The following is a 72,089-nucleotide window of genomic DNA, read 5'->3' on the forward strand; positions in this document are numbered from 1 at the left end:
TTGACAAGGGCAGGAGTATAGAATCGCTCCGCCAGTGAACAGCGCACCGCAGAGAAACACGTGGATGGGGAACCAGAGAATGCAGTCCAATATGTTACTGAATTTTCTGTTTGTTTCACAGGTTTTTTGCATGGTGGAGGAGCCTGAGTCATTTAAGGTGTCTGGAATCATTCAAGAAATTGATCTTTGGTGGTAGATTGCAGAATGGATGATTTTAGTAAGAGTGAATGGTCTTCCTCATATGTATCCATTTTCCACCATTTATTTGTCGAATAGGAGAAATGTATTTCCTATACAGACATATTTCCTATTTCTTTACTCACAATGAGTCAGAAGTAAAAATGTAATACTTGAAAGATGATATATCAACCCGTCGTTGAGTATATTCAAGATTGAGATTGAAAGATTCTTGGATCCTAGGGGAATCAAAGTATATGGGGATTAGGTGGGAAAATGGAATTGTTACACAAGTTCAGCTATATTGAAAGTCTGAATAGGCTGGAAGAGCCAAATGGTCTGCTCTTCCTTCTATTCTCATGTTATATTAAAGAAAGAGCATTCAGAACTGTGTGTGAGGTTTTTTTTGTTCCTCACTTTCTACTTCATCCTCATCATTCCAATCTTATTCTGAAAGTGTGGGGTTCTTTTGGGGATTGCAGTTTCACATATACCGGTCATCTTCCAGGACCTCACCATTCAATATTTTAAAAGCCCTGTTGTTCTGATTGACCTTGAACCAAACCTCAAACCCACTTATTCTGCTCCCTTCAACCTCCAGAATATTATTGGCTCTCCAGCCCCCTCATTTCCAACCTGTTGAAATCTTTGTTATTTCTTTGTTAGATTTCTCTAATGTTTTTATTTCTAGCCTCTCTCGAGCCACAGATTCCAACTTGCCTAAAATCCACCCATCACCCATCCAGATTCTGACCTGAACTGGCTCTGACGTTGAGCCAGCAGTAGTTGTGTGGGCTTGGGTGGTGGGGAGGGGAGGTGGATTGGGTTGGTGTGTTGGACAGGGTTGGGGAAGGGGGTTGGGGTTGTCGGGAAAAGAGGTTGAGCCGAATCCCGTCCTCAGTGAACATTCACAAATACAGTTTGCAGCATGAGTCACTTCCCAATGATCAAGAATAGAAAATCGCTACTTTTAGGGGATTGAGGCCCTTTGCAGAACCCCTGCCCTGGCTAAATCAGTGGCAGATGGGGAAATAAGTGTAGATCCTTCATTCTTCTGGTGACTTAATGGAACTTGCACCTTACGTATAAATTAGGTATTGAGCACATACGTTATCTGACACCTGTTAGGGTTATGTATCTTCTTCCCTTTATTTTTTTGTATTCTGTCGTCTTGCTTATAGTTTTCCCATTCTACCATCTGCCAGTAAAGCAGCTCAGATACCTGTGCAGATCTGAGATCTACTGCTTAGCATGAGACGATCTTCAGCTTTCTGGATTCAAAGCTGCTTTTTTTCTGGTTCCAGTTTTAGTGAATCACTGGTTCCCTTGAGTACCTTCTAGATTAGAAACATAGAAAATAGCAGCAGGAAGAGGCCATTCATCCCTCCCAGCCTGTTCTGCCATTCATTATGATCATGGCTGACCATCCAACTCAGTAACCTGTTCCTGATTTCTACCAGTAGCCTTTTGTGCCTTTCGCCCCAAGAGCTATGTCTAACTCCTTCTTGAAAACATATAGGCCAGAATAATCTGTCCTTTCATGCCGCCGGGATTCTGCAGTCCAGCTGCATTGAATGGAATTTTGGTGGAGCGTCAAATTCTCCATTCCCGCTGGCAGAGGCAGCGGGGCAAATCAGTATCAAAGAATCCCGGCCACAATGATATGGCCTCAACTACTTTCTGTGGTAGTGAATTGCACAGGCTCACCACTCTTTGGGTGAAGAAATTTCTCCTCATCTCAGTCTTAAATGGTCGACCCCATATCCTCAGATTGTGACCCCTGGCTCTGGACTCCCCCACCATTCGGAACATCCTTCCTTCATCCACCTTGCCTAGTCCTGTTAGAATTTTATAGGTTTCTATGCAACCCCCTTATTCTTATGAACTCCAGCGAATACAATCATAATCGACTTAATCTCTCCTCGTACATCAGTCCTGCCATCCCACGAACCAGTCTGGTAAGCCTTCGCTGCACTTTCTCTATAGCAAGAACAGCCTTCCTCAGATAAGGAGATCAAAACTGCACATGATAATTCAGACGTGGTCTCACCAAGGCCCTGCATAATTGCAGCAAGATATCTCTGCTCCTGTATTCGAATCCTTTCGCAATCAAGACCAATATACAATTTGCCTCCTTCATCACTTGCACCTGCATGCTTACCTTCAGCGACTGGTGTATGAGGACACCCAAGTCTCGTTGCACATTCCTCTCGCTCAATCCATAGCTATTCAGATTATAAGCTGCCTTCTTGTTTTGATACCAAATTAGATAACCTCATATTTATCCACATTATACTGCATCTGTCATGCATTTGTCTACTCACTCAATTTATTAAAATCACACTGAAGCTTCCCTGTGTCCTCCCACCCAGCTTTTGCCATCTGCAAATTTGGAGATATTGCATTTAATTCCCTCATCTAAATTGTTAATATATAATGTGAACAGCTGGGGGCCTAGCATGATCCTTGCGGTACCCCACTCATCACTGCCTGCCAAGTGGAAAAAGGCTTGTTTATTCCTACTCTTTGTTTCCTGCCTGTCTGCCAAGTCTTTTCTACCCCTTAATACACCACCCCTGAACCCATGTACTTTAATTTTACATGCTGATCTCTTGTGTGGGACTTTGTTGAAAACATTCCGAAAGTTAAAATAAACCACATCCATTTGCTCCCCCTCATCAACTCTACTTGTTACATCCTCGAAGAATTCCAGTAGATTTGTCAAGTATGATTTCCCAGGGCAGCATGGTGGCCTAGTGGTTAGCACAACCGCCTCACGGCGCTGAGGTCCCAGGTTCGATCCCGGCTCTGGGTCACTGTCCGTGTGGAGTTTGCACATTCTCCCCGTGTCTGCGTGGGTTTCGCCCCCACAACCCAAAAATGTGCAGAGTAGGTGGATTGGCCACGCTAAATTGCCCCTTAATAGAAAAAATAATTGGGTAATCTAAATTTTTTTTTAAAAAGTATGATTTCCCATTGGTAAATTCATGCTGACTCTGTCTGATCCTGCCACTGTTTTCCAAGTGCTCTGCTATTAAATCTTTTCTAATGGGCTCTAGAATTTTCCACACTAGACATCAGGCTGACTGGTCTATAATTCCCTGTTTTTTCTAAACCTCCCGTTTTTTAAAAGTTTTTTAAAAATTTGGAGTACCAAATTCATTTTTTCTAATTAATGGCCAATTTAGCTTGGTCAATCCAACCACCCTGCACATCTTTGGGTTGTGGGGGTGAGACCCACAATCACGGGGAGAATATACAAACTCCACAAACAGGCAGCAACCCAGAGCCGGGATCGAACCTGGGACCTCAGCGCAGTGAGGCAGCAGAGCCAACCATTGCGCCAATGTGCTGCCCTACCTCCCGTTTTAAGTAGTGGGGTTACATTAGCTACTCTCCAATTTGTCGGATCTGTTCTAGAATCTATAATGTCTTGGAAGATGTCCACCAATGCATCAACATGTCAATAGGGCGGCACAGTGGCACAGTGCTTAACACTGCTGCCTCACAGTGCCAGGGATTCAGGTTCAATTCCAGCCTTGGGTGACTGTGTGGAGTTTGCACTTTCTCCCTGTGTTTGCGTGGGTTTCCTCCGGGTGCTCCAGTTCCCTCCCACAGTCCAAAGATGTGCAGGTTAGGTGAATTGGCCATGCTAAATTGTCCCTTCGTGTTCAAACGGTTAGGTGGGGTTCCTGGGTTACAATTTTCTCTCCCTCTCTAGACCCTGTGTTCCCCAACATTTCTGGTATGCCATTTGTGTCCTCCTTTTTTATCTTGACGTACCTATAGAAACTTGTACAGTCAGTTTTTATGTTCCTTGCAAGCTTACTCTTGTGCTCTATTTTCCCCTTCTTAATAAATCCCTTGGCCCTCCTTTGCTAAGTTCTAAACTGCCCCCAATCCTCAGATCTGTTGTTTTTTTCTGGCCAATTTGTATGTCTCTTCCTTGCATCAAATACTATCTCTAATTTCTCTTGTAATGCATGGTTTGGCTTCATTTCCCGTTTTACTTTGGTGTCAGACAGAAATAAACAATTGTTGCAGTTCACCCATGTACTCTTTGAATGTTTCCCATTGCTTATCCACAGGGCCGGTTTTAAGCCTATTTGACCAATTTCATCAAATTGGGCCCCGCACCTTAAGGGGGCCCCGCGCCAGCGGCGACAGAGTTACCGTTTGAAGCCTTTTCTGTATTGCCGGCGCCGAAGGGCTTACCACCGTTCCAACCTGCACCGAAGGGCCTCTGCCGGCCGGCGTGAGTTGGCACATGCGTGGGAGCACCAGCGTATGCTGGCATCACCCCAGAACATGCGCGGGGGGGGGTTTCTTCTCCACGCCGTCCATGGCGGACTGTTACACTGGCTGGCGCGGAAGGAAAGAGTGCCCCCACAGCACAGGCTTGCCCGCGGATCGGTGGGCACCGATCACGGGCCAGGCTACCACGGGGACCCCCCTGGGGCCAGATCTCCCCGCGCTCCCCGAGAACTCCGCAGGCTGCCCGCAGAGCCAGGTCCCGCCGGTACGGACCTGGTGCATTTTACACCAGCGGGACCCGGCGAAAATGGGCAGCCACTCGGCCCATCGCGGGCCGGAGAATCGTTGTGCAGGCCGCTGCCAATGGCCCCCGATCGGCACGGCGCGATTCCCGCCCCTACCGATTCAACTCCCCGCCCCCCCGGCGATTCTCTGGTGGGGTCGGAGAATCCCGCCCATTGACTCAGAAAACCAACCCAAATACACTCCAGGAATTCCTCCTCTATGATTTAGTGACTAATTTGATTTGCCCAATCTATATGCAGATTAAAGTCACCCATAAATACAATTGTTTCTTTATTGTTTGCATCTCTGAGTTCCTGTTGAATGCTATTCCCAACATCACCACTACAGTATAGTGGTCTATATACAACCCCCACAAACATTTTTTGCCCCTTAGTGTTTCTCAGCTCTACCCTTACAGATTCCACATGGTCGGAGCTAATATCCTTCCTCACTACACAATAATTTCCTCTTTAATCCGCAATGCTTTTAATCAGCCTTTTTCCTTGTGTCTGTCCTTCCGAAATACTGAGTACCCTTAGATGTCCAGTTCTCTGCAGCCATGCCTCCGCAATCCAGACGACATGATACCTGTTTACATTCATTTGCGTGATTAATTCATCCACTTTTTTGTGATTGCTCTCCCTGTTAAGGCACAAAGGCTAATCTTTTTACAATTACTTGTCTCGCTCCCAATATTTTTCACTAAGGCCTTGTTTGATTCTGGCTTTTGTTGTCTTAGCCTATCACTTTTCTTATTCCCCTTACTGTCTTTTGCTCTTGTCCTTGATTCCCCCTCCTCTAACTCCTTGCATTAGTTCCCATCCCCCTGCCATTTTAGCTTAAACCCCTCATTTAAACCATCCATTTTAGCTTTTGGATCAGCTTTTAAATTTGGTGCTGAACAACAAATTATCTTCAGATTATGTAAACCTATTAAAACGATAAACAGAAAAGGACAGATTTTCCTGTTTCTGTGTCTGGGGTTATTGGGTTTTCTGGGTGCTGCAAACACAAAACAATCAGGCAACAAGCCTAATTCTGGAGGCTACCTGATTTCTGCGCATTTTCTTTGCTCAGTCATATAATTTGACCCCAGCCAGGAAATTCAGCCCATGTTCGCCTTAATCATTAATGATGTCTAGTCTAATAAGACTAACAACAGCTTGCATTTATATTGTGGCTGTAATTAAACAAAATGCCCCATTGCCATCTGTGAATCAACAACAACAACCAACAGTGCAGAAGAAGGTCATTCGGCCCATCGAGTTTACATCGGCCCTTGAAAGAGCACCCTACTTAAGCCCACACCTCCACCCGATCCCCGTAAACCCAGCTAACCTTTGGACAACAAGGTGCAATTTATTATGTCCAATCCACCTACCTGCAGATTTTTAACAGTGGGAGGAAACCTGAGCGCTCGGAGGAAACCCCACAGACACAGGGAGAAAGTGCAAACTCCACACAGACAGTCACCCAAGGCCGGAATTGGACCTGGGTCCCTGGAGCTGTGAAGCAGAGTGCTAACCATTGTGCCACCGTACCGCCCATTAAATATATAAAATCACCAGTCACTCATAAGGGAGTGTGCATACACACTGTAGGTAATTTATTACATGTGGACAGGCATAAATGGATAGGAAGCTTAAGGGCATCAGCAGCAGCAACAGAGCTGTGTGTCTGTGTTCTGCTCCAGTCCCAAGTGAAACTGAGGCTGGATCACATTACATACAACCTTTAAAGTGACAGCATGCTGCTATTCCTTAAAAGCAACCTACAGCACCAGCCTATTTCACAACAACAACTTGAATTTATATTGTGCCTTCATTGCAGTAAAATATTCCATTATACACTTGAGTTGTATCTGACAAAATTTGACATTGAGCGTGGTAAAAGCAACAAGTTACAAAGGAGCGTCTGAAAGAAACAGAAAGACATAGAGAGGTGGAAAGGTTTAGGGTGGCAAACCCAGAGCTCACTGCTACCAATGATGGGATGAAGGAAGTGGGGGTTGCACAATAGGCCAGAGTTGGAGGAACGCAGAGCTCTCAGAGGATTGGAACACATTTTAAGTAAACCTATCAAATGTTATTACATTTCGCAAAGAGGATTTTCTATTTACAACGTCTTCTTAGATTTCGCCTATTGCTGGGTACTGCTACTTCTAACGTTACCCTTGGTAATGGCTGCTTTCTCGTAACTATTGATATCTGTCTATGCCTCTCCCATAATGACATTGTTTTGGTCAGCTCTGAAACAGGGTTTGGAATTATCTCGTGTCAGTTCTGATCAAGGGTGTCTCTCAGTATTTTTCCCAGCAGATGCAACCAACAGCTGTATATTTCCAGCATTTTCTGTTTTATTTCAGAATTCCCGCAGTTGCCATCTTTCTTTTCTGCAATACTATTCATATCGTCCCGGGTGCACAAAGACAGAAGCAAATCAGCTGAACCTATTCATGAACAGACTGATTTGAATGACTGTAATTGAAGTATGCACAAATGGCTCTGCAATACTCAGAGGACATCACTTTCTTAAAAGAGTCCAGCTGCACTCTTTAGAATGCAAGAGCTGGCAGATCTATTGGAGCTTTTGAATAGAATGATGAATTTACAAGGGCTCCACGTTACAACAAAACAGCAGGCAATGGTCATGTGGTGTGAAGCCACTGATTTTTTTTCTCTCTCTTGTCTTCAGCCACTAACGAGCTTCTTGAGATGTCACATTCTTGTTGTCTTTAAACTGGCAGTGAAGTATTGATGGTAACTAGGTGAAAACAAATAAGGCTCATTAGGTTGAGCTTGTGTTAGATGCCACTGTCACTGCCCATAATTAACAGCGTGTTATTCAAATGTAATTTGACTGTTCACTGTGCATCGCACATGTGCTGGCATTTTGAATCCTTGTTTAAAGTGGATAAGCCTGTGTATTCAAATACTGCAAACAAATGCAAATGCATTGTTCTGTTAATGAGAATAAATGTTTTAAAAAATGTGATGAAATAAAATGCTAAATTATAAAGATTGTGTGCGGAATTTATCTGTTCCTGTGAATGCAGGAAAATTGGGTTGGGTAGGGGGGTTGGGTGGGAGTGGGGGGGGGGGGGGACGTGCTTGTAAGGGATCCTAGTTTTGCAAATTCGAGGGCAGCACGGTGGCGCAGTGGTTAGCACTGGAACTGCGGAGCTGAGGATCCAGTTTCGGATCCAGGCACTGGATCACTGTCCGTGTGGAGTTTGCACATTCTCCCTGTGTCTGTATGGGTTTCACCCCCATAACCCAAAGATACACAGGTTAGGTGGATTGGAAATGCTAAATTGCCCCTGAATTGGGAAAAAAAAAATCGGGTACTCTAAATTTATAAAAACAAGTTTTGCAAACTCGTTGCACTGAGCTGATTTCGGGTGCATGCCCAGGAAAATGGCCCCAATTTTCCTTGCCTATCAGATGTACAAGTTTCATGCATCATTTTCCTTCTCCAAAATTCTTCTCTCTTTTTCCTTTGAGGTAATGTGGTACGATGAGCACCACTCTCCAATACCTGATGTCACAAAGATAAATTGCATTTCAAAACACCGTAGGTATAATTAAATTCCCCACACCATGTTGAGCCATGTAGGGTGACATTAGGACAGATGGCCAAAAGTTTGGTCAAATATGTAGGTATTAGGGTGTGTCATGAAGGAGAAAAGAAAGGAAAAGAGGCAGTGATGTTTAGGGGAGGGAATGCGGGAGCATAAGGACTGATCTATTGAAGATGTTGGGCTGGATTTTCCGATCGTTGACGCCAAAATCACGTTGGGCGATCGGCCGGAGAATGCGTTTTTACACTGGAATTGGGGGCGGTGCCATTTTTCCAATGCTCCGCTCCATTCAAAACAGTGTTTGGCCTCAGGATGTCATCTGAGGCCCTCCACCGATGCTCCGCCCCCGATGGGCCAAGGTCCCGATGGCGTGGGGCGCATGTCCTCACAACTTTCGGGAACCTCGCATGGTGGCTGCAGACTGTGTCCAGGACCGCTACAGTTGGGGGGAGACATTCCGCTGGCTTTGACGAGGGCTGGGAGGACTGGTGGGGGTTGTCTGGGGGTGGCGAGGAGGGTTACAGGGGGGCAGTTTTTGGGAGGCCGGGACTGCCCGCAGTTGGCACCATGTTGGACGGTGCGGATGCAGCAGGCCCCCGCCGTGCACATGCGGGGTCACAGGTCCGGCCATTCTGCAGCCGTATCCACAGATCAAGCCAAGGCTTTATGCGGCGCGGCTGCTATCTCCCCACCGGGCGAAGGATCGGTGCGGGGCTAGCGCTGAATTTTTGGTCGCAAGACCAGACAGATGATGCGGACATAGCCGCAAAATCCGGAGAATCCAGCCCATTGTCTTTCTTCAGGTTCCAGCAGTCAATCTTCAGATGTTAGTCCAGATGTTATACGGATGTTTCCTGAGATCACTTTGCTGATGGTTTCGACCATTTGTTTGTGTGTCCCCCCTTCAATGTTCTGTACATTGCTTTTAGTGGATGAAGAACCATGGGCTGAATTTTCCCGCCGGCAGGATGCTCCATTTTGCCAGCAGCCTGGGGGTTTCCTGACAGCGTGGGGCTGCCCCACAATGGGAAACCCCATTGACCAGCCGGTGAAACAGATAATCCCGACGGCGTGCCGCACCAGAAATCTGGTACGACGAAACGGAGAAACCGACCCAGTGTTGCGCATCTGAGTCCCCAATATAAGCAGCCAGGTCAATGTTACAAGTTCATGGCACTGATGGACATCAGTCATCCATGTCAAGAAAATGCAGACACACCGGGCTGGATTCTCCACGCCATGTCGCCGGCAATGTGGATCGTGCAGAGAAACAGGCATTCGGCCGAAATCTAGGTTCACGCCGGGCGTCAAACCCACTGCTTTGCTCTGGCCCTTCCATTAGGGCGGGGTCGGGGTTCTCATCCATATGCCAGCGGTAGGAAGTTAATAGATGCAAATGGGTCCTAATGACCCATTGCATCTACTTAATGGGCCCGACACTGCTCGGCGGAACTCCTCTGTGCAGCAAGAGATCTGGACACCATTGTTAATTGCTGCCCCGATCTCATGAGCCCCCGACAAGATCCCAGACCACCAACCCCCAGCCTCAACTCACTATGCAGAGTTTCCCAGACCCCTCCAAACCCCAATAGTGCACACCCCAGCTTAATCACTGCCGTACAAAATGTGCCAGCTTGGCACCTTGGCAGTGCCAGATTGTCACCCAGGTGGCACTGCCAGGGTGCCAGGCTGGGTGGTGCCAGGGTGCCAGAGTGGCAGTGCCAGTGTACCACCCTGCCCGGAGGCCATGCACTTGGGGACCCCCAATTCCCTCGGAGGCCCCCACAAGTGCCATTCCGCCTGGTCTCCTTTTGTGGAGACCAGCACTGAACGGCGCTCGCCCGAGGTTTCCGAGGCAAAAGGGAGTTACAGTCCACGCCTTGATTAGATCTCGGGAACGCATGTTAGAGTGAGGTTAGCTGTCTCACTCTAATATGCAGATTTGTCAGAAAGTGACCCCACCACAACGGGCAGGATTATTTTCACAACGTCTCACGAGATCGCATTAGATCTCGCGACGCATGTCCAGTGGGTTGATCCTGGAAGTGGGCACAACGCGATCATTAGATCCCGCCCATTAAGTCAGATGACAGAAAGCTCGATCAAAGAGATAGGATTTTGAGGAGTGTCATAAAAGAGGAAAGCAAGGAAGCGAGGAGGAGAGATGTAAGGAGAGTTTTCCGGAACTTGGGGCCTAGGCAATTGAAGTTGTGGTCACCAATGGTGGAGCAATTAAAATCAGGGATGCACAGAAATAGAACAGCACAGACATCTGGTGGGTTGTGGGGCTGGAGGAAATTACAGAGATCGGGAGGGGATTTGGAAACAAGGATGAGAATTTTGAAATCAAGATATTGGTTGACTGGGAGCCAATATGTGTCAGCGAGCATATGGGTGATAAGGGAATGGGACCCGCTGTGAGTTAATTCACAGGAGGCAGAATTTTGGGTGACCTCAAGTTTACAGAGGGTAGATTATGGAAAGACAGCGAGACGTGCATTGGAATAGTCACGTCCAGAGATAACAAAGGCAGGAATGAGGTTTTCAGCACTAGATGAGCTGAGATAGGGGCGAAGTCAGGCCATGTTATGGAGGTGAAAATAGATGGTCTTAGTCAGTCTTTTCAAACCTTTTTGCCTGAAACCCATTTTTACCATGCGGCCATCCTTCAGGACCTAAGCCAGCCGACCTTCGCAGCCCACGCCGGCCGACCTTCACGACCCACGCCGGCTGACCATCGCGACCCACGCCGGCCGACCATCGCGGCCCACTTTTTTCACTTACCTTTCACTAACCTGTGACAGGGAGCCTGCTTGGTCCTCACTATCTCATTTGTTTTGTTATTCAATGTTACATTTCTGATAATGACTTCTGCTGATGATTTAAGATCTCACTGCATCTGTTGCAAAAAATCAAGAGGTTTGTCCTGGAACTCGCCATGCTTAGTTTTCAAATGTCTTTGAAGCTTTCAGGGGTTTCAACTTTCAGTTGCAAGTGCTTCCCTCCATGTAACATACATGAACTTTGAACCCTGATTTGCAGTGGCACAATTAATAACCCATATCTCAAATAATCATCTTTATGCTGCTGTGTTCCTGTTTTCAGCTTCTTCTTCATGGGTTGTTGTCATGTGACAGTACCCTTTAAGAAATGGGTGTTTAGGAAATGTACCTTTAAGAAATGAAGCTGCTCACGTTACTGGAGTGATGTCAGAGTGTGAGTGGAGCTGAGCTCCCCTTCTGCTTTTTGGTTTCAGTTTGAGAAAAGCTTGGGTGCGCCTGTGAGCTGCACTGCTGTCGATCTATGCCATCCAAAGACTATCTATGGATCATTTGGAGAACTCAGAATTGTAAAAAGGTCTCAGTATTGAACATAAATCGAATGTGCTCCTGTTTGAAGGTTTGTTAAGTATGTTGGATGGTAAAAGAGGAAAGCATACAGGTTATTTAGTGTTGTATTATTTGGGGGGTGTATTTGATTTACTGGTTGCTATGATATTTACTGTTTGTTTTAAAAAGGTTAACTTGAGTTCATAGAATACACATTGTTTCGTTTTAAAAACCACTGGTCCATTTCTGCCTTACCACACCTGTAGAGTGGGCCTTGTGCTCCCCATACCGCAATCTATTAATAATTGTAGGTCAGGTGAACTCCATGATACACTTTGGGGTTCTCTAAACCCTGGCCCATAACATTTTTCACCAGAGGCCCTTGGAGTTCACACCAGCACTGCTGGCAGCTGCAAAATGGAGGAATCTCTCGTGGGACCAGAACACGTGACATCAGCGTGATCTGCTCTATGCCACCACTCCAGGCAGGGAGACTCCAGCAATTTATTAAAAATCTGCTGGACATCAGCGCACGGACATCAGGAGGAGGTGTTCTGCCCCACTGGGCTCCAGGCCTAAGGAGAGCATGCATGTGTGGAACGGCCGGCATTCTTAAAGGCTGGTCACGCCGTTGAGCACTACTTTCCACGATCGTGAACGCTGCGACGCATGGGCCCCGCGGCCCTCCCGACACCCACTTGCGACCCATCCGCGGGTCACGATGCTGGGTTTGAAAATGGCTGGTCTAAGTGATGGTATCAATAGGAGGCCAGAAGCTCATGGCTGCGTCTACCAAGCAGAGCAGCATTTTCAATGTCAGTCAAGGTCACCTCTGCATCTTTGCATCTGGATCTTTCTAGGCTGAATAAACTACCTTTCACCACAGATTAGATATCTGACAGCATTGCAACAAAAAGCCACTGATGCTCTACTCTGGAGAGCTGCACAGTTCATAACCTTCCCAGTGAGACAAAATGAATACATAGAACTGGACCTCTTCAGTTCTACAGACTGCAGGATTCCCACAGCTGCAAGGAGAAATTAACCAGAAACATGCGGCACCAAACGTCCATATGCCAAGCATATCTGTCATCAACAGGGAAGCCGTCAATGTTCAGCTAGTGTACAATGCATATTAATTAAGAGAAAACTTCATCTGCCTCCCATCTATTCCCCATTACGTTTAATGTCAACCTTTTGGTTATTGATTCGTTCATTGTACAAGCAAATGCAGAAAATGCCATGTTAGACATGAGACATTTTAGAACAAAATGCTAAGTGCATTTGGTCAAATGCAACAAATGCAGGTATCCTTTTCAAATGTAATTTTTGAGGCCAGACAGGTTGATAAGACAATTAGTGATAAGTAAGATCTTTGTTTATTGAAAAGCAGCCACAGACTAATTCCCATAATCTCCAACTGCAGACTTTTACAGTTTGTTGGAGGTTACACAAATCAATATGTTTTCCCAAGGAACATGATTACATCATAGATCACTGGTTACTGATCGTTTTGCTGCTTCTCTTCCTGGTGCATGATGGAAATGTAGGGTTATTTTTTGACCTCATAACAATGACCCCGTCGGGAATTTGAAGAAAGAAATGGAATTTGTTCATAATTGTACATTGTGATGGTGACTGCTTTCGGTTTAAGTTGAGCATTGCATAGGGCAGCACGGTAGCACAGTGGATAGCATTGTGGCTTCACAGCACCAGGGTCCCAGGTTTGATTCCCCGCTGGGTCGTTGTCTGTGTGGAGTCTGCATGTTCTCCCTGTGTCTGCGTGGGTTTCCTCCAGGTGCTCCGGTTTCCTCCCACAGTCCAAAGACGTGCAGGTTAGGTGGATTGGCTATGCTAAATTGCCCTTCGTATCAACAACGTTTAGGAGGGGTTATTGGGTTATGGGATAGGATGGAACTGAGGGTTTAAGTGGGTCGGTACAGACTCGATGGGCTGAATGGCCTCCTTCTGCACTGTATGTTCTATGTATCTATGTATGTAAAATGTTTGAGACATGATGGGCTATTATCAAACGCTGTGTGTTGGAAAGAAAAGCAATTTAATGGCTTTGCCATGCCCGATTCGGTGTTGGGACATGGCTATTAAACCTCACGAGAAGCCTCTCATGAACTTTGCGCAGCTTGAAGCGTCTGGCAAGATTCAACGGACTTTTGCAAGACGTCGCTATCTGGATCTCGCCCTCGGTGGGTGAGATCCCGATAAGCATATTTAAATGAGCCATTATGCTCATTTAAATATGTGTTCGCCGGATTTTCCTGCGGCCCAGGATTCACCGTCTGCGATACCTCGCCAGGGCACTGGTTAGTACTGGTCCACACAAATGCAGACCAGTAGTAATGTCACCTGGAGTGGTCACCAAGGCCATTGGAGACCTCTGAAAGGTTGGGGATGTAGAAGTGGATTTCATTTGGAACTTCGCTGATAGGGTTAATATAACAGTTCTGAAAAGCTCTGTGAAAAAGATGTCAACAGGTCAAGGGATGAAATAAAGGGAGCGTGTTCTGACCGGCATCTGTGAAAGCAGAGATGTCAGAAGGTTATGGGATGGAAAAAGGGGAGTGTAGCTTTGGTACCATTTAATGTTCTGACCTGCATCTGTGAAAGCAGAGAGGTCAAAAAGTCAAAGAATGGAATGAATGGGAAGCGTTACTTTATTGCGGAGATAGCGCAATTAAGCTCGTTTGACCAGTTGAAACAAATAAACATTGAAATGTAAAAGGAATGGGCTTTGGAATGAGTTGAGCCAGATGGCCATGGGATAAGAAAAACCTTTGTAATAGCATTGATAGTGACTTGTGCTAATGATTATGTCAAAAATAACCTCCCGACCTCGAAGAATAATTCCATATATGTACATGTTCTGGATCCTTGCCAAATCATAGGGGTATCTAGGAATTTAAGGGGACCACCCCTAAGCTGTAAAATGTATAAAAATACAGTCCTTATTCTGGGATTTTGGCACTTCTCGAAGGTAGTTACCCGACTGCTTAGCGATTTGTCCCGGCCGTGAATAAACGAATATTCGTTACTGACGTGTTCGAGTGTTTTACTTCTGGACTGACGATCAGATACGTGAAAGCGCAATTCACAGAGACACGGCACAATGTCACCCTGACACTGTCGCTGACACCCAGCAACCATGACACTACCAGGCTGGCACCCAGTAACCTTGGTAGTGGCATCCTGGCATTGCCAATGTGCCTGAGTGGCAATGCAAGACAGGCAGGGGCACTGCCATTGGCGGTGACAAGGTGCCTAGGTGCCTGGGTGCCAGTTTGCCTGTGCCAGAGGTCAATCCTGGAGATGCCTTAACCTTTGGAGATGGGTGAGGGGGACCCCAGCTGAGCTAAGTTGGGTGAAGTGGGGGATCCAGAGACAGGGGTGAGGAAGGTCAAAAGATCGGGACTGCCTTTAAAAATGGCACCCTGATCCGTGAATAGTCTTCTAAAGTGTCACCTCGAAGGGGTGTTCCTCACCGAGGCCATATAAATAGGCAAAATGCCATTGAATAGTGTCGAGGAACACCCCGCTAAACATCTCAATACCGGATATATGGGAGGCTGTTAAATAAGCTAAGAGCCCCTGGTGTTAAGGGTAAGAAACCGGCATGAATAGAAGTCTGGTTGACAGGCAGAAGGCAGAGAGTGGGGATAAAGGGGTCTTTTTCAGAATGGCAGCCGGTGACTAGTGGTGTACCTCAGGGGTCATTGTTGGGTTCACAACTTTTCAAAATATACATTAACGATCTGGAAGAAGGAACTGAAGGCACTGTTGCTATGTTTGCAGATGATACAAAGATATGCAGAAGAACAGGTAGCATTGAGGAAGCAGGAGGGCTGCAGAATGACTTGGACAGGCTGGGAGAGTGGGCAAAGAAGTGGCAGATGAAATACAATGTGGAAAAGTGTGAGGTTATGCTCTTTGATAGGAAGAATGGAGGCATAGACTATCTTCTAAATGGGAAAAGGCTTAGTAAATCAGAAATACAAAGGGACTTAGGAGTTCTTGTTCAAGATTCTCTTAAGGTTAACGTGCAGGTTCAGTCAGCAGTTAGGAAGGCAAATGCAATGTTTGTAATCATGTCGAGAGGACTTGAATACAAGACCAAGGGTGTACTTCTGAGGCTGGATAAGGCTCTGGTCATTTGGAGTATTGTGAACAGCTTTGGGCTTTATATTTAAGGAAGGATGTGCTGGCCTTGGAAAGGGTCCAGAGGAAGTTCACAAAAATGATCCCTGGAATGAAGAGCTTGTCACATGAGGAGCATTTGAGGACTCTGGTTCTGTACTCGTTGGAGTTTAGAAGGATGAGGGGGGATCTTATTGAAATTTATAGGATACTGAGAGGCCTGGATGGAGTGGGAATGGAGAGGATGTTTCCACTGGCAGGAAAGATTAGAACCAGAGGGAACAGCCTCAGACTGAAGGGATGATCCTTTAAAACAGAGATGAGGAAGAATTTCTTCAGCCAGCGGGTGATGAATCTGTGGAACTCTTTGTCGCAGAAGGCTGTGGAGGCCAATTCACTAAATGTCTTCAAGATAGAGATAGATAGGTTCTTGATTAATAAGGGAATCAGGGGTTATGGGAAGCAGGCAGGAGAATGTGGATAAGAACCACATCAGCCATGATTGAATGGGGGAGCAGACTCGATGGGCTGAATAGCCTAATTCTGCTCCTATGTCTTTTGGTCCTTTGGAATCGTGCCCATTGTGTTTGATGTATAGTTAATATTACATAGAATTTACAGCACGGAAACAGGCCATTCAGCCCAACTAGTCTGTTCTTGTGTTCATGCTCCTCCCACCTAAATTCACCAAAGATTAACACATGAACTTCTCTTCCTTTCTCCCTCCAGTACATATTTACCTTCCTCTTAAATACATCAGTGCTATTGTGAACATGAATACTGCCAGTTATGGTACGAAAAGTAAATAACAAACACTTAAACAGAAACCCCAGTGTGAGTAAGTAACTGGAGAATTTTGCAGTTCAATTAGGATCATGGAAAATGACTCCAGCAAATTAAAGTAGCATAGTTTACTATTTTAGAATTTTATTCATGATTTGAGAAATGCATTTTTTTTTACTGAAACGATGGTCCACAGTACAGAACCATGCCTAAACATTGTAAGGGAAATCAGATAAGTCAAGGAACAGTTATTTTTTATTCATCCATGGGATGTGGACATCATTTGGAAGGCCAACATTTATTGCCCCTCCTTAATTGCCCTAACTGTGTTGGTGAACCACCTACTTGACCCACTGCAGTCCTTGTAATGTAGGTGCACCACAGTGCTGTTAGGCAGGGAGTTCCAGTATCATGACCCAGCAAAGAAATGGTGATATAGTTCCAAGTCAGGATGTCTGATGGGACATCCCTTTGAGGGGAACTTGCAGATGGTTATGTACCCTTGTTCTTCCAGGTGGTAGTGGTTGCAGGTTTGGAAGGTGTTGTTAGAGGAGGTGTTGGTGAATTGCTGCAGCGCAATTTGTAGAAGGTACATACTGCTGTCGCTGTGCATCAGCGGTAGAGGTAAATGTTTAATCTGGCAGATGGGTCGCTGGTCACGTGGGCTTTATCCTGGATGGTGTTAAGCTTCTTGAGTGATGTTGAAGCTGCGCTCATCCAGGCAAGTGAAGAGCATTTTATCACATAGGTGACTTGTACATTAGGTGATGGATAGGTTTTGGGGAGTGAGAAGGGTGATTACTTGTCGTAATTATTTCATGGGATGAGGATGTCTCTGGCAAAGCCAGCATTTGATTCCATCCCTAATTTCCCTTGAGAATGTGGCAGTGAGCTGCCTTCTTGAACCGCTGCAGTCCATGTGGTGTAGGTACATACATAGTGCTGTTAGGGATGGAGGGAGTTCCAGGTTTTTGACCCAGCAGCTGTGAAGGAATGGCGGTAAAGCTTTCAGTCCGGATGGTATGTGACTTGGAGGGGAACTTGCTGGTGCTTGTGTTCTCAATTATGTGCTGCCTTTGCCCTTCTAAGTGGTAGAGTTTTCAGGTTTTCAAGATGAAGGAGGGTTTGTGAGTTTCTGCAGTGCATCTTGTATCTGATACACGCTGTGTTGATGGCGGAGTGATTCAATGGGCTGGATTCCCCACCGCATCGAGAACTCTGCTACTGGTGGCAGGTGGCAGAAAATCTTGTGTAAAGTAGAAAACGGGATTGTTGCCCTCTGGCATCGGGATGAAGGTTTGTCAGCGAATGGGTGCAAGTGGGTCATTAAGACCAGGACCAGGATTCTCCATTTCCATTTCTCCATTTCTGACGCTGGAGCAGAATCCGTGGACTTACACGACAGCAAAGCTCACGCCGAACCCGGACCGATTCAGCGACTGTGTGTGTGTGTGTGTGGGTGGGGGGGGGGGGGGGGGGGGGGGGGGGTGGGGGGGGGGGGGGGGGGGAGCGGGGTAGCACTGGCGCCACATGGAACACAATCGTTTCTGTGAAAAACTGTGTGACATTTGCTGGGTCTGTGATCGATACTCGGGACTGATAAGCTGCAGCCACATATACACATTACAACCCTCACACACTCATCCCAGCCAACAAGATGGCACTGGTTATGCTGGAACATGCTCATCCGGCTGATGGGGCCAGAGGCCAGCTGGGGGAGGTGCCCTGGAGGAATACCCATAGAACCCGCGCCCTAGATTCACGGTGGGCTGTCAGCAACGTGCACAGCTGCATGGCTGCCTTGCCGGCTGCAGCAATGGTGTTCCGCACCCATCCACCCTGACCCCACAGCCCACCTCTTGGCCATCCCCCACTACTCCCCCCCAGCCCTGGCAGAAGCCCCCCAGCCAGTGGCACAACTGTCAGTAAGCCATGGCGATGTTGGACACTTTCCATAACCCCTCTCTCTCCCTCAGCAGCCACGACGTTGGTTTCACGATTTTTAAAAGCACAAGTGAACCATACTGTCAGGAACTTGGCCCATTAGAGGTGGAAAATCGAGAAGGCCCTGAAGAATAACGGATCACTCCCGCAAATGGTACGCAAAGGGTGTTTACTGTACGTGGGTTCCGGACTGCATTGATGCTGCTGTTGAGGTGACGGAGAATTGCAATTTGGTGTCAAATCAGTGCCTGACGCGATTTTGGTGTTGGGACCGATTCTCCGCCCAATCGCGTTTCCCAATTTCGGCGCCAGCCCTCGGAGAATCCCGCCCCATATTCTCTGGGCCCTCATGATTCTCTGGTCCTGGGCAAGAATTTGTGCAGGTCTTGACAAGCGTGGTACTGACGCGGTGGACCTTGAGGTGAGCCAAGGGGGTAAATCGTTAAGGGAGTTGCCCCAAAGTCCATCGGAGGCCCCCCCCCCCCCACAATGCAAGGCCTGCCCACCCCACCTCCATCTCCACAAGACACTCCAATTGCCCCCCACCAGAGACCCCCTAATTATAGAGACCCCCATCAGAGACCTCCGAATTGAAGAGACACCTAATTCAAGAGATCTGCACCAGAGACAGCAGAAACACCCCCAGCAGAGACCCCCTAATTAAAAACACCCCAACCTAATTAAAGAGTTGGTCACCCTGGTTCAGCAGACAAGGAGTCCTGTGTTGTATCTTTGACATATTTTGGATCTGGCTGATGCTGCTCTTGGCATGCCCTTCTGCACTCTTCATTGAACCATGGTTAATCACTTGGCTTGGAGTGGAGAGTTTGTCAGGCCATGAGGTTACAAATTGTGCTGGAATACAATTCTGATGTTGCTGATGGCCCACGGTGCCTCATGGAAGTCCAGTTTCAAGCTGTTAAAAGTTCTGAAGTTATCTCACCTAGCATGTTTTAGTGTCACAGAATGCAATGAAGGATATATTTAACGTGAAGTTGAGACTCTTATCTCCACAAGGACTATTCTGTGGTAATTTCTCTCAATACTGACATAGAAAGGTGATCTGTGACAGGTAGATTGGTGAAGGTTAGTTCAAGTTAGCTTTTCCCTTGCATTCATTCCCTCACCACTTGCCGAAGGCCCAATTTGGCAGACATATCCTTTAATAATCAGCTTGCTTTGTACGCAGTGGTGCTACCAATGCACTCATGGTGCTGAGAATTGAAGTCCCCCATCCAGAGTACATTCTGTACCCTCGCCATTTTTGTTTTTTTTATAAATTTAGAGTACCCAATTATTTTTTCCAATTAAGGGGCAATTTAGAGTGGCCAATCTACCTATCCTGCACATCTTTGGGTTGTGGGGGTGGAACCCACGCAGACACGGGGAGATTGTGCAAACTCCACACGGACAGTGACCCAGGGCCGGGATTCGAACCCGGGTCCTCAGCGCCGTAGGCAGCAATGCTAACCACTGCGCCACCGTGCTGCCCCCCCCCCTCGCCACTTTTAGTGCTTCTTCCAAGTGATGTTCAACATGAAGAAGTACTGATTCATCAGCTGACATTTGAAGTATTGCCTTCAGACTTTATTATTCGCAGTCAATGTTGAGGTCTCCCAGGATAATACACTCTTTACTGTATACCTCTGTGCCACCTTCTCTAGTGAGTTTGTCCTGCCAGTGGGACAGAACACCCAGGAATGGTGTCTTGGAATATTCTCTGTAAGGTATGATTTTTTCAGTATGACTATCTCAAGCTGATGCTTGACTGGTCTGTGAGACAGCTCTACCAATTCTGGCACGAGTCCCCAGATGTTAGTAAAGAGGATTTTGCAAGCTGCATTGTGCATGGTGTGCCTTTGTTGTTTACAATGCCAAAGACGATGCCAGATTATCTGTCCGGTTCTATTCTGTTTTGACTTTTCTTTAGTAGTTCAATGTGATTGAGTGTCTTGCTGGACCATCGCAGAGGACAGTTAAGTGGATGGACCACAGTGCTGTGAATCTGGAATTACATGTAAGCCAGACTGAATGAGTACAGTAGATTTCCTTCCCTGAAGATCATGAATGAACCAGCTACATTTTTACAACAAACTGGTCGTTAATGGTTGTCATTTCTGAGACTATGTTTCTCTACTGGATTAATTAATTAACTAAATTTAAATTAAAGAGATATGAACTCATGCCTGGAATTTTATGCTTCCCCTGGATGTGGGATGACAGATGGGTGGCATAACATTCGGCACCATGGCATGGGTGCTGTGCCTGTCCATCTACCTGCCCCATGCATATCTTTTTTTTATTACTTTATCAGAGTTACAAAGCCAGAGCTCAGAGTGTGGACAGGGTCAATCCTGTAATCCAGTTCCTTGCCTGCTCAAAAAATCAATTCAACTTGAAACCAATTCATGGACCCCACAAGAGAGACATACCAGATCCAAGCATTACACCCGATCTCACGCTCACCTTAGCCAAAAGGCCGAGAATCGATGCCCCAAGCATATCTTATGCATGATGGGGAAGGCATTGGGCGGCCTGCCCAACTACCCATGAGCCAATTGAAGTAATTAATTGTCCAATTAATGGTTACTTAGAGAGCGCCTCCCTCCATTGCTGGAATTTTTAACCGTAGCAGGGGAGACTGGTTTAAAGTTTCAAGCCTTCCAGGGCTGGTATGGTAGCGCAGTGGTTAGCACTTCTGCCTCACAGCGCCGAGGATCTAGGTTTGATTGTGGCCCCGGGTCACTGTCCGTGTGGATTTTGCCCGTGTCTGCAAGGGCCTCATCCCCACAACCCAAAAAGATGTACAGGCTAGCTGAATTGGCCATGCTAAAAATTGCCCTTAATTGTAAAAATAAATGAATTGCACACTAAACTTAGGAGAAAGAAAGGCAATTGTGTCTAAGAGAGGCCGACACTAGAGGTAATCGCACACTACCCGCCTCCTCCCCCTCCAGTTACCTCCTCCCCCTTGTCCTTTCAATCCCAGCCACACCAGCACTCTCGCCTGCAGCCTTTCACAGATAGCAGCTGGAGCAAAGATCCACAAAACAAGGCCATGTCAGCAATGTACACATGTTGTATGCTCAGCAGGGGAATGTTGGAGAAGAGAAAATAAGTGCAAAAATTGTGGCAAGAACGGTCATATTGCCAAAGCATGCTGGGCTCAGCAAACCTCATCAACACCAAGGATATGTGAGAAAAAAAATACATCTAAGCAGACAATCTGTGTCTATAAGTTAGTCGACAAAGTTCAGGGACACTTATGTGATGATGTACCCAAACAACTTCAGGAGCTAAAACTACGCATCTTGTCAGTGTGGAGCAATCAACGTTTCTGGGCATTTCCAAAACTTGATGGTAACCAAGTCAAAATGGAAGTGGATGCAGGGGTGGCTGTTTCATTGATACCTGAGACAATTTATAATAAAATGTTGTCCTCATGACATACATAGAAGAGGTTGTACCATTAAAAGGATGCATTATGGTAAAAGTAGAAATAAATGGACAAACAGTGGCATTGCCTCCATGTTTTCCATGGAACTTTTCTTGCTTTATTGGCAGAACATGGTTGGGAAAAATTAAACTTGCCTGGGGAGCAATGAATCAACTTGTGGATTCAAAGAATGACCTCCAATGACATCTGGAGAAGTATATAAAGCTACTTGAAGATTAATTAGGCTAAATAACAGGGGTTGAAGTTCAACTTAAAATCAAGCAGAACAGTACACCAAAGTGCCGCAAAGCTAGGCCAACAGGCAAAAAGTTGAAAAAGAACTAGAAACGTCCAAACAAGAGTAATTGAACCAGTTGCTGCAAGGGATTGGGCAATATCAGTTGTTCGTGTATTGAAATGCGATGGCTCAGCGAGAATATTTCAAGATTTTAAAACAACTATTAACCCTGTATTGTGTGCATATCACTATACACTGCCACTGATTGAAGACTTGTTTGCTTGAGGACAGAAATTCAGTCAAATTGATCTATCATAGACGTATTTACAAATGGATGAGGCTGCAAGCTCAGAACTGCTATTCACCATCGTGACGCACAAAGGTCTGTTCCATGAGAGAAGACTTCCATCTGGACTAACATCTGCTCCTGCTCTTTTTCAGGGGTCCATTGATCAAATTCTGAGTGGGCAAAATTGGGTGCAATGTTACCTAGATGACATTCTCATCACCGGTTCAAGTTAACAAGAACACTTGAGAACATGGAAGCTACACTGAAATGTCATAATCTCTGAGTTAAAAAGGAAAAGCGCGACATTTTCTTTTTTTTAAATTTAGAGTACCCAATTATCTTTTCCAATTAAGGGGCAATTTAGAATGGCCAATCTACCTATCCTGCACATCTTTGGGTTGTGGGGGTGAAACCCACGCAGACACGGGGAGAATGTGCAAACTCCACACGGACAGTGACCCAGGGCCGGGATTCGAACCCGGGTCCTCAGCGCCGTAGGCAGCAATGCTAACCACTGTGCCACCGTGCTGCCCCACGCGACATTTTCAAGACATCCATAAATTATCTGGGTCACATCATCTATAAAGATGGCTTACACAAATAGCTGAGAATGATGGCAGCAATCTTAGAAGCATCACACCCTCAAAATGTAACACAACTGAGGTAGTTTCTGTGATCCGAATTTAGCAACACGGTTGAAGTCTTTACACACTTTGTTATATGCCAAACAGCTATGGCACTGATCAGAAGAATACAAGAGTGCATGCACAGAGGTAAAAGAGGCCTTAATGAAGTCAGAGCTAACAATCAACTGCCAGTTGAAGCAGTATCTCCGAACTGACATACATCACTCTGGTTACACTTGTAAACCAATCGTCCAAGGAATTGAAATGTACCTTTAAGCGCAAATATAAATCAAGAGATGATAATGATGTTGATGACAGATCACCAACCTTTGCTCTTGCTGTGGCGAGGATTCTGTCCCACAGGGTGGGAGTTTCCTCCCCCTCCACAGCGTGCAGAGTTAGAGGGCGGTTTGCCAGGGAACAGTGACAGTATCTTCTGGTCTCGCTGTTGTCAGCGGGGTTTACCATTGAACGTACCCCTTGCCGCTGCAAAGCTGAAGTTACGACTTGCTTGCGATGCATCACCTTATGAGGCAGTGCAGTTATCTCACACATTTATGTCTTCAGGAGAGGAAGACCGATAGCATTTGCTTTGCAAAGATTTACTGACGCAAAAGCAAATCATGCTCAGCTAGAAAATGAAGCTTTGAGTATCGATTTTGGTTAAGACGGTTTCACCACTCCCTTTATGGACCTAATTTTATTCTTTTGATCGATCATCAAACCTTGATGACAATCTTTGGGCTGTATAAATATATCCCTTCTTTAGCAGCTAATGGTTTTTCATATTGTCGGCGCACACATATATGACATCCAATATCAATGTGCACCATCGGGAGAGTGGGGGAATATATTGAGCAATAAACCCCTTGTGCACAACCAGCAGGAAGCCTCTGTCACTTCCTTCTGCAATACAGTGTTGTGTGAAGGTGATGGATGTGAGCGAGCACTCAGCAGACAGGCAGCAGTCAGATTATAGCATAGATTGAGAAGCACCAATGCTCAGCTCTCTGCAGGTTATCATCACCCCCTTGCCCTTGACAGTGACCCACGGACAGTGCTGACACAGCCCCAACACCCTGGGGTGATGTGACACACACCCTGGGAGCGTTGGAAATAGGGGTGGCGGATGGGTAAGAATGTGACGATGGACCAGGCCACGTCCTAGGTGAATCGGGCCAGTATGAGGGCCTCCCTGGCACTTCAGGCTTGCAGGGCCCTCACCGCTGCCGCTTGTCCTGCAGCCTCCAGCTGGGCCTCAGGTTCGTCCCTGGCCTCAACCTCCAGCCCCTGCTGTTCCGGCACCTCCTCATTATCTTTGGCTCCGTCCCCCTGCTCCTCCTCCTCCAAGGTGGCCACATGTTCCTCGTCACCAACCTCCAATTCGTCGCCCCGCTGCTGTGCCAGGTTGTGAAGGACATAGCAGACCACAACAAAGCGGGTGACCCTCCGGGCGGTGTACTGGAATACTGCTCCGGAACGGTCGGAACCGCATCTTGGGAATCCGATTCCCCTCTCACTGACAGCTCGGGTGGCAGCATGTGCATCGTTGTACCTGATCTCCGCTTCAGTCTCTGGCCTCCGTACTGGCATTATTAGCCAGGTCCTTAGTGAATACCCCTTATCCCCCAAGAGCCAGCCTCCCATCCTGGGCCGCTCCTCGAAGAGGGCAGGGATGACCAACTGCCCCATCTGGTGATCACACATGAGCTGTATGTTCAGGGAGTGGAACCCCCAGGTGGCCCAATGAGCACAGGGCAACAAGCGTGGCATCTATGACACCCTGGACCTGGCTCATCCCGGCGGTGGTCGAGAAACCTGCTGCCCGGGCTTCCTGTTTGGCCTGGTCCATGTCAAAAATGATGTAGTCTTGTGCCCAGGCATACAGGGCATTCGTTACCTGCTGGATACACCTGTGGACTGTGGCCTGTGAGATATCACATAGGTCCCCATTCAAGCCCTGGAATTATCCCGTGGCATAAAGGTTCAGGGCTGAAGTGATCTTGACGGCCACCAGAAGCGGGTGTCCTCTTCCACCACGTGGTGCCAAGTCTACAAGGATATGGCACAGGTGTCGCACCATCTCCTTGTTGAGGCGGAGCTTCCTGCTGCACACGCTGTCCATCATTTATTTGAATGACCAGCGATGCCTGTACACTCTGGGCCGTCGTGGGCCTCCCCTGTGGGTCCCTCCCTGACCTGATGGACCTGCCGGGTCCTCAGGCTGTGGGACGGGGTCCAGCACATGGGCAGCTGCTCGAGCATCTACAGACGCTGCTGTTGCTGCCGCCTTCACCGGCATACATCACTAGGGCAACTTCTGTATCCAAGATCCCTGCACTAGTGTTCAATATCTGTAAGGCATTGGGAGAGGGTGTTAGACTGACAAACAACAGTGGCTCCCACCCCAGGACCCTCTATTCCCTCATTGATTTCCCCCCCACCACCCTTCTCGGAACGTCCTCCCCAGGTACCCCAGGCCGCAGCAGGCCCCTCTCACCGGGCCCCAGACCCTATACCCGAGACACCTGCTCACAACATCAACCAGACCATGCCCTGGCCCCCTCTGCGGGGCACTCACCCACCCTCCAGCCATGGACATGTCGCTGGAGCTATGCCCCATCCCCTGTGTGTTTGGATGTTGGCTGCTGCATGTGAGATGTTGCCTCCCACAGTGTTCTCATACAGTGTCCATGCATCAAAGTGTGATTGGAATGCTAGGCAATGACTCCCACATGCTACATGGCCGCCCACCCACGGGAATACACTTATGTTGTGTGAAGTGCTCAGTTAACCATGATTGCCAATTCCCTAAGCAGGCCATCACCTCACCCTCCCCTGCAAGCTCCATCACCCTTTCTTCGAATTGAATCTCGGCAGTGAAGGGTGAATTCACTAACTCCATGCGCCTGGCAAGAAACCATGGGCGGCATTCTCCGACTCCCCGCCAGGTTGAAGAATCCCGCCCCCACCGTGTCCTGAAGTCTCCGGCACCGGAGATTCGACGGGGCTGGAAATGGCGCAGCGCCGGTCAGCGGGCCCCCCCCATCCCCGGCGATTCCCCGGCCCGCGATGGCCCAAAGTCCCGCCGCTGTCATTCTGGTCCCGCCGGCGGGGGTCAAACCACCGACCTTACTGCCAGGACCAGGCGGCGCAAGCGGGCTCCGGGGTCCTGGGGGAGGCGATCTGGCCTCGGGGGGTGCCCCCATGGTGGTCTGGCCCGCGATCGGGGCCTACCGATCAGCGGGTGGGCCTGTGCCATGGGGGCACTCTTTTCATTCCGCCTTCGCCATAGTCTTCACGATGGCGGAGGCGGAAGTGACCCCCTCCTCTGCGTATGCGCGGTGATGACGTCAGCAGCCACTGACGCTCCGGCACATGCGCGGACTTCCGCCGCCCGGCGAAACCCCTTCGGCCCCAGCTGGCGTGGTGCCAAAAGCCATTCCCGCCAGCCGGCAGAGCGCCAACCACTCCGGCGCGGGCCTAGCCCCTCAATTTTAGGCCTGGCCCCTAAAGGTGCGGAGACGTCCGCACCTTTGGGGCGGCCTGACGCCGGAGTGGTTCACGCCACTCCATCACGCCGGGGGCCCCCCGCCCCGCCGGGTAGGGAAGAATCCCAGCCCATATTGGATGATTGAGTTTCTGGGGCTGTAGCCAAATCTCTGGCTTCTGTTGAACAAGGGTCACTGATGAGGAGCAAGGGATTGCTGCACCCATTTTTGTTGAGTGTCAACAGCTATTTTACTGGTTTACTGGTGAGCAGCCGGAATTGGGAACAGTGCCTGATATTTTTCTCCTCTTGGGAGCCCAATTGCTATCACAGTATAGGCTAACAATTAAAGTTGGCACCTTCTGATGTTTGGGGTTCCATACTAGATTGTATAGCGGCTTTATTCATTGAAGGAGCTGGAATAACATATTAAGAGTATTAGATGAACAGTGCTCATGGAATTTATGTGGTTAGGGAAAGACTTGAGAAGAATTCATGGAGCTTGCTCTTAGGTATTCGTCTCTGCTTTCTTACATTGTTGTGCACAGTTCAATATGGAGCTGATGTATTTCATTCACTATTGTTTGAGCTTTACCAGTGCATTCCATTCTCAAATACCTTTTTAATAGGTGTATGCATTGGTGCACAGTCAGAAATGTTCTGCATCAAAATGCACAGACATGAATCCAAATAGTTTCAATGGTTTTCAAATTGAAACCTATTCTTGCAAATTAAACACATTTTGCTAATATAACCAACCCTGCAAGTCATTCTCGGTTTGATTTACCTTTTAAAATTGTGTTTCAATGCCCCTCTCCTCTCAGCTGTGGCAGCGATTGGGCTGGTAGAATTACCAGTAACCATGTCCCCCACCCAAATCCCACCCACCCTCTCTGTACACATTAGTAAGGACACCATCAGACTCAGTTGAGATGCCTTCCACGGTCGACTGATCTGATTCATTTTCTGGCCTCATATTGAAAATATGAGCACTTGGGTGAAATATTCAGCAGCCGGTAGATGCGTACTCTTCATTGTCATTGAATCAGAGCAATCCTGCCAGTGTCGTCCAGATCTATGGGGTAAATATGCTCCCACTTAAAATATGGAAGAAGATGGAAGGGCCCAAAGTTAGACCAGGGCAAAGATATGATGCATCTTGTCTACTCGAAGAGTTCCTGGGGAGTCTTGTGAGAAGTCAAGCCATGGAAGTGGTCATGCTGAGAGTCCCCATGTTCTTTTTTTTAATTTAGAGTACCCAATTATTTTTTTCCCAATTAAGGGGCAATTTATCGTGGGCAATCACCTAACCTGCACATCTTTGGGTTGTGGGGGTGAAACCCATAAAGACATGGGGAGAATGTGCAAACAGACAGTGGAGAGTCCCCATATTTTGCGGTTAGACTGGACCGACCGGGTTCCCGAAATGATTCTGGACCCTATTCTCTGAAACTCCATAGAGCTACTCCTCCCCCTACCTTCAGAAGGGTCTGGTTTAGCACAGTGGGCTAAACAGCTGGCTTGTAATGCAGAACAATGCCAGCAGCACGGTTCAATTCCGTACCGGCCTCCCCAAACAGGCGCTGGAATGTGGCGACTAGGGGCTTTTCACAGTAACTTCATTGACGCCTACTTGCGACAATAAACGATTATTATTATTAGAAAGTTGCCTCTTTGACTATGCTTCTGTTTGTCTCCTGCAATTTTTCTCTGAATAATAATTGGTAGCCATTCTGTCTGTTTGAAGCACTTTGGAGCATTATTATGCTAAAGGTGTTCAAAAAATGTGAGCTGTTCTTTTCCTTGTTTATACATAAAATCAGTATAATTACTATACTATCATTTCCTGATTCTGTATCAATATATACTGATGACAAACTCAATATCCCAGGAATTTATAGAGGTATTTACATTTGATGAGGATCGTAACACAAAGAAAGAGATACATTTCAGGCAGCAAATTGAATGTGTAGCTGGCTCACTGTGTCAGTGAATTTTCTGCCTTTCCTCAGATCAATTTTTGAATGACAGTGAAATACGTTGTGGAATATTATAAATGGTGCAGATAAAATTCCTCTGAGCTACTATCCATTTTAATACTGCACAATGAGATTATGGTATTAAGTATGACTGGCAAGTGGAGTTAGCACGAAATGAGTGTGGTTCATTCTTTTGGATCGAAGCCAATAAACCAATCAGTTTGTGTGCATTACACCGCGTACCGTGTACAATACAGTGGTTCCTCGTCCAGATTATGCAAAACATGCCATTTGAAGACTTTACTTTAACGTTAAAACTTTCAGTGCTGATTTTAAACCCCACTATCACATGGAAAACAGTATAGGACTTCAAACGGCTTCACATAATCAGTTCAGGTCCCTTTATCACATCCCATTTACCGTTCAGTAGATCTCAAGTATTATTGTCGCCCCAGGATTTAAGATTTTTTATTACACTCCACAAAGGCAGATAATAACTAAAGATACTACGACATATCTAATGTTGGGGGATAAACCTAGGGAGTTGCAGGATTGTTAAACCCAAACATTTAACAAGGATTAAAGTTTGATGAATGTTGGCAGTGCGGGGGATGGGTAGGATGTTTGATGGGAGAAGGTGGTGTGGGGGGAGGGAAGTCATGGCAGAGGCTGCTTTCTTGCTTTTCATAATTTTTGGCCTTCAAATTCAAACCAGATTGTTGATATTAAATTACTCACTGGTACAGCAGTAAGACATAAGGCACCATTGATTTTTAATTGCACCAATCCTCTTTATTTTAAGTGAAGACCTTTTCTCACAGATAAACACAACAGAATTTAGCTATTAAATGAAACGTATGAAGAAATCAATTAAATTGAGTCATACTACATGAATAATTGTGTTGAATCTGACTAATCTGGACCATCTGGAGTGGTTATTACGTTGGACTGAGAAGGGGCACAAAGATTGTAATGTGTGATTAACCTGCTCCCATTGATTGCAATGCAGACAGCACACCAATCTTTGTGCTGCCTGCTCATTTAAATAATATCTCTATCCAGTCAGCACTAACTGTGCTGTTCATTGGCTTGATGTATCAGCAGGGGGCCAATACTGTGAGCAGCTGGCACCGGTTAAAGCTGGTCTGCACCTCTTAAAGGGGAGGTGCATTATGGCTGGAGCAGGTGCTGGGAGTCACAGCTGAAGAAAATCTGATCTTGGGGAAAAGCGAGGAATGGTACATCAGAGAGAGAGTGGGTTCTGAGGTTATCAAACTAGTTGAGACCTGTAAGAAGTCTGACAACACCAGTTTAAAGTCCAAAAGGTTTGTTTCGAATCACTAGCTTTCGGAGTACTGCTCCTTCCTCAGGTGAAACCACATTTAGCTGAGGAAGGAGCAGTGCTCCAAAAGCTGGTGATTCATAACAAACCTGTTGGACTTTAATCTGGTGTTGAAAGACTTCTTACTGTGCTCACCCCAGTCCAACGCCGGCATCTCCACATCACAGTTGAGACCTAGGTGGTGGAGGAGCCATATAGCTGGTGACAAGAGCATGATGGTGAGCTTATGTAATGTAACCAACACAGAATGAGAGCAGCGTGATTGATGTCACAATACTGGACATTGACCCACTTGAGTTGCTGCGCGTGATCATGTACCAGAGGGTGGCACAGTGGTCAGCCCTGCTGCCTCACGCCTTCCAGCAAACATTCCCTGCACTTGCGCTAAGACTTGCACCAATATGTTGTCCGGTATGATTTGTCCCACAATTGTGCACGTTCCATGGGTGCCACTCTCTGGGCACTTGAAGCACCCAAAAAGAGGGCACTAACGAGCTCAATTTCCCACCCTCTGGGCGGGACCTCCTGGCTCTGCCCATTGTCGGGATCATCCAGTCACACCAAAAGTCAATGGACCTTTGGCTCGCCTATTCACATACCCTAAGGCATGTCCTGCCAAGGCGGGGCCGGAAAATCTCAGCCTCTGTTTCTTACCACCTGCCCCCTATCTTCAGATTGGAGTGATGCCAAGTGCAATTAATTCAGGAGAGGATCAATAGCCTTTGGCCAAGAGGTTGTTCTCAGGCAATAACTGCAAGCACTGCAGGTGTACGTTGTCAGGAAAGCAGTAAGGAACAGGATCATAAACATAATATAAATCATTAAACAGGTTTCCCGATGTTTTCGGCCGTAAAAGACAGAGCATTAGTTCAGCCACATAGATCATAAATATCTGTGATTCAATTCCCAGTCTTTGTTGAGCTAACATTGAGTGGCTTCAGGGGTGTTACAGTTGACCTTCATGCACCTCAGTTAGGTAAATGGAAAACATCAGCCGGATTTCCCGCACCTCAATTGCTGTCCTGTTGGCAATGAAAGATCTTGGACATGAAGCGAGGATAGATACAGACTGAGCTGTGAGTTTGCCACATCCCATAATAAAATAACTCGATGATGTACATTGTCTCGGTTCATCCATGCAGGATAGCAACTTGAGAGACCAATGGAGGCCACCTATTATGTGTGGATCTATATCAGGCTCTGAGAGAGGAGGAAAAGAGGAGATTTAGATTTGATTCATTGTCACATGTACCGAGGTGCAGTGAAAAGTATTGTTCTGAATACAGTCCAGGCAGATCATTCCACACATGAAAAAACATAGGACATACAATAGATACACAATGTAAATACATAGGCACAGGCAGCGGGTGAAGTATACTGAGTGTACTACTACTCAGTAGAGAAGATGTGTGGAGAGATCAGTTCAGTCCACAAGAAGGACATTCAGGAGTCTGGTAGCAATGGGAAAGAAGCTGTTTTTGAACCTGTTCGTGCGTGTTCGTGACTTTTGTATTTCCTGCCTGATGGAAGAGGTTGGAAGAGAGAATAACCTGGGTGGGAGGGATCATTGATTAAGCTGCCCGCTTTCCCAGGGCAGAGGGAGGTGTAGCCAGAGTCAATGAATAAGGGCTGGGTTCGTGTGATGGACTGGGCTGTGTTCATGACTGTAGTCGGGCAGCACGGTAGCGCAGTGGTCAGCACTGCTGCCTCACGGCGCCAAGGTCCCAGGTTCGTTCCCAGCTCACTGACCGGGGTCACTGTCCGTGTGGAGTTTGCACATTCTCCCCGTGTTTGCGTGGGTTTCAACCCACAACCCAAAGACGTGCAGGGTAGGTGGATTGGCCACGCTAAATTGCCCCTTAATTGGAAAAAATGATTTGAGTACTCTAAATTTATTTCTTAAAACATTTTTTTAAAAGACTCACTATAGTTTCTTAAGGTCTTGGGCTGAGCAGTTTCCATACCAGGCTTGTCCAAGACTCCGAACTTACCTAGCTCTGGGATTCTTGGGCTTTCTTATTGTTCCTGGCTGTCGTCCCTTTAGCACCTACCAATGTGTCCTTGGCGCTGCCAGGACAGCTGGTGCTGCCGGCCAATCGGATTAGCTAGCAGCTCCCTAGGGTGGGACTTCCTCCCCATTGAGGGGCAGAAGGCCCACACTTCCCCAATTCAGCCCACCTGCAATGCATTCTGGCTGTTGGGCAGGTTGGTGTGAAGCGGTTCGGCTCCACACTGAATTTGCTTTTGGGGCGGGGAGGCTATTAGTCTACCCCACCATCACATCCTGCCCATAATCAAAGGTGAAGATGTTATAAAGGAGAGCAAGGTAGAGTGTCAGAGGGGTTTGTGGAGGCAAATGCAGAGTATATGCCCGAATCACCTGAAACTATAGCCACCAATGGTGGGCAACAGGAAAGTTGTTGCATCGGAAGCCAGAATCAGAGGTGGTGTCTTGGGGCCTGAAAGAGGTCACAGAGATTGAGAGGTCACAGAGACTGAGAGCGGAGAGACCATAATCAAATTTAATTGAGAAATAGAGATAGAGAGAGAGGACTTTTAAATTAGAGGCAATGGGAACCTGGTACCATTGTAAGTTAGTGAGGACAGTCGTCATGGCCAAATAGGACGTGATATTTAATTGGATGAGCAGAAGTTTTTAGAGGGTAGAGGATGGGATGCCATCCAGGATAGAATTGGTATTGTTGATTCCAGAGATGACATGGGATTCAATATGGTTTTCAGCAGAAAGTGGTTGAGGTGGTGGGCGCTCTTAGTGAGGTGGAAGTGGATGGGAATTGTGATACAAATGTTACAGGATAGCAACTTGGAAAAGTTCCAAAGTTAAAAAATGCAGGTCATAATTGGTGCAGTTGTTTTTCCATTGTTGCCTGTGTGCTGAAACTCGTTTTTAGTATTGTGCTGCAGCAGGAAGCCAGTAATTCTGCATTTTGGAAAGACAGCAGAATTAAGGGGTGGAAACAAGCTTGAAAGCATGAAAAGAATGAGAATATTTTTCTCAATGCGACGTGAACAGTTGTGCATACCAATGACCACAATACACATAATTATGAAATAATCTACTGTATAGGATTTCAACATTATACCAAAACAAGAGTATGACAAAACTTTATTTCCTTTAATGTGCTATTTCAGTGAGCTGTCTGAGTGACATCAGTGTGCTCTGCAATTAAAGGTGAGGATGCAGATTACAGAATTTCTCAATCTTAGCCATCCAGTCAAGAGGGAAGGTGGTAAAACCAAAAGACATAGGAGCAGAAGTAGGCCACTTGGCCCATTGTGTCTGCTCCACTATTCAATGAGACCATGACTGATCTGATATGATAATCCTCAATTCCACTTTCCCGTCTTTTTATAATAACCCTTGATTTCATCACTGACTAAAATATGTAAATCTCAGCCTTGAACATACTGAATGACCCAACCTCTCCAACCCGCTGTGGTAAAGAATTCCACAGATTCACCTCCCTCTAAGGGAAGAAATCCCTCTTCACCTCTGTCTTAAATGGGAAACAGCTTACTTTTTTGATTATGCCCTCTGGTCCCTCTGCTGAGCAGATACTTCATGATTACATCCAGGGAGGAAGGATGAAGAAGAAATCCGTCTAATTGGCAACTGCCCCACAAACCCTCGCAACTGTATCCAGAGCAGGAAATTGTCCCCTTTTCGACAATTTAATATGGCAAATTTTGAAATGTATCTGCAAAATTTGATCGTTGTGATTGAAAGAGCCTTTTCACTTTCACAATAATCCAAAACAAGAAAAATATTTTATAAAACTGAATATTAGTTAAATACAGTTGGGAGATGGTGGCATATTGGCATAGAGGCATAGTGGACTCGTAATCCAGAGTCCCAGGCTAATGCTCTGGGGACATTGGTTCAATTCCCACTCCAGCAGTTCATGGAGTTTAAATTCAACTGATAATATCTGGAATTGAAAGCTAATCTCATTAATGATGACCATGAGACTATTATCGATTGTCATAAAAACCCATTTGGCTCACTGTTGTCCTTCAGGGAAGAAAATCTGCCATCCTTACCTGGTCTGGCCGATTTGTGACTTCAGACTCGCGCAACGTTTAACCTCTTCACTGCCCTCTGAAATGGCCTAACAAGTCACCCAGTTCAAGGGAAATTAGGGATGGGCAACAAATGCTCGACTTGCCAGTGACACCCAAATCCCAGAAAAGAATAAAGAAAATAAAAGTAACATGAACAGAAAACATGTATTTTTCTGTAGAGGTAATGTACTTTGGGGAAATATGGCAAATCCTGATTCTGCATATTGTTTATAGGCAAGATTTTCAGACCACAGTTACAACCGAGGAAATGGAAAATCCCTTTCGCAATCACAAAAAACTCCGAAACAGCTAAATTCTGTCATGTCTCGGAAAGTTGACTGATATCAATACCGCACATAGATAGAATTTACAGTGCAGAAGGAGGCCATTCGGCCCATCGAGTCTGCACCGGCTCTTGTAAAGAGCACCCTACCCAAGGTCAACACCTCCACTCTATCCCCATAACCCAGTAATCCCACCCAACACTAAGGACAATTTTGGACACTAAGGGCAATTTATCATGGCCAATCCACCTAACCTGCACACCTTTGTGACTGTGGGAGGAAACTGGAGCACCCGGAGGAAACCCGTGCACACACTGGGAGGATGTGCAGACTCCGCACAGACAGTGACCCAAGCCGGAATCGAACCTGGGACCCTGGAGCTGTGAAGCGATTGTGCTATCCACAATGCTACCGTGCTGCCCTTAAAATGATCCCTCTTAAAATTGTTCTCAATTACAGGCAGCACTGTGGCACAAGTGGTTAGCACATTTGCCTCACGGCACCAAGGTCCCAGGTTCGATCCTGGCTCTGGGTCACTGTCCGTGTGGAGTTTGCACATTCTCCCCATGTTTGCGTGGGTTTCACCCCCACAACCCAAAAGATGCGCAGGATAGGTGGACTGGCCATGCTAAATTGCCCCTTAATTGGAAAAAATGAATTGGGTACTCTAAATTTACTATTTTTAAAATTGTTCTCAATTGGCTTGCATGTATATTAGCTTGGTTATTTTAATTATGTAAAATTCACATCAGCGCATGCCAGTGGGACTGCTGCAACAGTGACAAAGGCAGTCTGGTTTGAAACACCAATTGATGAAATTGAAATATTGCATAGCGTGCTGTGTATATCTTATGCTGGTTTATGTTCACAGAATATTCATGAACTGGCTCCTATGCTTCATTACAATGTTTCAAGGAATTTGTACCACAGAATGTGTTCTGTTCAAAAGTCTGTACAAATGAGGTAACATGCCAAACGTTTAACTTTATTGTTGCATTATGGTACCGCTTTAGCAACTAATTTACAAAGTGCCTTGCTTTCTCCTATGATTACTATTCCAATTCTCCTCTAGTCAGCCTTCCATTTTCCACCCTTAGTCAACTATATCCTATTCACCCATTAGCCCTGTGCTCGTAACCTACGTTGACTCCTAGTGCGGCAATGCTTTGATTTTAAAATGCCTGCGTTCAACACCCTCCATTACCTAGTCGCTCCTGATCGCTTTGCGTACTTCCAATTCTGACCTTGTGTGGTCCCTGGTTTCCATCGCCCCACCAGTAGCATTGTGTCTTCAGCTGCCTTAATGCTAAGTTCTGGATTTCCCTCTCTGAACCTGCCTCTTTACCTCTTTCCTCTATTAAGAAGCTCCTTAAAATCTACTTTTCTTTGAGGACTTTATCACTTGCTGGTCACCTGTCCTGAATAAATCTTTAAGAGGCTCCATGCCAAATTTTGGTTGTTAACACTCCTGTGAACCACCCCTTTACTATGTAACAGGTACTATATAAATGTAAGTGTTTGCTGTTGTTCTGTTTATATTGCAGAATGGATTGCAGATTAATGGAGCATTAAACAAGTCAGCAAAGATGTATTTGTTTCACAGTCATGGTTAACAACCCCACTTCTGGTTGTTGGGTCATTTCTGACTCATAGAGAACATCCCGCACAGACGTGTTGGCTTGTATGATTGTTGTGGATATTTGGTCTACCCAGTGGCAGAACAAAATGGTAGCTCGTGTTTCCAATCGCAGCATCTGTTGTCTGCTGTCCTAAAACTCCAGTGTAAAGTGTCAGTTGTGGCACAGTGATAAGACAGTTGCCACTAAGTGTTGGCCTCAATTCCCACTCTAGAGATTTGAGTACATAAGGCTAGGCTGACATTTCAGGGCAAGGTTGAAGGAGTGCTGCCCCGCCAAAGGTGCCTTCTTTCACATGAGATGGTGAGCAGAGTTTTCCATTTTTGAAATTAAGTGCCGTGGCAGGTGGGTTCTGCTATGTGTTTCCCACTGGGTGTAATGGTGGAAAATCTCACCCAATTTCATGCTAGGAAGCTCATAAATTATGCATTGGTGAATATCTATCTGAATTGCATGCTGGGTCGGGAACTGATTTGTCCACCCTGCCATCGCCTAATGGAATAGAAAGGCCAGGCACCATATTTAAATGCCATCTGAACACATGTTCACTCTCTCCAGCCCAGCTGTGCAAAGGAGAGGTCTCCAGGTGGCTGCATCCAAGAAGAAAGCTGCTCTCAGGTTCAGTAATGACCCCCTTGAGGCTCTCATCAATGAAGTCTGCCAAAACCAGGGTGTCCTCCACCACAGTGATGGTTCTAGGAGGCCCTCCAGCCTCACCTCAATGGCCTGGTGGGTGATTGCAAAGAAGCTCAGCTCATCGGGCACCTGTACTAGATATACCAGACAGTGCAGGTAGAAGACGAATGACCTCATCTGCCTTGTTAGGGTAAGCCAACCCTCAGGTCATTCCAATCTCACACTCTCAGAATGGCATCGTACACTCAAAGGGTTCCACTGCTCAATGATCTCACACAATATGGAAGATATCAGCACTGATTGTCTTACAGACACTTTAGCTTCACCAGCATCTCATCTATCATGCTGAACAAACTTCATCCTTTGTCCTTGCACGCACCACAGACATGGATGCTTCCCAACCTCTCCTCCATCTCTTCTCATCATATTCCATTTTGTATTCATGCAGGGTAAGGTTTCCCACACAAGACTAAGAAATCCCAGACTGGAGGAAGGAAGGCCGACATCCTAAAGCTGACTAAATGTGGGGAGGATGCCGCCGTGTTGGCGGGCAAGGACAAAGATCGTTCATGTGGGGAAGGCAAGATCGACCTCTCCCAGTACGGGTGAGCCCTCCATGTGCTTTAATAGTATGGCTACCCCCCTGGCCCTTGTCCCACAGCAGGAATGGTAGGTCTGTCCCACCCAGCCCTTCCTTACCTGCAGTCGGTCCTTCTCCCTCAGTTGCATCTCTTGGCGGAAGACTATGTTGGCTTTCAAACTTTTTAGGTGGGCAAAGACTCTGAATCTTTTCATTGGGCTGTTGAGTCCCCTGACATTCCAGGTGACTATCCTGATGGTGGGTATTTGGCTCACCGCTCCTGCAGGATCAACCATACATACCTGATGGTCACATCCCTACACTCTGGGGTTTCCCTTTGTTTGGGGGGTCAAGCAAGACGGCCGCAGGCACTGTTCTTCTCATGAGTTCGGGCCCCTGTGCTCCTTGTTTTCCCTTTGTCCAGGCGGCACCCAACATGGCTGCCCACTGTGAGTACGCCATGTGGGTGAGCCCCTGTATTCCGGGATTTCTATTTGTTCAGGGAACCTCTAAAGTGGTTACTTGCAGCACCATTTTGTTCCAAGTCACCATATGTGGCCTGTTATAGCCAGCCAAGTGCTCTCATTCCTTCTTTACCCGTGTTTCCCTTGGGGTGCTTTCTTCTCCCTCCCCCCCCAGTCGCCTTCTTTTCCTCCCCCATTCTGTAGCCACCCCCCCCTCCCTTTCATCTAGCCGTCCCTCTGACCCCGATGTCTGCCCCGCCCCCATGCCAGGCGCTTTCCTCTTTGCAGGTGATGCACCACGGCCTCTCTCCCCTGCACGCTTCCCGGTGCTAGCTACCCAGCTAGTGTAGTGGCCACCCTCCCGGGGCTAGTTGTGCATTCTCCCATGGCCCATTCCCAAAGCTTCTTGTCCACCATGTCCCTCACTGTCTTCTCGCTCTGCTAACCTCATTCCTACCTTCCTCGCTTTCCTCCCTTGTCCCCAGAATGAGGCAGTTCAATTCCGCCGCACAAAGTGGTTGACATGTTGTTTCACAGTTGGCAGTTCAGAAAGTAGAAAGTAGACAATTAAAATCAACAATTAGAGTCTCTTCCTATGGCCTCCCCATCACTGTCCCTGCTGCCGCTTCTCCAGTCCTTTCTCCGAGACAAACTTGTCTGCATCTGCAGGGACAGTGAAGAAGTGTTCTCTGCCTTGGAATGTGATTCAGAGCTTGGCTGGGTACAGCATCCTAATGTTTACGCCATTTTTGTAGGGACTGAGGCAGGGACTGTTGCGTCTGACGGGGCTAATATTGCTGTACTATTTCTTTAAGGTTTTATCGATGCTGGCCACAATATATAGCTGTGTGCCAGCATCTTCATCTTGTTTACCCTGGGTGGGCACCCTGTCAGAGAGGTCTCTTGGCAGATAGTGGAATGACAAATCGTGAGCCCCACACAATCATGCCATCATGCCATCCTCACAGGTCAGTTCATCTTTTTTTTATAAGTTTGGTGTACCCAATTTTTTTTTCCCAATTTTTTTTTTTTTTTTTTTTTTTTTTTTCTTTTTTTTTTTTTTTTTTTTTTTTTTTTTTTTTTTTTTTTTTTTAAATTTAGATTACCCAATTATTTTTTCCAATTAAGGGGCACTTTAGCGTGGCCAATCCACCTACTCTGCACATTTTGGGTTGTGGGGGCGAAACCCACGCAGACACGGGGAGAATGTACAAACTCCACACGGACAGTGACCCAGAGCCGGGATTGAACCTGGGACCTCAGCGCCGTGAGGCGGTTGTGCTAACCACTAGGCCACCGTGCTGCCCTTTTTTTTTTTTTTTTTTTTTCCCAATTGAGGGACAATTTAGCGTGGCCTATCCTGCACATCTTCTGGGTTGTGGGGTTGTGGGGTTGAGAACCACACAGACACAGGGAGAATGTTCAAACTCCACACGGACAGTGACCCGGGGCCGGGATCGAACTCGGAGGTCAGTTCACGTTGACGAGTTAAATAAGGCTTCAAGTGCTCAGATTTCTCAGAATGCTCCCCGGTTTGTATCAACCTCTTTACTCGACAATATGGGATCCCTCTGGGTCCAATTGTGAATGTGGCCAGCCGACCCAGGCAAGGTGTCTAAGAAATTCAAGGCCAATACGATCTCCTTAGGTACTGGTGGAGGTGATACATTTTTCCTCAGGGGGAGTCAGCTCAACGCATCAGTATTGCCAATATTTATTTATTTTTTTGACATATTTATTGTACCCAATTCATTTTTTTTCCAATTAAGGAGCCATTTAGCCTGGCCAATCCACCTACCCTGCACATCTTTGGGTTGTGGGGGCGAAACCCACGCAAACACGTGGAAAATGTGCAAACTCCACACGGACAGTGACCCAGAGCCGGGATTGAACCTTGGACCTCGGCGCCATGAGGCAGCAGTGCTAACCCACTGCGCCAGCGTGCTGCCGGTATTGGCAATCTGCGTACCTGGCCAATGTTGGAAGGCATAATTGTCGGCCACCAGTAGTAAGCCCCAATGCTGCACCCTAGCCCAGTCTATTGGTGGTATTACTTTGTCCTCCCTCGAAAGGCCCAGTAGTGGCCTATGGTCGATGACTATATCAAATCGCCGTCCGTACACATATTGGTGGAATTTCTTCATACCATATATAACTGCTAAACCCTCTTTACCGATATGAACATAGTTCTGCTCCACTTCTGAAAAGGTCCTTGAGGATAAAACTGCCCCTATACTGAAAGGGGATGTATTCGATTTGAGCACTATCGGTTTCCCAGGATTAAAGTGAACTGACAGATTCGAGGATTGCAAATTTTGCTTCACCAATTCTTCCTGAGACTCCCTCCATTACCACGTTGATGATTCTTTAGTAGCTGGTGTAATGGTGCCAATTTGTGGCTAAATTCGAGTTGAATCTTCCATTATAATTTACCATATCGAGTTCTGGGATTTCGCAGATAGACTTGACCTTCTCCTCGAGGGTATGTGAAAACCTAAATACCTCACTTCTGTGCCTGGAAAGTAGATTTTTCACATTTGAGACAGACCCTTGCATCCAGAAACCTTTTGAACACCTCCTACAGGCTAACATATGTGCTTCTGGGGTGGTGCCGGTGACGAACACATCGGTAGGATAGATCATCATCTTGGGAATTCCTTGGAGGGGAAAATAGCACAAGCTGAAGCGATACTGAATGGTAATATTGTTGTTACGGATGCCTGGTCACTCCGAGCAGTGACTAAGGTACTGCACCAGAGCTGCAACATTTTTAAGTTTTAATGTGGTGCGAAAAGATCGATTCATTCCAGGAGTGATAACATAAGAAATAGGGCTTGGTTATTTTATAAAAGTTATTATATAAACAACCTTTATTAAAATAAAAGAAAAACAATATTTAAACTTTTAAACTTCAACGCTAACAATATCAGATTACACGTAATCCCTTAATCCTGACACACTTGTTCCGATTAAACAGCACTTCAAAGTAACATGCAGCTCTCATTCCACTTACACAGACAGGCAAAGGCAATACTTGCACTTGCAAAGCAATTTTTCTTCTGCTAGTGAAGTTACATCAGAACCCTTTTTGAAAGACTGTCTCTGGAACAACTTTCCATGGCCTCTCTCTGTGGCTTTTCAAATCCTTCTCCCCTACCTGTTCAAATAGGATTCAAACAGTGTGACGCAGAGGTTAGCACTGCTGCTTCACAGCGACAGGATCCAGGTTCAATTCCGGCCTTGAGTGACGCTCTGCGTTCAGTTTGCATATTCACCCCGTTCTGCATGGGTTTTCTCCGGGTGCACCAGTTTACTTCCAAATATCTGTAGGTTAGGTGGGGTTATGAAGTTATAGGGATATGGCGGGAGAGTGGGCCTAGGCAAGGTGATATTTCAGCGTATCGGTGTAGACTCGTTGGACCAAATGGCTCCCTTCTGCACTGCAGGAATTCTATGATTCTATGATTCTTATCTCTCTCTGTTCTTCGCCCAGTCCCTTAAACAAAGATTCTCTCCGGGGTTGCCCAGACTTGAACTATTATCGTTATCTTGGCTGTATGATTTCCCACTCCTGTTTATACAAAAGAACAGAGCCACGCTATTGATGCAAGTAACCTCCCATTTACAGACAAAAGAGGCCATCAGACTCTGTAATGGACTAATGGCTGGTCAAATAAGAGTGTCCCAAAGAACAATGGATCTTGAGTGGATCACCCTGATCGAACAGGGGCATCCTATGTATTACCACTCAAGAGTTTAAGTCTGAGTGGGACAATGTAACTCTGGGCAGGTATGGGCATATCCCTTTGTCTCCGTGCTAGCAGTTGTCCTCTCAGCCTGTTAACTCCTAAATTGCCTACAACATCTTTTATCCCATTTCTGGACCCAAGTTCCTAATATCTCCCTCTCGTAACATTGTGTACTGGAGTGGCGGCACGTGGCACAATGGTTAGCACTGCTGCCTACGGCACTGACTTTGAATCCCGGCCCTGGGTCACTGTCTGTATAGAGTTTGCACGTTCTCTCCATGTCTGTGTGGGTTTCATCTCCACAACACAAAGATGTGCAGGTTAGGTGCATTGGCCACACTAAGTTATTCATTAATTGGAAAAAAAAAATTGGATACTTTAAATTTTAAAAAAACATTGTGTACTGGAAAAGGCCTTTGTGGATGTTTATGGTGGCAAATTTCTGGGATTGTTCGTCCAATTCTAATTGAAGGTATGCATGGCTCAGATCTAACTAGAGTAGGTGAGGCCTCCTGCCAGCTTAGCATAGAGGTCTTCAATCCTGGGGATCGGGACCTATGCACCTGGGCAGCCTGGTTTGTGGTGAATTTGTAATCCCCACAGATTTGTAAGGAATGATCCAGCTTGTGAACAAAGTCTATAGGGGCTGCCCACTCAGAGAACTGAACTGCTCTGATTATGCCCAGTTCTTCTAGTCTCTTAAGTTCAGCTTCAACCTTCTGATGAAGGGCATTGGACCCTAGTCTGGCTCTAATAGACTTGAGTGCTAAATCCAGATTGGCATTGATTTTGACTTTGACACCTTTAATCTGGCCTAGTTTGTTATGAAACTACACTCAAAGGACACTGTTGGAATCTTTTTTAAATTCCAGCCAATTAAGTTTGATTTGCTGTAACCACTTCCTTCCCATGAGGCTGTGTCCGGACCCTTACACAACAATCACGGGTAGATGGGCCTGTTGCTCTTAATAAGTGTGTTGGCGGTCCGAAGAATTTTCAATGTTTCCCCAGTGTAAGTGGAAAGCTTGGATGTGGACCTGCTCAATTTAAAGTTTGAATGGACTTCGACCTGCGATCCTCCAGGAAAGCAGTGCACCAGCTCCGCCAGACATGGGGGACCTTTTACAAGCATGCAGAGAAAGCTAGCGGCCTGCTGGCTCACCAACCGAGAAAGCAGGTAGCCACAAGGGACATGGCTCAGGTTAAAGACAGAGGTGGCAGGCTAGTTGCTGCAACAGAAAAGAGCAATGAAGCCTTCGCAATGTTCTACTGAGGGCTGTAACCTCCAAACCCCTTGAGGGAGACTCGGAGAAGAAACAGTTCCTCAATGAACTAGACATGCCGATCGTGAGGGAGGATAGGAAACGAGGGGCTGGAAGTACCGCTAGAACTGGGAGAATTCATGGAGAGGCTCAGTTCCATAAAGGCAGGGAAGGTGCCGGGACCAGACGGATTTCCAGCGGACATCTACAAAAGATCTGCACAGCACTGGCCCCACAACTGCAGGAGATGACCACTGACTCGCTAGCGAGGGGCACACTGCCACCTACACTAGCGCAAGCCTCAATCTCGATGATACCCAAGAAAGACAAGGACGCAACAGAATGCGGGTCTTACAGACTCGTCTCCCTGCTAAACACAGACGTGAAAATAGTGGCCAAGGTCCTAGCCCAAAGGCTGGAGGACAGGGCGGCATGCGGCGCAGTGGTTAGCATTGGGACTGCGCCGCTGAGGACCGGGTTCGAATCCCGGCCCTGGGTCACTGTCCGTGTGGAGTTTGCACATTCTCCCCATGTCTGCGTGGGTTTCACCCCCGCAACCCAAAGATGTGCAGGATAGGTGGATTAGCCACACTAAATTGCCCCTTAATTGTGTACTCTAAATTTTAAACAAAAGGCTGGAGGACTGTGTACCAGAGGTGGTAGCAGAAGGCCAAACTGGCTTTGTTAAGGGTAGACAACTAACATCAAACATCAGACGCTTGCTAAACGTGATCATGGCCCCATCCGGGGAGAGAACACCCGAGGTGGTTGTCTCCCTGGACGCAGAAAGGGCCTTTGGCAGAGTCGAATGGAAGTACCTCCTACAGGTACTGGAGCGGTTCAGGCTCAGAACAGGGTTCACCTCCTGGGTGAACTCCTGTACAAAGCTCCCACAGCGAGCGTATGGACAAATACCACCAGCTCCAAATACTTCCAGCTTCACAGAGGCACAAGGCAGGGATGCCCGCTGTCCTCACTGCTGTTCGCCCTGGCAATCGAACCACTGGCAATCATGCTTAGGGCAGCAAAGAATTGGAAGGGGATCCGGACAGGAGACAGAGAGCACAGAGTTTCGCTGTATGCGGATGACCTGCTCTTCTACATCTCGGACCCGCAAAGCAGCATGGAAGGAATCATGGCGCTCTTGAAAGAGTTTGGAGCCTTCTCGGGCTACAACTCAACCTGATCAAAAGCGAGGTCGTCCCAGTGAACCCACAAGCTGGATGGGCAGAGCTGGAGTGACTGCCATTTAAACAGGCCTGACACAAATTCCGCTACCTGGGAATCCAAATCGCTCGTGGCTGGACAGTGGTCCACAAATGGAACCTGACCAGTCTGATGGAGGAAGTTAAAAAGGATCTGCAGAAATGGAACACACTCAGACTGGCGGGGAAAGTGCAAACAACCAAGATGAACGTACTACCCAGGTTCCTCTTCCTGTTCAGATCGCGATCTACAACCCCAAGGCCTTTGTCAACTCACTAGAAAAACTGATCATGCGTTTGTGTGTGTGTGCGCGTATGTGTGTGTGAGTGGGGGGGGGGGGGGGGGGGGGGGGAGGGGGGGGGGCTGGTGGTGGGTGCGGAAGAACTCAATGATCCCAAAAAAGGGGTATTGCAGAGACCGAGAACCATGGGAGGCCTAGTCCTCCCAAACCTGCAATGTTACTGCTGGGCAGCGACTGCGGAGAGAGTAAAGGGGTGGATAAAGGAGTCAGAAACCGAGTGGGTGCTTATGGAGGAGGGGTCCTGCATGACGGCCTCTATCCGGGCCCTAGCCATGGCAGCACTTCCATCCCCACCAAATAAATACTCAACAAGCCCAGTGGTGATAGCAACACTCCGATTGTGGAACCAGCTGCGACAGGACTTTGGGCTAACCAAAATGTTCGACAAAGCCCCCATCTGCAACAGCCACAGGTTCACATCTGCGACAATGGATGCCACCTTCAAAAGCTGGAGACAGGACGGGGGTTGGCGGGGGGGCGGGGGGGGGGGGGGGGGGGCGGGGGGGGGCGGGGGGGGGGGGCGGGAGGCGGGGGGGGGGGAGAGAGACACTGACAGTTAGGGACTTCTACACTGAAAATAGATTGACAGCACTCGAGGAACTAACAGAGAAGTCCCAGCTGATGGGGGGAATGAATTAAGATACGTGTAAGTCAAAAACCTCTTATGCAAGGAAATGAGAAAAGACCCACGACGACCTTAGCAATCACTGTTAGAGGACCTTCTGGACATGGACATCCGAGGGAAGGGGAATTGTGGTGACATGTACAGGCAACTACTGAGGAGGGCTAATCCACAACTGGATGAGACAAGAGAAAAGTGGGAGGAGGACTTTTGGTTTGAAATAGGGTGAGGACTCTGCAGCCAAGTACTGCACAGGGTCAACTCCACCTCCACATGTGCAAGGCTAAGCCTAACACAGCTAAAAGTGGTACATAGAGCCCACCTAACCAGAACCCAAATGAGCACGTTCTTCCCAGAGGTGGAGGACAAATGTGAACGGTGCAAAGGAGGCCCAGCCAACCACACCCACATGTTCTGGTCTTGCCCCAGACTTTTCGGGTTCTGGACAGCCTTCTTTGAGGCAATGTCTAAGGTGGTAGGGATGAGGGTGAAGCCATGCCCGAAAGTGGCAGTCTTCAGGGTCTCAGAGCAGCCCGATCACTTCATGGGGAGGAGGACCAACGCCCTTGACTTTGCCTCCCTGATCGCCCGCTGGAGAATCCTGCTCAGCTGGCGATCAGCAGCACCACCCAAAGCTGCAGGCTGGCTGTCCGACCTATCGGAAATTCTCCAGATAGAGAAAATTAAATTTGTCATCTGGGGGTCAGATGAGGGCTTCCACAAAACATGAGAGCCATTCACACAGTTGTTCCAAGACCTGTTTGTAGTCAACAGCCAATATGCCAAAGGAAGGGAGAGGGTAGCCACAGTATAACAATGAGATGGGTAGGGGGAAAGGGGGGGGGGGGGGGGGGAATAAAGAGGCATGGAACCCAACCATGCCCAGCAAACAACAAAATACATGGCATCATGCCAATCCAACTGGAACAGGACATAACAGCTGAAGAGGGATGAAGGCTCACCAGTCATCCAGAGGGGGAAGGGGGTCAGGATAAAGGGGGAGAGGGGATCAGGGGACCCAACGAGAACCAGACGCCTACCGGAAAGCAAAAAACAAGAAGCTGTAAGTGTGACATTATAGAAATGTACAGAGTTAATGTCATGATAGAATTAGCCACTAGATGGAGCTAGGGACAGTACTATAAAAGGCACTGACTCTTAGGCTTCTGGGAGAGAGTGGAGTAGAGGAAAGGAGACTGGGGTGAAGTGCATAGTAGAGCGAGAGAGGATAGAATATAGTTACAGTTAGAGTATTGAGATAGTGTGAGTGTTGTTTAATATAATATATTTATTTACTATTGGAATAAGTGTCGAACTTTAATTTAAGTAGTGTAAATAAATTTAGCTTAGTTGATGAACCTAGCTACAAGAGTCTCTGTGAACACCATGGGTACGATTCTCTGCTCCCCACGCCGGGTGGGAGAATCGCGGGAGGGCCGGGCAACTCATTTCACGCTCCCTTGGTGCCCCCCGCGATTCTCCCACCCCCCACTCGGAAGAATCGGCGCTCGCCGTTTTTCACGGTGACCGCCGATTCTCCGACCCGGATGGGCCGAGCGGTCTGCCGTTCGCGACCGTTTCACGATGGCGGCAACCACACCTGGTCGCTGCCGTCGTGAACATGGGCGCCAAAGTCCCATTTGGAGCTTGTGTGGGGCGGAGAGGGGAGTGAGCACCACTGCCGTGCTCGGGAGGGGACTGGCCCGCGATCGGTGCCCACCGATTGTCGGGCCGGTGTCTCAAAGCGACGCACTCTTTCCCCTCCGCCGTCCCACAAGATCAAGCCGCCACGCCTTGTGGGGCAGTGGAGGGGAAGACGGCCACCGCGTATGCGCGGGTTTGAGCCGTCAGCCGTCGTGATGTCAGCTGCGCATGCGCGGGTTGGAGCCGGCCAACCTGCGCATGCGTGGCTGACGTCACATAGGCGCCGCCGTTGCGTCAAGGCCCGGCCGCCGAGAATACGGAGCACCACTCCTAGCCCCCTGGGTGGGGGTGAATATGGTGAGAGGAGCGGCCTCCGAGGCTGTCGTGAACTCGGCCGATTTTTCCAGGGAGCGGAGAATATGTTTTACATCCTTTTTTTTTAATAAATTTAGATTAGCCAATTATTTTTTCCAATTAAGGGGCAATTTAGCGTGGCCAATCCACCTACTCTGCACATTTTTGGGTTGTGGGGGCGAAACCCACGCAGACACGGGGAGAACGTGCAAACTCCACACGGACAGTGACCCAGAGCCGGGATCGAACCTGGGACCTCAGCGCCGTGAGGCGGTTGTGCTAACCACTAGGCCACCGTGCTGCCCTATGTTTTACATCCTAATGACAACCTCACAAAGATCACCTCAGTAACCATTGTAAATAACGTAAGATAACCAATGGAAATAACGTAAGACAAGCAATGTATATATATTTCTCTTATTTTTCCTTTGTTTTCAATGTATGTCCACGCTCATCTTTGTTCTGTATATTATAAAATACCCTCAATAAAAACATTTTGAAAAGAAATAGCGGAGCTGTTCGATGTACTGACTCCATTCTTCAACACCTTGGTCAAACGGGTCTAGTTTACCGATAATAGGTATTTTCACTCATGTTTTGATAATTCCCATTTCTAGTTGGTCCTCCATTCGTTTTCCAATTGCTGTTTCCTTGCCCCCTCAAATCACGATGTACCGCAGTCTGTGATCGAACCTTTTTTTTCTTTTTATAAAATTAGAATACCCAATTTTTTTTTCCAATTAAGGGGCAATTTAGCATGGCCAATCTCAGGAGAGGCCCTTTTTTGCTTTGTCCCTCAGTTTGTTTTCCTTTCTTCTATTTTGTTGGTGGACCTCAAATGAGTGGCCAATCTACCTAACCAGCACATCTTTGGGTTGTGGAGGTGAAACCTATGCAGACACGGGGTGAATGTGCAAATTTCACATGGACAGTGACACAGGGCTGGGATTCAAACCCGGGTCCTCAGCGCCGCAGTCCTAGTTGTAACCACTGTGCCAAGTGCCGCCCCGATTGAACCTTTTACTTCTTCACCAACGTGGTGACTCGAGAAACACCCTAGAGATTCCTAGTAGTAACAAAAGGGGTTTATTAATGAAAGGCAAAGATTGGTAATTATACAGGCACAGAACACCGTAAGGTGGGTCTTGGCTCTTCGGCACCGGGGTCTACACTGCCCAGGCCCCTGCTCCCAGGGCCCAAGCAAACTCACTATTGGCCAGGTTTCACGTGCTCCCGCATGTTTGGTCCCAAGTCAGTCATGTGGTCCTCCAGGCCCGTCCCCTTAAAGGGCCAGCGCTACCACACTTTAACAGTTTTTACAACCATATCCTGTCACCTTCAAATATTTGTGTACATACACCCCCTGTATATCCTTCTATTCCTAGTGTATCATTTGGTTCATTGCCTTTTCTCCAAAAATCAATTACCTCACACTTCACTGTGTTAAATTTAATTTGTCATATATCTACCCATTTCAACAATCTGTGTCCTCCTGAAATCGTGTTCTATCCTCTTCATTATTTACTTCAGTAATCTGAAAATGTTGAAATGTTGTTATTTGTAAGCAATTCTAAGTCATTAACATATATTAGTACGAGGAGTGATTCCCACACCAACCCCTGGGGAACACCACAGTACACTTCCATACAATCTGAAAAACAACCATCTGTCAATAATGTGGAGAGAAACAGAGTTCACATTTCAGGTCGATGACCCTTCTTCATCTTCTGATGAAGGGTCACCGGCCTGAAATTTTAACTCAATTTCTCTTGTTACAATCTCTGAAGCGATCGCTAATTTTTTTAACAAATGAACTTCCAGTTGCAGTCCTAGCTGGATGAACTGCACAGCAAGATTTCACCTTCCCTGTAACAAATGACTGAATAATCACTATTGACAATAAACATTATTTTCTTTCTGTGTCAACTTATACACCAAATTACAGAAAATAAATTCTCCATTAAACCTGCAGCAAGGCTGAAAATCTCTCCACAATAGTTATATACTTCACTGTCTCTTAAGTGGCCATTTAAATTTTCCAGGAACCAATGTAAAATTATTTGCAGCTCCTGACTGCTTGCTTCTTTTTCACCCTCCCAAATGGGTAGCTTCTGATCCTGAACTTTCACTATGAGGATAATCCTCGAGATGCCTCCCCTCTAGGTCAAGCTAGGAGAATCTTCCAGCCTCCTTTAAATCCTCACAAACTTAGAGCGTGATTTAACGGGCACGTAGCACTCTCACTCAAGCGCAATGAGGCCGTTAGATTATGGGAGAGATCAAAATCGGGAACCATGCCGGACACCAAACGGTTTGCGATCTAATCAGCTGTCATCCGTTGGCGAGAACCGAATCCCGCTACAGCATGGCAAGAAACCAATTAAAGCCAATCTCCATACAAGTAACGGGAACGGCACCCTATCTAAAGGCCTCTCGTGATTTAACTGCCTCCCCAGCAAGTGGTCACACGGGCGTCAATTAGTACTCCTTTGTAAAAACGTGAAACTGGCAGAATGGTGCTGTGGGGATCTGAGGAGGTGATTAGCCATCTTCAATCCCAGGCAATGAGTCCTGGGATGCTGGGTTGCGTCCCCGGTGCTTGGAAAGGGTGGGGGAGCCTCTGGGGTGTTTTGGGGGGGGGGGGGGCAGCCACAGTTTGGGAGTGGGCCTCCATCGATGGAGAGGGGTCGCTCCTGGACTGGGGGGAGGGGGGTAGGTGTCTCAGCATCCACGGGTCTGCCAGGAAATCCCCTGGATTGTCTGCACCCAGAACAGGGACAACTCCAGCTCTGGCCTGTCTGTCCCACTGACCACTCGTAACTCCCATTGACCATGGCTGCAGGCTATTGCTAATAGTGAATTGGCAATTGTAGTAATGTGAGCACTTCACACAACCCAAATGGATTCCCATGGGTAGACGTGTCGTGTCACAGGTGAGGGTTATTGTCTGGCATTCTAATCAGACCGTGAGGCCTGCCCACTTTGCCTGAACATTGAAGGCCTCAACACCACAGGCACAGCAGTTAACATCCAAACACCCAGGGGCTAGACCACAGCACGGGGGACATTCCTGCTACCAAAGGGTGGGTGTGTGCACCGGTTAGGTAATGTTACCAGCAGGTATCTGTGATACAGGATCTGGGGTCTGATGCCCAGGGGCCCCTATTGCGCCGGGGATGAGTGTCCAGGGCAGGTTGGATGGTACCTTGAGAGATGGCAGGGGATGTGAGGGAGGGAGGGGAGCCATGGGGGACTGAAGGGTCCCGGAGTGGAAGCCATTGCTGTTTGTCTGTCTCTCACCCTCTCAACTCCTTACAGACGTTCCACACTGTGGATGATATCATGGACCTTGTGGAAGCTGCCCTTGCAACGTTGGTGGCAGGCCAGACAGCCAGATGCAAGAGAAGGCAGCAGCAGCAGCATTAACCGAGGCTCGAGGCAATGGCCAATGTACAGGGCCCTGCCCCACACCCTGAGAACCCAGCCACCCATCAGGCCAGGGAGCGGCCTAGAGGGGGAGGCCAGCCACAACCCAAAGAATACAGGTGTCGCTGGTCTTTCGAGCAGATGACGGACATCATGTGCTACAGGAGGCTCTGCCTCGACTACGGAATCTGTGCCATGTCCTTGTGGACTTGGCACCATGTGGAGGAGGAGGATACTCGCTCCTGGTGGCTGTCAAGGTCACCGCAGCCCTGAACGTTTACTCCTCAGGATCATTCCAGGGCTCGAGCGGCGACTTGTGTGGCATCGCACAAGCTACAACCCACAAGTTAATCTGTGAAGTCACAGATGTCCTGTTTGTCTGGGCAGCTATCTATATAAACTTTCACCTGGACCGTGCCCAACAGGATGCCTGGGCAGCAGGATTCCCTGCCTTTACCGGGTCCCAGGTCTAGACGGTAATAGACGGCACGCATTTCGCCTTGCGCGCACTGGGGGTCAGGGAATGCCCTCCGTCAACAGGAAGAGGTTCCACCCCCCCTATCCAACTCAGTGGAACTACCAGATGAGGATCATGCATGTGTGTGCACGCTTCCCAGCAAGTGTTCACAACAGCTGGGACAATTGGACATCCCCAGCTACTTCGAGGACCACCACAGAATGGCCGGTTGGCTCTTGGAGGATAAGGGACAGCTGCATTGGACCTGGCTAATGATGCCAGTACAGAGGGCGATGAACAATGCAGAGACACGATACAATGAGGGCCATCCTGACTGTCATTCAGAATTGCATCGGACTGCTCAAAACACATTTCTGATGCATCCACCGCTCTGGTGGTGCTCTGCAGTACATCCCTCAGAGAGTGACCTCTATTGTGATGGTCTGGTGTGCCCTCCACAACCTGGCACAGCCGCGGAGCAACATGCTGGAGGTAGAGGAGGACGAACATGCTGACACATCCAAGGAGGAGGACGAGGAGGTGCCGGACCAGGAGGGGCTGAAGGACGAGCACGGGGAGGACCCGCAGGACCAGATGGACGATTGAAGATAGGCGGCAGCGGTAAGGGTCCAGCATGCCTGCAGGGCCAGGGAGACCCTTATCCTTGCCCGCTTCTCATAGGCCATGGCTTTGTCTGTCATCTCTCCCCCTCCCCCACCATCCCACCTCACCCAGTTCCCCCCCTCCACACCAACCATCCTGTTCCACCCTCCCAGTGTCTGTGTCACATCACTCCAGGGTGATGGGCCTGTGCCGGCACTATCAGCGGGTCACTATCAAAGGCAGGAGGGTGATGACAACCCACTCTGAGTCCAGCTCTGGTACTCGTGAATTTACTCATGTCTGACTCCTGTCTGCCTGCTGATTGCACGCTCACACCCATCACCTGCACGTGGTATGCCTAGGGTGGGGCCGGGGCAGGGTGGTTAGCCAGGGTGGTTTGAGGAATAACGTGCCAGAGGCTTTACATGTCTCGGCTGCAACGTGCTTTAATGCTGTACAATTGTGACCCTCAACTGCTCCTATCGGGGGCTAGAGGCAGTTGAGGGTCACAATTGAACACAGAGACACACATCTCAGTGGGCGAAGGGAGTGCTCAGACTTCTGGGGCATGTTCTGGTGTGCACCAGATCATGCCCCAGAAGTGTGTGCACTACCTTCGCCCACTGAGATGTGTGTCTCTGTGCTGGTGGAGGGTGGGGTTGACAGCCGGGAGGCATTGATGGTGGTCTCCTCAGAGCTCCCTTCCGAGGTGTTCTCTTGGGAGGCAGGGAGGGGAACCACCCTGGACCGGCCGGCACCCTCGGATGGTGATCCGGGGGGGGGGAGGGGGGGGGGGGAATGGACATATGGTCAACGGGAGGGAAGGATTATTCTGTCTGGCATTAACAACTCACCTGTGACAGGTCATCTAGATGGGGGCCAGTCCATCCTCACGTCTGAGCCGTACGCCAACCTCTACGGGCCAACTGCTGTCATTTGTGGGCCAACTTCTCCTGTGGGGACACGGAGGAGGCATCGTGAGCCACACACGTGGTGCATCGCAGGGGTGCAGGTGGATGGAGAAGCAGGCGTGGGCACCACTACTGGACATAGGTGGGCTGGGGCATGGTATGGTGCTTGGTGAGGGTGGTGCCAGGCACCCGATTGTCAGTGCCAGGGGCCGGTGCCAACTCACCCATGTGATCTGGTGGATTTTCTTAGGGCAATGGATGCCATTCCTCTTGGTGTTCCTCTCCGAGCTGACAGCCGCTGCCACTTCCTCCCAGGCGATACTCTCTGCCCTGTGCCTGATCCTCCAAGCCTTTTGGGGAACAGAGCATCCTGTTTGGACTCCACCATGCCCAACATTCTGGCCAGGTTGGCATCGCAGAATCGTGGAACTGGTCTGTGCGGTGACATGGCTACATGCTGTCTGGAGTTTGCTCTGCGGGATCAATTTAAGTGCTGCTCCTCCTTGTTAGCGAGGAGGTGGCAGGCATGGTTTTGGCAAATCAGCCGGTGTGACAATCATTTGCGGTGTGTTACCCGCACGGCCTTAAGTGGTCCAATTAAAGGTTGATACCGATGATGGCCTTGCCAGGTCGACCATCAGGAAGCTTGCAAAGGTTCCCACTCACTACCACACTGAGAAACGTCTCAGTTAAATTGCACCCTTAGTCCCTTTAATTTGCATGCAGATTCCCAGCATGGTGTACAGCAGAGTCAGGTGAAAACAGGCTGCCTCTATCTTCCACTCTCAGAGCCAATCACATTGCTGTGTGACTGTAATATTCACTGATTTGTCAGGAGGCTGGTAACCTGATCATAAAAATGGCTACCTCGCCCCTCCATTGCAATGTTGTGGAGATGCCGGCATGGGCTCGGGTGGGCACAGTAAGAAATTTTACAACACCAGGTTAAAGTTCATCACTCACCTGATGAAGGGGTTGCACTCTGAAAGCCAGTGATTCCAAATAAACCTGTTGGACTTTAACCTGGTGTTGTAAGACTTCTTATATTGCAAAGTGGAACACATTAAATTTGTATTTAGGTTTTTTTCTTCTTTCACAGGACATGGACGTCACTGACAAAGCCAACATTTGTTACGCATTCTTATTTGCCCTTGAACTGGACAGTTATGAATCAACTATACTACTGTGTGCCTGGAGTCACCTGTAGGCCAGGCGAGGTACGAATGGCAGATTTTCTTCCCCGAAAGGTTATTAGCCAAATTGGTTCATTATGACAATTGATCATAGTTTCATGGTCTTCATTACTGAGACTAGCTTTTCAATTCCAGATATAATTAATTGAATTTGAATTCCTGAAGCTGCCAGAGCAATTGCCCAGACCTTTGGATTACTAGTCCAGTGGCATTCCTACCATGTCACCATCTCCCCAAATTAGAAAGGTTAATTAGCTCTCCTTGATCCAAACACCTTTTCATCTTTGAAGTAAATGGACTGTTTAAAGTACAACTGTTTTGGGGACTTTGGGAGACTCTAGGGGCGGAATTCTCCGCAGGGGGCCGAATTCGTGAAGGCCGTCGTGAACTCGGCCGAGGTTCACGACGGCCTCGGAGCCCGCTCCCCGCACCTAATTCACCCCCACCTGGGGGGCTAGGAGCGGGTCTCCGTCTTTCTCGGCAGCGACCTCGAGACGCCGAGAATGTGAAGTCATCTGCGCATGCGCGGGTTGCCGGTTCCAATCCGCGCATGGCTTCATCGCGCAGACGGCACGAACCCGCGCATGCGCGGTGCCGTCTTTCTCCACCGCCGCCCGGCAAGACGTGGCGGCTTGATCTTGCCGGGCGGCGGAGGGGAAAGAGTGCATCCGTTTTGGACGCTGGCCCGATGATCGGTGGGCACCGATCGCGGGCCTGTCCCCTCCTGAGCACAGTCGCGGTGCTCCCATCCAAATCGGGCCCCTAGATGCCCCAAACGGGCATCTGGCGCCCATTTCACGAATGCAGCGACCAGGTGCGGTTGCTGCCGTGGTGAAACGGGCGTGAAGGGGCGGCCACTCGGCCCATCGGGCTTGGAGAATTGCCGTTCGCCGTGAAAAATGGTGAGCGGCGATTTTTTCGAGCTGGGGGAGGGGGGGGAGAATCGCTGGGGGCGCCAGGGGGGCGTAACAAATGTCGGGAGGTCCTCCCACGATTCTCCCACTCCACGTGGGGAGCGGAGAATTCCGCCCTAGGTCTACTGATGGTATATTCAGACACTGCTGTCATTGGCCCCAAACATAAATACCTTGGACTGACTTTTCAGTAAAACAATCAAAGGCTTCTTTTGATCTTTAACCATCAAACCAGTCAGGCTTACTGTCAAACAAATGTCAGAACAGGTCATGTAGCCAACTTCGTTGACACCAAAATTTAAATATAATAAACTTAGTAATAAACCACGGTAGGGCAGCACGGTAGCACAAGTGGTTAGCACTGTGGCTTCACAGCGCCAGTGTCCCAAGTTCGATTCCCCGCTGGGTCACCGTCTGCGCGGAGTTTGCACGTTCTCCCCGTGTCTGCGTGGATTTCCTCCGGTGCGCCGGTTTCCTCCCACAGTCCACAGGCATGCTGGTTAGGTGGATTGGCCATGATAAATTGCCCTTAGTGTCCAAAAAGGTTAGGAGGGGTTACTGGGATAGGCAGGGCCGGCCCAAGGTACCGGCAACTCGGGCAGTCGCCCGGGGCGCCATGTGCTAGGGGGCGCCAGAGACTCGGGTCCCGCGCATGCGCAGTTGGGCCGGTGCCAACCAGCGCATGCGCGGTGGCCGCCCTCCCCCAGGACAGCCCCCTCCCCCCCCCGGCCGCCCCCCCCCCCCCTCCGGCCGCCCCCCCCTTCCGGCCCCCCCCCCGCCCCCCCCCCGCTTTGGCCTCGCCCCCCCGCTTCGCCCCCCCCCTCGGCCCCCCCCCCCCCCCCGCCGCCTCGGCCCCCCCCCCCCGCCCCAACCCCCGCCCCCGCCCCCCGGCCTTCCCGGCCCCGCCCCCTCCTCCCCCCCGAAGGGCGCTGAAGTTCAGCTTGCCCGGGGCACCAGCAACCCTAGGGCCAGCGCTGGGGATAGGGTGGAAGTGAGGGTTTAAGTGGGTCGGTGCAGACTCGATGGGCCGAATGGCCTGCTTCTGCACTGTATGTTCTATGTTCTATACATTTTATAATACTTATTACATTCTCCACAGATTTTGCCTGATCTGCTGATTATTTTTAGCACTTTCTATTTTAATTTCACATTTCCAGCATCTGCAGTCTTTTGCTACCGTATCTATGACTACTCCCTGCTTTCTATCCCGTTGTCAATTTTCTTTTATCCATGCTGATACTATCCTCTTTAATCCCATTGGCTTTAATGTTGCTAAGAGGTGTATTGAGTGGTACTTCGGCAAAACCCTTTTTAAATTTCATGTACACATCAATTGCCCTATCTATTCTCCTTAAGTCTTTATTTCTTGTATCTAGAAGCTTCCTTGAAGGTGGTTCTTCACACCAACAGATGGAGCAGTGCCACCTCATTTATTTCACAGCCTAATCAAGATCAGAGATAAAAGCAAATTACCGCAGATGATGGAATCTGAAACAAAAACATAAAATGCTGGAAAATCTCAGCAGGTCTGACAGCATCTGTGAAGAGACAACAGAGCTAATGATTCAAGTTTGGATGACTCTCCATCAGAGCTATGTAGAACTGGATAGAGAGAGGTTCATGGATGTGGTGTACAGAAATTTTTACATTGGGGTTTAGTGGAGTGCTTCCAACGCAAGGGCTTGATGAGACCAGAGGCAGTGATGCTTTCCCATCAAACTGAACATAAAGGTTTATTTGGAATAGGGACTTTTACTTCAGGCCAGGCACATACATATTGTATTCCATACAGGGCTGTACCTGCATTTACACATAAAAGCAAATCGCTGAGCAGTTAACTTGCTTTCATGCCTTTCTATTGGAAGGAGAAGACAAAAAGCTAATTCAAATTATACAATAGGTGAAGGCGTTATCCTGCCAAAATGATTGTAGCCCTATTCACACCTTATTTTAAGAGCACAACAGGGGCTGCTGTTTGCATAAACTTTTCTCTCCTTCATGAATGGAATTTACATATACTTGCACGTAAACAGATCAAACAGGATATAGAGGAAAGCTAAGCTTTCAAAAGAACACTTTAAAACCATTCTGCTAGTCAAGCTGGATGCTAGATTTGGCAAAAAGATTTTGCCGTTTGCATTTGATACACGGTGTCAGCATCAATTACTCTCAGGTCTGATGTAAGTTCATACGCATAGTTAACTCACTTTACAATGTGCCTTTCAGCCTCAGAACAGTAGTTCTCACTAAACCAGTATGACACTTCCATTTTTTACACCAGTTGTGATCACTGTCATACAGAAAACTTTACTTTAATTCTCCATTTAGCTTTCATTTAAAGAGGCAGTGGTATTTAAATGGCCAGACTGCAGAACTTCACTGTAAAAGATTAGTATGCAGGTACAGCGAGTGATTAGGAAGGCAAATGGACGTTGTTGGTTATTGCAAGGAAAATGGAATATAAACATGGGAAGTTTTACTTCAATTGTACAGGTGTTGCTGAGACAGCATATGCAGTGTTGTGTCTTTTTGGTCTCCTTACTTAAAAAAAGGATATAATTGCAGTGGAAGCAGATCAGAGCGTGTTCGCTCAGCTGATTCCTGGGATGAGTCTTCTGAGAAAAGGTTGAGCAGGTTGGGCTGAGACCCTGTGCAGTGAAGAAGGAGCCGTGCTCCGAAAGCTCGTGTTTGAAACAAACCTGTTGGACTTTAACCTGGTGTTGTAAGACTTCTTACAGTTTAAAAATAAGATGAGATCTTATTGAGACATATAAGACCTGAGGAGATTTAACAGGGTGGATGCTGAGGGGATGTTTCCCCTTTTGGGGAGTCTGGAACTAGGGGACACAGCTTAAAAATTAGTGGTGTCCCATTTAAGACTTAATTTTCATGCGGTGACTGGTGAAACAGGCAGGAATCTGATTATAATATTTTTTGATGGACCCCAACATTATGTTCATTATTTTGCAATGCGTGGTCTGCACAATCCATCCAGTGGGACTGAAAATTAACCAGCAGAACCAACAGCCATTAAAAGGAGTGTTGCAGTCTGTTCAGGGAATGCTTAAAAAGAAAGTCTGTAGCATTGATTTTAAAGTCCAGGCTGACCATGAGCACTGAACGATACATGTCAGTCCATCCCCGCCACAACTCCAGGATTCCCTCCTATTGCCATTTAAATGAATACATCTTGGGCTCTTGGAGCTACGGAGAGGATCAATCAGCCAGAGTTTTCAAAGGGCATGTATTTTAATCATAGCATATGAAAATTACCATTTTAGCTATTCAAGGGTGCCTTTGTAATCATTTTAAAAAAATAAATTAAAAGTAGCCAATTCATTTTTTTCCCAATTAAACGGCAATTTAGCATGACCAATCCACCTACCCTGCCCATCTTTGGGTTATGGGGGTGAGACCCACACAGACACTGGGAGAATGTGCAAACTTCACACGGACAGTGACCCAGAGGGGCACGGTGGCACAGTAGTTAGCACTATCGCTTCACAGCACCAGGGTCCCAGGTTTGATTCTGACCTCGGATGACTGTGTGGAGTCTGCATGTTCTCCCTGTGTCTGCATTGGTTTCCTCCGGGTGCTCCGGTTTCCTCCCACAGACCAAAGATGCGCAGGTTATGTGGATTGGCCATGCTCAATTGCCCAAAAGGTTAGGTAGGGTTACGGGACTAGGAGCGGGGAAATTGGGCCGAGGTAGGGTAATATATCGGAGCAAGGGCCGGTGTAGATTCGATGGGCCGAATGGCCTCCTTCTGCACTGTAGGGATTCTATGATTCAGAGCCAGGATCGAACCAAGGTCCTCAGTGCCATGAGGCAGCAGTGCTAACCACTGCACCACCATGCTGCCCTGCCTTTGTATTCATAACATGGAAAATAAATTCCTGGCTGATCAGGGCGTTAATTAGTTGATCTCTTCCAAAGAAGTCAAGGGAATCAATTGGTGTAGTCTGTCCTTTTAGTTATTTTATTTTAATGGATCAGGGTTCCCTTCGAAAATAAATGTCCCAACCAGTCAACAGACCGTTAAACCAGGAAATCATATTTTTTTTTGTTGTTTTTATATATTTAGAGTACCCAATTTTTTCAATGAAGGGGCAATTTAGCGTGGCCAAACCATCTACCCTGCACATTTTTGGGTTGTGGGAGCGAAACCCACGCAAACATGGGGAGAATATGCAAACTCCACATGGACAGTGACCCAGGGCTGGGATCGAACCTGGAACCGCAGCGCCATGAGGCAGGAGGGCTAACTCACTGCACCACCGTGCTGCCCCAGGAAATCATATTTTGATGGGAAGACCTAGCGTAAAACTGAGCTATAGAGGCCAGAAGAGATCTTGGTTCAATCCCTGATTTATGCTAATTTACCTAAATTAGGCGGCATGGCAGTAAGGAAACTACAATTCATGTTGCTGGCATTAGACAGAAAACAAATCATCCACAAATTCTTATCTTTGAGTGCTCATTGTTCGTACCACTGGAAAGTGCCTGAACTTGGATGTGGTTTACAGCTATGATTCCCCACAGCTGAATAGCCTGTTCCATTTACTGGCTCAACTCGAACATGAACTTTTTAAAATTTAGTGTATCCAATTCGCTTTGTTCCCCCCCCCCCCCCCCCCCCCCAATTAAGGGGCAATTTAGCATGGCCAATCCACCTAGCCTGCACATCTTTGGGTTGTGGAGGTGAGACACGGGGAGAATGTGCAAACTCCACATGGACAGTGACCTGGGGCCGGGATCGAACCCGGGCCCGGGTCGTCAGCTCCGTGAGGCAACAGTGCTACCCACTGTGCCACCGTGTCGCCCTCAACGCAAACATAAACAATGAGTTCTTGAGTAAAGTATCTAATGGCTGGACCTCTAGATAGAATGGATAAAATTTTACACCTCATGGCAGTGCTCTGATATTATAACCCCCCCCCCGCCAACCCCACTCCTATCACACCTTCAAATATTTTCGGGGAACAAGACACATTATTAATGAGCGGTATGATTTCCGCAGCTAAGATAAAGCCTTCAGATACACCATGGGAACTTTGGAGTTGCAGTAATGCTACAAGATGTGATGGATGTTAAAGTTTACACAAGAGCATAAATTGGACAAGATTGGAGGACAGGGAGGCATCTACAGTACCCTTTCCTCCATTGTTGCAATTTAACAACATTGTTGGCATTGCTTAAAAGCCAATGCTGCATTCCGAGGGGACACACCGGATGTAATGGAATAAGAGGTTGAGCTTTGTCCTTTCACTCCCAGTATTTACAATCGAGGTCAGACAGGTGGACAACGATAGATTTCTATTCCTCATTTTCCTCCCAATATCTGCCACTATCTCACCTAATTTGGACAAAATAGTGGAGAAGAATTCATCCCTAGTAATCAACATCTCTTGTGCCATACTATTACTTTTGCATTCTTCTTACTCTTTAAACTTGTTATAATTAGCAAATCTTTTCCACATTTCCCTTACAATCTTGGAAAATTCTATTCAGAGCTGAGAACATTTTTAGTGAGTTGTTTAGTCAGACTCTTCCCTCTGAGGCATGGTTTATATATTAGATTAGGTCTATTTCTAATATTATGACTAATATTTCAAATACTCCTTATAGATTATAGATACACACATTAACACCAGTCAAGAGGCTTATTTCTAGTACCCAAACTGTTAAATTTGCACACTACATTCCACTGGATAGTTTAACTTGCTATCATCACTGAACTGCCCATGTGCAAGTGCAGAAAATAACTTCCCTATGCTTCAGTGGCATATATGCATAGTCAGGAGACATTATAAACTGAGACAAAGGCTGGTTCAACTCCTGTAACTCCACAGGATATAATCTCATGAGTGATTCTGAAAGCATATGAACATAGTAAAAAATAATATGGTAACTCATTGTTAATAATCTTATAAAAATACACTTCGACTTGCTACATTAATGTGAACTGTAAACAAAGGTTGCTTCAATGTTTTTGTTCTAAGTTCTATTAAGGGAATAGTGTAGAGGGACTTTAGAAGATTTTCACAGGACGGTGCAACATCGTGGGCCGAAGGGCCTGTACTGCGCTGTAATGTTCTATGTTCTATGTTTTGGTGCATGTTATGGTGGAGGCTTATTTTATTGCAAAGTAGATTGCAGTGATACCATCATCACATTTGAATATTTGGCCGGTAACCATATTACAAACATGCTGCCTTTGATATTAGCTTCAAGTACATGTACTATATTGCTGCATACCTCAGATACATAAATGCAGATGGAAACACTACCACTATAAATGGCCACAGATGGCAAGTTGAACCAGCAGCTTTGTTAAAAGGTTGATTTGAGAATTATTGACACATATGGAAAAAATTATAAAGGAATTATTAAAGTGCCAGTACTTTGACAAACTGCAGTGTGAGGCATGCGAATGGACTGAAATGACAAGGTAATTTCAAAAACTGCCCACAATAGCTTTTTATACCATGTTGGTGTATTTGGATACCTTCATTAAAGTGACAGATAACACTGCTGCAAAAATCATTTACACCATTTTCAAACTGGGGTCCAAGGACACCAGGAGGGGGTCCACAAGGTCGTCCGCTAGCTTTCTGTCTGATCCAGACAATGACGCGCACCATGAACAATGACTCAAGCATTCTATTTTTCATCATATTTTGCTCTTTATCAGTTGACTTACTAGCTCATTATTTCTGGGGTTTTTTTAAAAAGAGATTCTCAGCAATAATGGAACAGTTTTCTTTGGAGCATGGAGCAACATAACATTTGGAAGTTTAGATGGAAGGAAACGTTACATGTATCAGTATTTGTAATGGATCCTTCACACAAAAGAAATAAAAATCACTTGGGTACATTGATATTCAGACGGAGGCACGTTCACTCCTAGATTAGGAATCAGAACAGTTTTGTAGTTCCCTGAATTAAAATTGCCTATTTGAATTTCTTCCTGTTGCACTTATCTAATGCATTATTAGATTTTTTTCTATTTTCCAAATGTTCCCAACGTGGGACATGAGGCCACACCCACTCTCATCCAAGTTGACATTGTTCTTTTGGTGGCACAGTGAGGTAGAGTGACTATTTGACTGCAGCAACCATCTCGACCGAGCCTAAATAAAAACAGAAAATGCTAGACAATCTCAGCAGGTCTGACAGCATCTGTGGAGAGAGAGAAGGGGATTAACATTTCGAGTTTGGATGACTCTTTGTCAAAGCCGAGTCTCCATCTGCCGTGCATTTTCCAGGAAGAGCCACAAGTCAGTGAGAATTGGAAAGCCTTTATGATTTTGGTTGGGGGAGGGAGGAGAGGGGTGTTCTGCGCCATTACCGAGCTGATATTGCTCAACTCCACACAGACTTGTACTTAACTTGGAATTTTCTAAACTGCACAGTTCAGCACCACACCACAAGCACATTTACTTATGCACTTTAAACTTTAACTCACATTAGCGATCTTCAAGAATATGAGCCTCCATTTCTCTGCTACTGAATCACTCTAACCTGTTTACACTATCGCAAGATCTACAACATTGTCAGAGAGTCATAGAGCTTTACAGTACAGAAAGGCTGTTTGGCCCATCGTATCTGTGCCAACCATCAAACACCTATCTTTTCTAGTCCCATTTTCCAGCACTTGGTCCATATCTTGCATGCTATGGCGTTTCAGGTGCTCATCTAAATGCTGCTAAAATGCTGTGTGGGTTCCCGCCTCTACCACCATTTCAGGCAGTGAGTTCCAGATACCCACTACCCGCTGGGTGAAAACGTTTTTCCTTAAATACCCTCTAAACCTCCTGTCCCTTACCTTAAATCTATTCACCTGGTTACTGACCGTTCTACTAAGGGAATAGTTTATTGCTATCTATCCTATCCATAATTTACACACTTCAATCAGGTACCCCTTAGTCTTCTCTGCTCTAAGGAAATTAACCCCAGCCTATCAAGTCTCTCGTCATAGCTGAAACGCTCCAGCCAGGCAACATCCTGGTGAATCTCCTTTCTAGTGAAATCCCATCTTTCCTAGAGTATGAAGACCAGGGCAGGATTCTCCGGTCCGCCAGCCGAGTTTTCCTGGGCGGTGCACCCTCACTCCTGTGGGAAACCCATGGGCATGTGTGCACTGCCGCACAACAAAGAATCCCTCTGGCCAGAGGATCCAGCCCCAGAACTGCACACAGTACTCCAGGTGTGGCCTAATGAGCATTTTATACAGCTTCTTTTTTTTAAATAACTTTAGAGCACACAATTCATTTTTTCTAATTAAGGGGCAATTTAGGCTGGCCAATCCACCTACCCTGCACATCTTTGGGTTTGGTGGCGAAACCCACACAGACACGAGGAGAAGGTGCAAACTCCACACGGACAGAGACCCAGAGCCGGGATTGAACCTGAGACTCAGCGCCGTGAGGCAGCAGTGCTCGCCCCTGCACCACCGTGCTGCCCTCAGCTTCATCAGAACCTCCTTGTTCTTATATTCTCTGCCTCAGCTAATAAAAGAACATATGCCTTCTTTTTTTTTTAATTTAGAGTACCCAATTCATTTTTTCCAATTAAGGGGCAATCTTTGGGTTGTGGGGGTGAAACCCACACAAACATGGGGAGAATGTGCAAACTGCACATGGAGAGTGACCCAGGCCTGGGATCGAACCTTGGACATCGGCGGCGTGAGGCAGCAATGCTAACCACTGTGCCACCATACTGCCTCCCCATACACTTTCTTAATCTACCTGTCCTGCTGCCTTCTGGGATCTTTGGAAATGTACCCCAAGCCCCCTTTGGTCCTCTGCATTTCCAAACATCCTACTGTTCATTATATACTCCCTTGCTTTGTTAGCGCACCCTAAAATGCTTTACCTCACACTTTTCAGGGTTAAATTTCATTTGCCACTGTTCTGCCCATCTGACCAGCCTGTCTATATCATCTGGTAACCTAAGACTTCTCACCTTTCTATTTACCACACCACCAATTTTTGTGTCTTCTGCGAACTAATTAATCATATTCCTCACATTCACATCTAGATTATTAATATACACGACAAACAGCAAGGGACCCAGCACCGATCTCTACCAAAAACCACTGGACACAGGCTTCCAGTCACAAAAACAACCTTCAACCATTACCCACTGTCACCTGCCACTCAGCCAATTTTGGATCCAATGTGCCAAATTGCCCTGGATCCCATGGGCTCTTACATTCTGAATCGCTGCAGGATCTTGTCAAAAGCCTTACTGAAGCCAATGTTGATTACATCAACAGCATCAACCTCATCTATGTCCCTAGTCACCTCCTTGAAAAATTCAATCAAAATTGTTAGAAATTATCTCCCCTGACAAGCCATGCTGACTATCAGCGTCTCCGCAATCGCCTGCCTTTCCTCTCGCAGCAGACTAGGATATATCTCATCTGGGCCTGGGTATGTATCCACTTTTAAGCCCATTCAAAATGCTATTTATCCACTTTTAAGCCCATTCGAAATGCTATTTATCCATTTTTAAGCCCATTAGAAATGCTAACACTTCCTCTCTCTCAATGCTAATCGGTTCAATTGTATCACAGTCCCCCTCCCTGCTTTCTTTTTTAAATTAATTTAAAGTACCCAATTCTTTTTTTCCAATTACGGGCAATTTAGCGTGGCCAATCCACCCATCCTGCACATCTTTGAGTTGTGGGGCTGAGACCCATGTAGACACGGGGAGAGTGCTGAGCACTATTGCTTCACAGCCAGGGTCCCAGATTCGATTTCTGGCTTGGGTCATTGTCTGTGTGGAGTCTGCACGTTCTTCCCGTGTCTGCGTGTTTTTCCTTCGGGTGCTCCAGTTTCCCCCAAGTCCCGAAAGACATGCTGTTAGGTAATTTGGACATTCTGAATTCTCCCTGTGTACCCAAACAGGTGCCAGAATGTGGTGACTAGGGGAGTTTCACAGTTACTTCATTGCAGTGTTAATGTAAGCCTACATGTGACAATAATAAAGATTATTATTTTTTTTATTTTTTTTTAATTTAGATTACCCAATTATTTTTTCCAATTAAGGGGCAATTTAGTGTGGCCAATCCACCTACTCTGCACATTTTTGTGTTGTGGGGGCGAAACCCACGCAGACACGGGGAGAATGTGCAAACTCCACACGGACAGTGACCCAGAGCCGGGATCGAACCTGGGACCTCAGCGCCGTGAGGCGGTTGTGCTAACCACTAGGCCACCGTGCTGCCCCATAAAGATTATTATTATGTGCAAACTCCACACAGGCAGTGACCCGGGGCTGGAATTGAACCCAGGTCTTCGGCACTGTGAGGCAGCAGTGCTAACCATTCAGCCACTATGCCACCCTCCCATCCCCTCTTTCCATGCCTTCTTCTTAGTGAACACAGATGCAAAAAACTAATTGAAAAGCTCACCTACATCTTTTGGTTCCACACAGAGGTTGACATTTTGGTCCCTAATGGGCCCTACTTTTTCCCTGGTTATCCTCTTGCACTTAATATACTTATAAACACCTTGAAATGTTCCTTTATTTTATTCACCAATGTTTTTTTCATGCCCCGCCCCCCCCCCCCCCCTCGCGCCCTGCCCCGCTTTGCTCTCCTAATTTATTTTTAAGTATCCCCCTGCATTTTCTATACTCCTCTCGGGCTTCCATTGTTTTGAGCCCCCTGAGTCAGGCATAATCCTCCCTTTTTTCTTCATCCAATGCTGTGTATCCCTTGACATTCAGGGTTCTCTGCATTTGTTGCTCCCACTTTTTTGGGAATATGTTGACATTGCACTCATTCTAATTCCTTTTCCTACAAGTAGCTACTCCCAGTCCACTTTGGTCAGATCCTGTCTTATCCTATTAATATCTGCCTTTAATATCAGAAACCTTTCCATAATCTTTTCCATATCCTTTTCCATAATCTTATCAAGTTATGGTCACTATCACCAAAAGGCTCCCCCACTGACACCTCTACCACCTGCCCAGCTTCATTCCCTCATCTTAGGTTAAGTACCATCTCTTCTCTTGTCAGACTCTCTACGTGCTGGCCCAAAAAGGTCGCCTTGATGCACTTAAAGAATTCTGCCATCTCTGAGTCGATCACACGTCTATCCCACTTAATATTGAGGAAGTTGAAATCCCCTACTATCATTACCCTATTAGTCTTGGGATTTGCCTACATATCTGCTCTTCTATCTCTATCTGACTGTTTGGGGCCCATGGTGCACGCCCAGCAACGTGATTGCCCCTTTTTTGTTTTTAAAGTTCCATCTATATGGCCTGAATTGAGAAGCCGACTAAGATATCATTCCTCCTCACTGCAGTCATTTGCTTTTACACACCATCTCACCTGAAGGCTCGATACACGGAATATTGAGCTGCCAGTCCTACCCCTCCCTCACTCAACCATGTCTCTGTGAGAGCAATACTTCCCTGTGTTAATCAATGCCCTCAATTCATCAGCCTTATTGCAAAAGTCCTTGCATTAAAATAAATGTCATTCAGCCGTGCCATAGTCCCTTGTGTCTTAACGGAGGGATGTCCGAGGTAGGGTCTTTATTCAGAGAGTGGTTAGTGTATGGAATGGACAGCCTGCTGTGATAGTGGAGTCGGACACTTTAAGAACTTTCAAGCGGTTATTGGATAAGCACATCTGCTGTACTGTTCTATGTTCTATATCTCTCTTTGCTCTGTCTTCCAGCCCCCCCCCCCTCACTCCACCCCATCCCTCCTCACTGTGACCTGTCCTGCTGCTAAATTAGTTTGAACTACTGCTCCTACCTGCCCCCCCCCCCCCCCCCACCCCTCCCCAACCACACCACCACCACCAACTAGCAATCCTCCCCGCAAGGATGTTGGTCCCATTCGGTTCAGGTGCAGCCCATCCGACCTGTGCAGGTCCCACCTTCCCCAGAAATGGATCCAACGACCCAATAAATTACCCCCCCCCCCTCCTGCACCATCTCTTCAGCCATGCAATCATCTGCTCTATCGCCCTATTCCTATATTTACTAGCATGTGGTACCGGGAGTAATCCAGAGATTACAACCTTTGCGGTCCTGCTTTTCAATCTGCTACCTCTCAGTCTAAATTCTTTATGCAGGACCTCATCCCTCTTTCTACCTGTGCGATTGGTATCAGTGTGAACCACAATCTCTGACAGTTCACCCTACCCTGCAGAATGCTCTGCAGCTGTTCAGTGACCTTGAACCTGGTACCAGTGAGGCAGCACACCATCCTGGAGACACATCTGCACCCGCAGAAACATTTGTCTGCACCCCTCACTATCGAGTTTCCTACCACTGTTGCTTTTCTTGTTTCAATACATTATAAACCACAAGCAGATACATTTTCATGTGGCAAGACATCCCAAGGTGCTTTATTAGAATATAATCAGACAGAAAAGGAGATATTACAATGGGCAATGAAATGCTTGGCCAAATCAGTAAGTTTTAAGAAGTGTAATAAATAAAGTGAGAGAGAGGGAGCTCCAGTGTTAACTTAATTGATGAGAGAAATTAAGGGCCAGTGAGTAATAGCCATGTCAACAATGCACTTCAAAATCTTCAATACTGAATTCCCTCTTTAAAAAATTATTATATTAGAAATGAAAGGGTAGCCCTGCTGCCTCATGGCGCTGAGGTCCCAGGTTCGATCCCAGCCCTGGGTCACTGTCCGTCTGGAGTTTGCACATTCTCGACATGCTTGCGTAGGTTTCACCCCCACAACCCAAAGATGTGCAGGGTAGGTGAATTGGCCACGCTAAATTGTTCCTTAATTGGAAAAAATGAATTGGGTACTCTAAATTTTTTTTTAAAGAAATTAAAGGATGTGAAATGTTAATTTGTTTGTCTTATGATATCATGCTTTTGAATTAATCCTTGCAATAAACTTTGAGGTGTACACAGAAAATGTAGAACCGCACTCCGAGCCAAGCTGTTCTAGGCAGCTACCACACTGGCATCTACCCGGCAATGTGGAACATTGCCCAGGTGTGTCATGTACACAAAAAACAAGACAAATCCAACTCAGCCAATTATCGCCCTATCAGCCTACTCTCCATCATCAGCAAAGTGATAGAAGGAGTCATCAACAGTGCTATCAAGGGCAGCACGGTGGCCTAGTGGTTAGCACAGCTGCCTCACGGCGCTGAGGTCCCAGGTTCGATCCCGGCTCTGGGTCACTGTCCGTGTGGAGTTTGCACATTCTCCCCGTGTCTGCGTGGGTTTCGCCCCCACAACCCAAAAATGTGCAGAGTAGGTGGATTGGACACACTAAATTGCCCCTTAATTGGAAAAAATAATTGGGTAATCTAAATTTATTTTTTAAAAATGTTTAAACAGTGCTATCAAGCGGCACTGCCTCAACAATAACCTGCTCACGGACAGCCAGTTTGGGTTCTGCCAGGGTCACACAACTCCTGACCTCATTACAGTCTTGGTTCAAACATGGACAAAAGAGCTGAATGCCAGAGGTGAGGTGAGAGTGACTGCCCTTGACATCAAGGCAGCATTTGACAGAGTATGGAACAAGGAGCTCTAGTTAAACTCGAGTCAATGGGAATTAGGGGGAAAACTGCGCTGGTTGGAGTCATACCTGGCACAAAGGAAGATGGTTGTGGTGGTTGGAGGTCCATCACCTCAGGTCCAGGAGATCATTCAGGTGTTCCTCAGGGCCAAGGCCCAACCATCTTCAGTTGCTTCATCATAAGGTCAGAAGTGGGGATGTTTGCAGATAACTGTACAATGTTCAGCAACATTCGTGACTCCTCAGATAATGAAGCAGTCCATGTCCAAATGCAGGAAGACCTGGAGAAATGCAGAAGGCTCGGGCTGACAAGTGGCAAGTTACATTCATGTCACACAAGTACCAGGCAATGACCATCGCCTACAAGAGAGGATCTACCCACCGCCCCTTGACATTCAATGGCATTACCATCACTGAATTCCCCACAATCAACATCCTGGGGATTACCATTGATCAGAAACTGAACTGGACTAGCCACATTAATACTGTGGCTGCTAGGGCAGCACGGTGGCCTAGTGGTTAGCACAACCGCCTCACGGCGCTGAGGTCCCAGGTTCGATCCCGGTTCTGGGTCATTGTCCGTGTGGAGTTTGCACATTCTCCTCGTGTTTGCGTGGGTTTCGCCCCCACAACCCAAAAATGTGTGGAGTAGGTGGATTGGCCACGCTAAATTGCCCCTTAATTGGAAAAAATAATTGGGTAATCTAAATTTTAAAAAAATACTGTGGCTGCCAGGGCAAGTCAAAAGCTAGGAATCCTATGGCGAGTAATTCATCTCCTGACCCCCCAAAGCCTAGCCCCCATCTACAAGGCACAAGTCAGGAGCGTAATAGAATACTCTCCACTTGCCTGTATGAGTGTAGCTCCAACAACACTCAAGAAGCTTGACACCATCCGAAACAAAGCAGCCCGCTTGATTGCTCCCCCTTCCACAAACATTTAAAGCCTCCACCACTGACGAACAATGGCAGCCGCGTGTACCATTTATAAGATGCACTGCAGTAATCACCAAGGTTCCTTAGACAACACCTTGCAAAGCCACCACCACTATCATCTAGAAGGAACCCCACCACCTGGAGGTCCCCCTCCAAGTCACTCACCACCATGACTTGGAATCACTGTTCCCTCACTGTCACTGGGGCAACATCCTGGAACCCCCTCCCTTACAGCACAGTGAGTGTACCTACACCTCAAGGACTGCAGCAGTTCTGGAAGGCAACTCACCACCAACTTCTGAAGGGCAACTAGGGATGGGCAATAAATGCTGGCCTAACCAGCGACGCCCATATCCCGTAAATAAAAAATTTTTAAATATTGAACAGTATGAATAAGAATTTGAAAGGAATGTTGTTAACCACCAAACGTATGGTTTAACTATAAAGTAAATGGTATTGCTGGATATTCTGACTTTCCTAACAATAAATGGCTTAATTCATTTTTTAAATGTCTATTTCAGATTGCTCCCACAGAACCTAGCGCCTTTTTAGTTTGTACAATTTAAATTCAGGCCTCAGAATTAAGAAAACTAAATTATCTAAGTACTAATCAACACGAAGATTGTACACCTCACTCTGAAGCGGCAATGGTAGCTGGTGTATGAAATAGAAAACATACCACTGGGTCCAGTTCTGTTTTCATGAACTAGGGCCTCAGCTGATGTTTATGCTCCATATGAACCTCCCCAACTTTCTTCTTTTAACCCCAACACCATCTCCTTTTAGTCTTTTCTCCTTTATGTACTTATCCAGCTTCCCGTAAATGTTGTTCGCCTACTCCATGTGACAATGGTCCAAACTACTACTTATGTCACTGGATTGCACTTTCCCAGAGTGAAGACTTGGTTTTTCCTGAATAGTTATTGAATTTATTAGTATTTTCTATTTATCGCCTCTAGTTTTGGTATCTCAGAAATATAAATATCTTCTCTACATCTACCTTATCAAGCCTGTTCATATTGTTTAAGACCTCTATCAGGTCAACGTTCAGTCTTCTTAGACCCAGACTGTTCAGATTATGATTCCTAAATGCACTAGTAAATGTACAACTTTGTTCCACCTGCCATACTGAAAGCCACTTAGAATTGATTCTTGAGATCAGATTAAATTACGATCCTCAGAATGATGCTTTTAGCAAGACATATGCACAATTTCAGAACATAATGCACCAAATTTGGATGAGAATTGATGCACAACCTTAAAATAATGATAAATTGTGTGGGGGAATTGCAAAATGTATTCTTCTTCTCCAGTCCTTCAAATGAGTCGCAGGGAATGTTGCGATACACTTAATTTGTTGTTTGATTGTGCCAGGTAAGCATTCCCAAAATGACTACACCCAAGTCTGTTTGAAGATCCTGCATTAATTACACTGGATTGTTTTAAAACTAACCTCCAGTGCACCAATACTTCATTTGGAGTATATTAACCCAAACCTACCTCAAAGTATAGTAAGCATTAGAAAAAAGGTAAGCGTAAATAGTTTCTCACCAGATCTATTTGATGATGGCAGTTTTAGGAGCCACTTGAATCTATTTATAGTAACATGTTACACTTATATAATACTTAGAGTAACCGAAATCTTGTTCTAATATAGGTTTTAAAAGAGGCCTTCATGCAAGTCAGATGCAGATGTAGAGGGGTTTACAGAGGCAATTTCAATCAGAGTTATGTTAGAGAAATAATATTAATACCACAGTACCTAAAACTGAATTTCTGGCTGGAAATCTTTTCAAAATAATGGGTTAAATGATCTCTACATTTTGAATGTTACGTTTACATTTGAAAATCTTCTTTGGTTCATTCAGCAGCTGTTGGTTCCCAAAACCAAACTGGGTATCATGTGGACCATAGTCAAATTCTTTGCTCATCACATTAAAGCAGCCTATATTCATTGTTTTGTGCTGCCGCAACCAAGAGAAAGCAAAATTTCTTACAATTTTGCTTTTGTTCATCAAGATTAGGAGTCAGACCTAGGATATGGAAACAATATCTGCTCTTAGTATCACGGTGGTTAACGCTACTGCCTCACAGTGCCAGGGACCCAGTTCAATAATGGTCTTGGCTGACTGCCTGTGTGGAGTTTGCACTTTATCCCTATGGCTTTGCAGGCTTCATTGTCCAAAGATGTCAAAACGTTAGGTGGATTGGCCATGTTAAAATTGCCCCTTCATGTCCAGGGATATGCAGGTTAGATGGGGTTACGGGAATAGGGCAGGGGAGCGGGCCTCGGAGTGGGGCAATGCAGGCTTGATGGAATCCTTCTGCATTGAAGGAATTCTATGGATCAAGCACAGCACAGGTCAAATTCAAAATCTGCAACATGCCTTAACAAAACAAAATCCAAGTGAAAATACATGGAGGTTGTAGCAAAATCTTCGTTTACAAACAGGAAGATAATGCAATTACAATAAGGAACTTGCATATAAAATGTTTATAGAAACTGGCTCTATTTAATGTTATGCATGGTAGAGGACAATGCTGTGTTTGGGAATTAGTGTTGATGTAAGGAGTACCAGAATCAGGAACAAGCATAGATATGACAAAACAGATTAACAGATGAATTGGGGAATGATAATGCCAATCTCAGTAAATAGAAACAATACTGGAACAGTCAAAAAAGTAACTTAATGAAGGCATATTTAATTTTGGGTTATATTGTACATAGCATCGAGAGAAGGGTCACAAATCCCTTTCCTGCCTATTCCTCACACCCACCTCTACAACAGCACTGTGAATGTTCTTTATTTCCTCACATAGGTGATATTTGTGTCCTTAAGTGGGTTGCCAATGTAGCACTAACTTGTGTTGAATTCTGAACAGTTTTCTTCTGTGGTATGCACTAGAGACCAAGTCAAAATTTTCCAGCTGCATGATGACCAGTATCCTGACAGGCAGCAGACACTTTCATCAGATGAGGGTGAATTTGAACAAAATCGAGAGGCGTTGAAACAAAGTTTGCAATCTGGATGGATATCTTACTCGACTGAGCAACTCGCTGTCTTTACATCAAAAAAATCTATTCCACAAGTGCCCAGTACTTTTGGCATTCAATAAATTTGAATATTAATGTAAAGACTATCCTTTAGTCTTAATAATTACAAGGCTTCCTCTTGAGGGCAATTTTTGTCTCTGAGCGGAATACTAACGTACATTTCACAGCAAGTGGCTTAGTGGATAAGGGCAGAATCTGATTGCCCTACCATTGCATTGCTCTCCTATTAACTTCTATTAATTTTGAAAGACAGAATTAGAATTAAAATTCCTTATACAGCATCGAACAAAATAAAATTGATATCTTTTTCAATGCTGCACCAAAACTGATGTAATTGTGGAGTTTTG

This window comes from Scyliorhinus canicula, chromosome 6, assembly GCF_902713615.1.
Source record: "Scyliorhinus canicula chromosome 6, sScyCan1.1, whole genome shotgun sequence".
Taxonomy (NCBI): Eukaryota; Metazoa; Chordata; class Chondrichthyes; order Carcharhiniformes; family Scyliorhinidae; genus Scyliorhinus; species Scyliorhinus canicula.